Here is a 71,280-nt window from a genome sequence, read left to right as displayed (position 1 = left end):
ATCTTACATTCTAACCCCTAGACCCCTCCCCCCGAGACAGCTCATATCTCAACATGAGGGGTTTTCTTTTGTATCCTTAGCTTTCTTTCTCTGCAATGGATCTCTTTGCTTACAAAAAAAAAAAAATCATACAAAGTGATTTTCAGTTAACTTTGTTCATAAAATATAAAATTGAAGTAATTTTTGGTTCATTGTATTAATACTTTATAATATTTTGATTATTTTTAGCTTAGTTTATTTATACTATTCAATATACAATATCAATTCAAATTTGATTCAAATTCAACATAAATCCATTGCATAAGATCCAACTCCAATTCCAATTTGATACAAATAAATCAAATTTGCATCTACTTATATCTTATCCATATTTCTTTGGCATTTAAACTGTATGTTAAATGAGAAATGCTATGCCAAGTAAATGTATCCAAAAAACTGAAAAATAGTTATAGGAAAATGGCATTCCTTCTAATCGTGTTGGAAATCATATACTTTTCTTTTTTTCAAATAACACATGTAGTGCTTCCTATTGGAATTTCAGCCTAAATAGTATTTTATGCATAACTTACATAATCAATATATTAATAATATTTATTATAAATTAAATACATATATTATTATTAAAATATGTTATAGAATATTACTATTATACCTTTTATATATTCCAAGGAGGTTATGTGAGAGTTTTATACTTGATAACAAAATTGTTGAAAGACAATATTGCCTAAATAAACTCTTAATTTGATGCAAAATTATTTAGAGGTAAGATCACCTTTTAGAATTTAAGAGGAATTTAAAGAAGGTTCTCAATAAATTTGGATTTGTTGCACACAACTTGTTGTCCGGTTGTCTGGTTCTGATTGAATATACAGCACTCTCTACACAAAATCAGTGTGCAGCAGATACCGACGGCTCGGCATTGGGTAAGTCGGTGGGCGTTGGGCGAGTTGCTAGCCCAGAAAACGAGTGGCGCGCGTGTCCTGAATCCTGACTCCTGGCCTTAATGATCTTCTTGGTTTTCCCTCTTAATTTCAGGCCCGGAGAGCCGGAGATCGGAGTCACAGAGAAACGAGGCAGAGTGGGTAGTTGTGGTTGAAGTCGCCATGAATCTTCAAGCGTCCCTTTACAGCCCTGGTACGCCGAGCTTCACAAAACCAAGAAATCGTTTCCGCCATGTAAACCGATCGAGGATTTCTCTGCTTTACTTATCTTTTTCAACTTACTCTGATTTTTTTTTCTTTTATTGGTTCGAACCACTCATTGCTTCACCCGCGCCAATTTTTCTCAATCGAGTCGAGCAGGAAAACGTGTTGTTAGAGGAAAAATGCAATAGTTCACCTGTTTTTTTCTAAAACACATTAATTGACGCGGGTTTGGAAGAAAATGCAATAGTTCCTTGTTTTGAACGCTGTGTAGTATTAAGGTGGAAGATATAGGATTTACAATGGGTGTTTTGGAAGAAACACAAAGGCTCTTTTTAGCTAAAGGTTATGGCCTTGTTGGGTTATCTAAACAAACAAGGAGAAGAAATTGATATCTTTCCCAAAGATTAATCGAAAGGACCTTCAATGAAGAAAACTTGGGAAACTTCTATATATGATGGTCCTTGAAACTGGAAAAGGAAATGTCGCTTATTTCTGAAATTTGCTCTACACCTTAAGCTCAGGGGGAAGAATATGTCAAGTCAAAGTAGCCTAGTGGGTAAAATTTCTGTAAATCAAACAATATGTTATGATCTTATATAGTATTGACACATGGAAGACTGTCTAAGCTTTTTGTCACGTTGCAACCTTTTCCTTTTTTTAATCTGAAATTAAATCTTAGTTATTGTGTAAATATGTATGTTGCAACGTGATGTTTTGTTTATTTTTGCAGTGGAGCCCTCTGAGAAATCTGTAGAAATAATTAGGAAGTTCTCAGAGCAGTATGCTCGCAAATCAGGAACATATTTCTGTGTTGATAAAGGAGTCACTTCTGTTGTTATCAAGGTTTGTGGAAGTGCTTACAGTGGTACATTTCAGAGTGATGAGATCAAATTATTTTAATATGTCGGCTATGCCTCAAATGAATTTAAAGGTCTCTGTAACTCTTTGTTCATGCTTATTTTTAGAAGAATGATGTGCCTTCCCTATTAGCTACATTTTTATACTCTGATTGCTTTTGATTTGTCTATTCCAGTTATCCTTATCAGTTATCACTAGAAACTAAGGGAGTGCTCGATAACATGATTGGTTTTGTTTTTGAAAACAAAAACAATACAATTTTGCTGATGTGGCAGTTGTTTTTGTTTTCCGAAACAAAACCAACCATGTTGTCAAACACCCTCTAAGTTTACTGGCAAAAGAAAGTTTAGCAGTTAAGCCTTATCAACTAGTGTGAAAAGAGGTAGAGCATTCAAAAAGGAAAAAGGGCTTTGGGATGGAATTGACTGGTCATGAATACAAGAATTCAAAAAGGAAAAAGGGCTTTAGATTATTGAAATTTGCTAGTGATACTGTGAGCTTCTCTTTAAATCTAAACTCTTTTCGTTGTTTGAGATAACTTTGCGCTGATTTTTGGTGCAGAACTGTTCTTTTTTCAGTAAATTAAGTTCATTCGATGATTCAGAAGTTTTCTCTAGCGACCGTGATATTAATTACTTGGGAGCTCTTTTATTCTTTTTTAATCAATATGTACTTGGGAGGTATTTGGTCTTTCTAATTGACAAAATTAGCTTCTGTATTGCATATATTAAAGATGGCATATTTGTAAAAGCTGTACCACTGGGGATATTCTTGAACAATCTGATTAGTGATTAGTTATAGTTCTAGTTGATTTTATACACGGCCTAGTCAGCTGAATAATGAAAAAGGAATTAGTTGCAACTTTTACTATTTAACGAGTTAGATTTTTGTTATCAGTCTCAACTAGGATTAAAATCAAATAGATTCCATTCTGAAAGTGATTCTATGTAGTATTCAAAACCCACAAACTGTATTTGGAAATTCATATTCAATATTGTTTTTTGCTCTGTATTCATTAAAGGTGTAATCGATTAATTGAGTACTTTTATTTATTAAAGCAATTTATTTTGGAATTTTAACAGGGATTGGCAGATCATAAAGATTCACTAGGTGCCCCACTTTGCCCTTGTAGGTAAACATTCTGACTGACCCTGCTTGAGCAGAACTTTTCCCTGTCTATTGAAAATAGCTTCTATGTTCAATCAACTATTTGTGTTGTAGGCATTATGATGACAAGGCTGCGGAGGTAGGGCAAGGGTTTTGGAATTGTCCATGTGTTCCAATGAGGGAAAGGTAGATATACCTTCTCCTGGATTTTTTCTTTGTAGACCATACACTTACTTGAGAACATGGGATAACGGAAGAGCATATAAGTTCTTTACCATCCAACCCTTCTTGATTTAATCAGCCTTTTCAAAAACATTTATACAAACTTACTTTAGATCATTTGCATTTAAGACCAAAAAAAAGTATTAGATTTTTGTGAACATTTTAAAACCTGGGCCAGCCAAGATGCTTGGACTGTTTGACCAGGGAAGAAGATATCTAGGATGATTTGCCATTATCATTTTGAGGAAAGGAAGAAGGAATGCAAAGTGGGAGAGGGAAAGAAGTTAGAGTCAGAATGAGATGAGATGCATCTATATAATTATCGAATAATGAGAACGCAGATGCACATACGCTTTGTACCTAATTGCTATATATTACTGAACATGTATGGTGTCAGCAGGCAGCTCAAATTTTAACTAAATAAACCCACCCACCCCTAGTTATGGCCTCTAGGTCATCCAATTCAAGAACTACTGATATCTAGTCACAATTTCACAAAATCGGCTGAGGAGCATCATTGAAGTAGTTTTTGGCCAAATTTCATGTTTGGGAATTACTAAAACACCAAACGAAGTGGCTACCTTCTGTTACTTTATATTTTATTATTAATTTTTAGTTACAGAAGTTTTTTTATTATGTGAAAATTTTAATTTTTAGTATTGTTTTAAATTTTATTAGTTTATTCATTAATCTTAGAAATCTATATTATAATTAGTTAGTATTTAAGTTTTTTAAGTTAATGTTTTATTTTATTAAAACTTATTATCAATTAATTAAGGTATTTTTAATATGGGTAAGCCTGGATGCCCCAACCTAGCCACCTACACCCAGGAGACAATTTTACTGATTCGACCAATTGGACTAATGACAGTTTGCATAGTTATAAACTATTGAGCCTTGAGTGCATTTTGCTACCCTCTTCGCAAATATCAATGACCCATAAAAGACTGAAAAAAAAATTTGAAGTCCTGCGCGCGCCTTTGTACCCTCTCTCCGAATACGAAAATACTGAATATTTCAATTTCATATTCTCTCTATTTCTCTCGCCGTCTTTGGAGATGGATCCTGGGGAGTGAGGCTGGAGGCCCTGTCAGCTTCCATTGGCGAGAAGAGGCCGATGGAAGTCAGAGATGGAGATTCTGATGATCAGTTGCGGAAGAAGAAGAGAGAGGATTTGGATGGAGACATGAAGAGGGTTGCGGAGATTGTTCTGGTTCTGCCAGCATTGGGGAAGATGAGAGGCGGGAGGAGTCCCACAGCTGTGGAGAAAGGTTTGATGGCGGAGGCTTGGGAGAAGCTGGTGGAGATATGCAAAGTACTGGCTCCTAGGGACGTACGTGGTATGGTTAAAGGAGCTTTGTCTGTGGTATGGTTAAAGGGTCTCCTTCCCTTTTTTTCCTACTCTCCATTTCTGTGTGCGCCTTTTTTCTTATATTAACAATCATTGGAGCCTTGATCTGTATGATTAAAGGAACAACTAAGATAAATGTTGTTGCCTAATGGCTGAGCAATTTTTATGTGAATCTTTACCAAGGAAGAGTTCTTTTCTTTTTTCATCTCCTTTCTCCTTTTTTTTTTGGTAGATGATAGGTGAATTTTATTTTTCTCAGTGGTAACATTCTTGGCTTTTAGTTGGGTTCCAGTCTCTTCTTTAAATATGATGACACTTTCTTTTGGTTGTTCATTGAATTACTATTTAATGGTGAGTGACTGTTAACTTATGTATTTTTTCTGGGTTAAATAGACATCAGACCTGGAGGACCAGATTTATACCAACAAAAGATAACAATTACAGCATTTAATATGTAAAGGCACTGATGTTCTTGAAACCGAGGCATGTGGGTTCTATAGAGAAATTAACAGGATAAAAGATGGCATAATCAAAGGATGGGTTGCAAAAAAAGGCAAGTTTTTCAGCCGTGTGATTGGTCTCCCCTACCACCTTGGGGTGAGCATAATCAAAGGATGGCACTCATGTCAGGAAATAAATGTGGGCTTACTAGCTGAAGCAATAGAAAATTCTTGAGAAACTGCTGGAGGGAAATTACTTGCTTAAGAGAGAGTCCACTATAAGTGTGTTATGGGCCCGGGCGTAGGATCTCGTCACGGGCCGGTCCACGGGGAGAACCTTTAGCTTCCCATTGCCCCTTCCTTTGCATGTAGACCCTATCGTGGTGACCTAAGGGTGATTTGTCCAAGAGATCACCCTAACTCTCCTCAACTCTTTTCTTGACTGAAAACTAAATGCCTTTATTCTCAATTCGCAGCTCCTTTAATAGGAGATTACAAGAGGTGAGAGCCCCCCTGTAGGAGGACTCCTTGTAGGATTTGACCACTTACAGATAAGGCTAGGATAAATCAAACTCTAAGATCAATCAAACTTCTATTTCTAATAGATAAACATACTCCAACTATTCTTCTAATAGATAAAGTAAGATAAGAGAGGCTACTAAGGATAAGATAAGATAAGCTGGTGGAGCTGATAAGATAAATTGCCGCCATGTGGGCCCCTCCTTACTGCTGCTTCCGGCGGCGGTACGTCCTTTCCACGAATGCATCCACAACATTACACCCCTCCTAGGCAACGAGCTTGTCCCCAAGCTCGAGATCTGGATAGGCGTCTTGAAGAACAGTCCAGGGGATCCAGGTGGCATCAGCTGATGGTAGGTCGCCCCACTCCACTAGGACTTCGAGAGTACCCCGATTGACGCATGATCGAACAAGAGCCCGAGGCTGGAGAATGGGTTTGCCGTCCCTTAAGGGTGGTAGGGGAGGTACCTCATCAGGAGGAGTACCTGTAAATGGCTTGAGCAAGGATACATGGAAGGTATCATGTAGTTTGTTGTGCTCTGGTAGCTCGAGATAATATGCAACTTTCCCAATCCGCCGTAAAACCTTGAAGGGCCCGTAAAATTTGGGAGCCAGTTTAGGGGAAGATTTGCCTTTGAGAGAGTGTTGTCGATAGGGTTGGAGTTTCAACCACACGAACTGTCCAGGTTCGAAAGTTAATTCTCGGTGGCGCTGATCGTAGGCATTCTTCATGCGTGTTTGAGCCTACTGTAAGCGGAGAGAGACTTCGGCTAGGAGGGCATCGCGATCTTGTAGACCACGATAGATTTCTTCCAACCGCGTTGAACCAGGTTTGTGGGACAATAGGCGGAATGGAGTCATGCCAAGAGAAGAGTGATAGGCCGTGTTGTAGCAGTATTCGGCCCATGGAAGGCAATCCACCCAACGTCGTGGCTAATCACCCACAAAACAACGGAGGTACATCTCTATGGTACGGTTTACCACCTTTGTTTGCCCGTCTGTCTGCGGGTGGTAGGCGGAGGAAAATGCTAGGGTTGTTCCCTGCAACCGAAATAGCTCCTTCCAGAAGGTGCTAGTAAAAATCGGGTCCCTGTCACTGACGATGGATTTGGGTAGCCCATGCAAACGGAAAATATGTGTGAAGAAGACGTGGGCAACCGAAACCGCGCTATATGGGTGGGACAAGGGAATGAAATGAGCATACTTGGAAAAGCGATCCGCCACCACGAATAAAACCGATTTCCCGCCTATCTTGGGTAGGCCCTCAATGAAATCCATGGAGATATCAGCCCAGATCTGTGTTGGAAGTGAAAGAGGCTGGAGAAGGCTTGCCTTGTGTAAGTTTTCCCATTTTTGTTGTTGGCACATAGAACAATTCTGGATGAAGTTCTAAATCGAAGCCCTCATACCATGCCAATGGAAATCGGTGTGGACGCGGTGCAATGTCTTCTGAACACCTTCATGTGTGGAGTTTTGAATGCTGGAGATAACGGCGGGGATTAAGGAGCAGTCGGCTGGGAGATATTCCCGTCCCTTGTATAGTACTAGCCCGTCGTGAATGGACCAGTTCGGGTTGGTCGTTTCGGATTGTATTTTCTAAACAAGGTCCCTCCATTCCGGTGATTGGGGTAGCATGCTTCTAATGCTTTCCAATAGGGTGACGTGAGGCTGAGAGATTGCACAAAGGAGCATAGCATCTTCGTCTCGCCTAGACAGGGCATCTGCATTCCGATTTAAGGTCCCTACCTTGTAGTCTACCCGGAAATCAAACCCGAGCAGTTTGCTCGCCCAGTGTTGTTGGGGTGGAGTGGTAAGCCGCTGCTCCAGTAGATACTTGAGGTTGTAGTGATCTGTCTTGACGATGAAGGGTCTCCCCCACAAGTATGGCTTCCAGTGTTGCACGGCCTTGGCTAGTCCAATCAACTCGCGCTCGTAGGCCGGTAGCTTTAGATGCTGGTCAGCTAGTTTGCGGCTAAAGAAGGCTATGGGGTGTCCTTGCTGTTGTAGTACTGCTCCAATACCTATACTGGAAGCATCGCATTCCACTGTAAATTCTTGGTCAAAGTTGGTAACTGCAGCACGGGGGTGGAGGAGAGTGCATCCCTTAAGCTTGCGAAGGCGGCGTTAGCTGCCTCATCCCACTGGAACGCGTTCTTCTTTAGCATCTTGGTTAATGGGACAGCTAAGAGTCCATAATTTTGCACAAACTTGCAGTAATACCTGGTCAGTCCTAGGAACCCGCGGAAAGCTTTGGTGGACTGAGGTTTTGGGCCAATCCTGAATTGCTTGGATTTTGGAACCATCTACTGAGACACCTTGTCCGTTGATTACATGTCCCAGATAAAGGACCTGGCGTTCTCCAAAGGAACATTTGGGCCGCTTTAGGAAGAGTTTGTGTTGGCGCAGTAGTTCCAGAACAGTCCGTAGGTGATGAACGTGCTCAACCCATGATTTACTATAAACCATGATGTTGTCAAAGAACACTAGGACGAATCTGCGAAGGTGGGGCCGAAATACCTCGTTCATCAATGACTGGAATGTGGATGGGGCATTGGTGAGACTGAATGACATGACTAGAAATTCGAAGTGACCATGATGCGTCCGGAAGGCTGTTTTTTCTACATCCTCGGGGGCCATCCAGACCTGAAAGTACCCTGATCTGAGATCTAGCTTCGAGAAGTACTGAGACCCGTGGAGTTCATCCAGTAGTTCGTCTACCACGGGAATCGGGAATTTGTCCTTGACGGTTCTGTTGTTGAGTTCTCTGTAATCCACACAAAACCTCCAGGTGTTGTCTTGCTCTGGTACCAATAAAACCGGCGAGGAGAAGGGGGCGTGGCTGGGGCGGATGATCCCTTGTTTCAACATCTCTGCACATTGTTTCTCTATCTCATCTTTTTGCAAATGCGGGTAGCGGTATGGCTGGACGACGACGGGTTCTGAACCTGGTATTAAAGGATTCCGATGGTCACACGATTGGGTAGGTGGGAGTCCCTTGGGTTCTTGAAAAACGTTTGGGAAGTTGGTGAGAAGTCTCTCCATATCTGCGGCGTGCATGGTTTCGCCATGGAGTGTATGCACTTGCGGTCTTTTTGCCTTTACTCTGGTTCCCTGCCAGGTGACTTGTTTTGCATTCAGGTGGAATGACATGGTTAGGGCACTGAAGTCCCATAGGATAGGGCCTAGAGTAATGAGCCACTTAACTCCAAGCACTATATCAAACTCGTCCAGGGGCAGCACAAATAAATCAAAAGAGAAGGGTTCAGATTCGACCTGTATTTGGATGTTCCTACAGATTCCAGGGCTATGAACTCTCTCTCCATTTGCGACAGCTACCTGTAGTTGCGGCTTGCTTTCTACCGGTAGTTTCAGTTGAAGTGCCGCTTGCTCGCTGACAAAATTGTGTGTGCTTTCCGAGTCTACAAGAATACGTACCGGTTTCCTTGCCACCTGTGCCCGTAGCTGCATGGTTTGAGAGGTCTTTATCCCGATGATGGCATGGAGGGAGATATCGGGCTCTAGTGTTGTGGGTTCCTCCTCTAGTTCGTCGACCAGGAGGCAGAATAGCCACTTGCATCGGTGCCCGGCTGAATACAGCTCATCGCAGTTGAAGCATTGCCCTCTTGCCCAGCGCTCTGCCATCTCAGCTCTAGATAAGCGTTTGATGGGAGGTTCCGTCATGTTGCTTCCTATGCTAGGTGCCGATCTGGAAGTGCTACCTATGTGAAGCTTTTGTTCCCTGCCGGCTGCCAAAGAGGGGCCCCCCAATTGACTTTGGATTTGTCCATGATGTCGCTGAACGCCCCATGCTGAAAGATCCTTGGTTGATCTGTAGCTTGCGCTCGAAAGCACGGGCTAGGTTCATGGCAGTGACCAGGTTGGGAGGGCTCTGCATTTCCACATCGACTCTCAAGGGCTCGGCTAATCCAGCGGTGAACATATCCACCTGCTGATCTGGGCGTACTGAGGTGGCTCTGGCGAGAAGGGTCTGAAATTGGCGTTGGTACTCGGCTACAATCCCTGTTTGCTTGAGGTTAATTAATTCTCCTAGTGGGTTGCTCGTCAATGGGGGCCCGAACCGAAGGAGGCAGTAGGACTTGAATTGGTCCCAGCTGAGTCCTGGTTCCTCCTGCTCTACCCGGTAGAACCAGAGTTGTGCTTCTTCTATCAGATGAAACGCGGCCAGACTTACCTTATCCCTTTCCTCCGTGCACTGATTGCGAAAGAATTGCTCACAGCAGTACAACCATCCTAGTGGGTCGCCGCTGCCGCTGTATGAAGGAAACTCCAGCTTACTATACTTGGGTATGACTGCGGCTGTTGGGGTGGCGATCTATCGTTCGCCGGATGCCTCCGCCAATTCTGGTCGGTGGCTGCTGGTGGTGGTCGCCTCTTCAGGGCTCCTCTCCCTGGTGGAGAAATGCGACTCAAGTAGGCAACGAAGCTCTCGAACATCTTCCTTGACTTCTCTCACTTCCACGTGGTTCTCCGCGAGTCGGTGTTCCAATTCGTGGACCCTGGATGATAGTTGCTCCATATCGCCCATGACATTTGGCTCTGATACCAAAATGTTATGGGCCCGGGCGTAGGATCTCGTCACGGGTCGGTCCATAGGGAGAACCTCTAGCTTCCCCTTGCCCCTCCCTTTGCGTGTAGACCCTATCGCGGCGACCTAAGGGTGATTTGTCCAAGAGATCACCCTAACTCTCCTCAACTCTTTTCTTGACTGAAAACTGAATGCCTTTATTCTCAATTCACAGCTCCTTAAATAGGAGATTACAAGAGGTGAGAGCCCCCTGTAGGACTCCTTGTAGGATTTGACTACTTACAGATAAGGCTAGGATAAATCAAACTCTAAGATCAATCAAACTCCTACTTCTAATAGATAAACATACTCCAACTATTCTTCTAATAGATAAAGTAAGATAAGAGAGGCTACTAAGGATAAGATAAGATAAGCTGGTGGAGCTGATAAGATAAACTGCCGCCATGTGGGCCCCTCCTTACTGTTGCTTCCGGCGGCGGCAGTACGTCCTCCCCACGAATGCATCCACAACAAAGTGTCATTTTCTTTACTCTTTCTGTCTCTCATTCTTTTTTCTTAATGGCATTTCTTTCATAATGGACAGTACTCAACCTGATCCTTATTGTAGTTTGAAGAGACCTTAATTTAAACAATTCTTTTATATGACCCCAATTCAATAAAAAAATTGAGCAACAACCTGAAGGATCTAGGATTCAAAGTGAAAATGAGACAATCAATGATAGGAGGCTTTTTGTTCTTCAAATTTTTTATCAGGATACCTTTTGGTCTGGTTGAGGTTACGTATGGACAAGTTGTGAAATATGGGGCTTTTCATTACTTTTTGTACTCCCACATGCAGTTTTCAAAGATCTTTTGAACTGAAGGCTTGGCTATTTGGGGGGAATGCTTAGTTAAGGACATCAAACTTTAGTCTTTTTATCTGGATACTCTTATATTTATTATTATTTAAACCTATTAATAAAACTTAAATATTAGTATTTCACATGTCAGTGACCCTTTAAACCAATACATATTGTATGATGCACTACAATACGTATCAATACTTTGAACCTTGGGTAAGATACTGAGATTCTAAGAAACATCTGCAGGTTGTCCTTGGTATAAAGCTTGGGATGATGCCACAAGAAGCTATCTCTGAAGTGAAAACTCTTTCCCATGTTGAAGGATTATGTGTGTCATTTTCTAGCAGTTGTGGTTCTTCAGAGCCTGTTCTTGATGTCAAGGTATGACATTTTTTTCCTCATATTTTCTTGCCTAGCTTATATACTTCAATTTTTTTGGTACCTTATGTTAGCTGTTTAACCTTGCTTAAAAAATTGTAAGTTCTATAATTTACTTTCTACTGGGATCTTACAGTTGTTATCACTTTAATAAGTTTTTTTTTTTTTTACTTTTTTATTTTTCTGCTTTAGATTTGATCTTATATTATTTATACATTTTTCCATGCTCTACCTCTATATCATTTGAGTTTGACAAAGTTTGATCCATTTCTAAGAAGCAAAGGGACAAATTTTTCTCATAGTTTTGCTCTTGTTATTTGTAGATAATTTTTATTTTATATTATCATCAATCAGCTTATGTTTTCCTTCTGCCTTGCAGGAATTTTTGAAGGAGCCATATACTGCTGAAGAAAATGAGAAAATCACAGAGGAAAATCTGCCTTCTGTCTTGGGTAGTTCTCCTTGCATTTGAAATTTTCATATATATTAATGCAAAAATATTAATTTTTATTTTATTTTGCTTTTCAGGTTGGATGCATATGTAAGGAGTAACAACATACATGGATGAAGAGATTGAGATCAATATTTTTAATTTTTATTATGGTTTATTATATGTAGTAAGACAAATTGGCACTTATAAGACATTTTTTACATGTTGATTAGAATTTCAAAATTTATCTTGCATTAAACAAAATACTAGTGGATTTTGTTACCTATCTTTCTTCACATTTTTTCATTGTATATTGCATATTTAATTAGATCATCAAAGTAAACATATATATATATATATATATATATATATATATATATATATATATATATATATATATTTGTTATTCTTTGTAGGTTAAAGATGCAAGGAACAATGGATAATTCTTTTATATTTAAAATTTCACTATTTTTTTGCAAGTCATGTAGACTTTAAAATGTATTGAGGGAAATTTGATATTTGTAATACACATTTTAAACAATGGATGTATTCAAATTATATGGCATGTATTAAATTATTACAATAAAATAAGTATTTGGTAGAAGTTATTATATAATTTTCATGTGATGTATGAATAATTGAATAAAATAGGTGTTGCTTTTAGGTGGCATTCCTAATTGTCATAATTTTACTATTTTGTTTGGAATATAGTTATAGTTTTTCCATATATTGAAACAATTAGCTATGATTTTCCAAGAAATTTTGGGCATATATTGCATCTTTTAGCCACAGTTTGTCAAATAACCGTAGCTATGAGTTAGAGTATTTAACTTTAGTTTTAGCAAAAAAAAAAAAAGTGGTTATAGGTTAGTACATTTAGCTACGGTTTTTTAGCAAATCATCACTATAAATAGAAAAATTATAGTTACGGTTTTGTAAAAATCCGTGGATATAGATTTGGATATATAACTACGGACAATATAAAAACCTTAGCTATATGTATCTTTTAGCTACGGTTCAGCCCGTGGCTAAAGGTTCATATGGTATGCATTCACCCTTTAGCTACGGACAGATACCATAGCTATAGATGGGTTATAGCCACGGATTAGTTGAACTGTAGCTATGGGCTATAGCCATGCGAATATAGGCTATGGTTTGTCTGTAGCTAAACCATAGCTATAAGTCTATAACTACGGTTTTGTCCGTAGCTAAAGATAATATTTCTTGTAGTGAGGTTGGTAAGGTCTCCTGCTGGTCGTAGTGGAGACTTGGGAATGAATCCCGCCTATTGGGTTGGGGGATGGATTACCCTCCGTTGTGTAGCCCTTCAAATCAAATCGAAAAATGTTAGTCCCAGCTATTTGGGAATGAATCCTTGGGCTTTTTCTTTTTAATTTTTTGCACAATGTAGCCACCCTCAGGCTCAAACCCGCCCGTTTTCTCATGCATGCCGGCCCAAGTTTTTTTTTTTTGCACAAAATTGTATATAGTTATCACGCTATAATCTGTTGCACAAATTTTCGCTTCTTTGCACATTAGTCTGAATTTTCTTTCTGACATGGTTGCAAAGGCTGCAGAAAGGCATGAATCTGGTTCAACTTCTACATGCTCAAATTGTTGCATGCATATGTCAAGTGACACTGCAGAAACCCATGAGCAGGATAAGTTTGTGGATTCCATTTCCAGATATGAAGATGAAACAGATAAAACTGAATTAATGGAGTCTTCATCTGAATAAGTCCTTGAAGAAACTGATTCAAACAATTTCTCAGATGAAGTAGAAGAAAGAGGCACTGGTGTTTCTATATCTCATTCTGAGAGTTCAATGGTTAGAAACATCATTTACCCGTGCTGATTTTGCTTTTCTGCCATTTTCTGTTATAATTTAGTTATTGCCAATGTCACAGTGGCATGGTGGGACAACATATTCTGTCAATGATAATGGCACCACTGGTTTTTCTGAGGATGAGACAAGGGAATCACCTGTTGAATCAATCGGAGAAAAACCTGAGTTATCGGTTCACAAAGATGTACAGAAAGGAAATAATGAGGTTTCCTTTAGAACCTCACCTCTCTCCAATAGGGACAGGCTTATTTTACGAAAGCAAGCACTCAAGATGAAAAGGGGTCCTGTGCTAGCTGTTGTTTATTCCCACTGGTCCTCCTTAATGTTTCCTGTTTACCTTTCTTCTTTTTTTTTTATGAAATTTACAAGTTAAACGTTTATGTTTAAACATTAAAAAACCAGTAGTGCTTTAATAAGAAATATTAAACATTTGCATGCTTATTGTAATGTTTTGAATTGCTGCCAAACTTAAGCTTAAAAGTATCTCATATCTAGACCAAAATTAAAACCCTATAAAAAGTGTCATCTCTATTCCCAAAATTACTAAAAGATTTACTTTGTAACTCTTTTTTTTTTTCTGCTTGCTAAGAGAACTACGGTTTTCTTTCTTATGGTGGTGACACTCCGTTGTCCATCTCCCTTGATCATATCATATGACAAGCTGACAAGGTGGAGTGCAAGTCCATTGAAGAGAATTCATACACATCCTCAATCTGAGCCAGAGATTCATGCATGGTTTGAACCTGTGCTCAGACTGTCGTGTTCTAACTTCATTTAGAACATTATGAGAACTCATAGATGAAATTGAAATATGTAATAAACAACAAACTGCTTAATAGAAAAGAAAATGAAATGATGAAAGCATGCATCTGGCCCAGTTAACAGTATGTATAATTTCAGGTGTAAAGTCGAGAATGGGCTAACCAAGCCTTATAAACTTTGACTGGGAAGGCATCACCATGCTGCAGATCCCCCTGCATTCCAATATTTACTCATGGATGGTACGCATTTGTGAAAGCATATGAACTGGTACATCTACACTAGAGATATCAGTCATTTCATAGTGATGTGTTATCTGTTAAACTTCACTAATCCATAAAAGAAGATAAAATATTAGAAAAATAAAAGGAAAACGGGAAAAAACTTGGTTTTTAATAACACCAACATTTTTTATCCTTAATATATATAATGCAACATGATATACTTAGTTTCTGGGATGTCGCATCATATCTTTCACAAGTATGTGAAACAGATCTTTCATTGTTGAGATACTCGTAGTATCTAAAACTAGTGCATCTTTGACAGTGCCATTACATGGAAACCTTATTCTTGTTTCTATTTTGTTTTCTCGATTGAAGGTTTTTTCTTTTTTTGCGTGGTTATTAGAGACATTTGTTATGTACCTCACAAAGTGTAATATAGTCTGTTAAAATCAGGGAAGAACAACATCATTACTGGCGTAGCAAAGGCAATCCAGATACACTTCCAGAAGCACCCTCTTGCTATAGTGAATATTAAAGGCAGAGCCAAGGGAACCTCGGTTCAAGAGGTGGTTTTCATGCTGGAGGTCTGTGTATACGAGCAGTGACCTCTTGCTTGGCTTCCTAATCCATCTCAATATAATATCTGAAATTGTGGTGGTTTACTTCTTGTTTCTCTTTTTTGCAGCAAGCAACAGGTGTTGTATTAGTCTCTCAGGAGCCCAGCAAGGTCATTCTCTATAGAGGTTGGGGAAAGGATGACCAGCCTAGTGGTGCCAAGAAAGACACTAGAAATTCGCTTAAGACATGGCCATACAAAGAGGAAAACACCCTAGGATCAGTTCCTCCACAGCTCATGGCAGCAATCAGACTTGAATGTGGATTTCAGAGTAGCCAAGAAGAGGCAAACCTGTAGACTGTAAACAGTGTTCCTGAATCATGTGCCCACATTTATCCATATCTACAAAGGTTTTCGTCCCTAGGGATAGGGGTGTCAACGGTATTCAAAAATCCAATTTCGAATTCGATATCCAACATAATCAAATCAAATTCGGATAATTCGAATATCTAATCGGTCGAATTTGGATATCTTATTCTTACCGAATAGTTACTTGGATTAAAATTCGGATATGATCTGGTTCGATTCGATAAATATCTGAATTCGATCGATTATTTAATTCTTATATATAATATATAAAATACTTTATATAATTTATATATAATAATTAAGTTATATAAATAACTTTTATATGTATATACTTTATATCAATTAAATATTTATTTTATATATTTATTAATTATCTAAAATAATTAATTATTCAAATTCGAACCGAATCGAATTAATCGGATTCAAATTCGGATATTGCCTAATCCGATTCAAATTCAATCCATTTACACCCCTACCTGAGGAGAGCTCTTAATGGAGATTGAAACGAGATTTGCAACTTTTCGGCCTTATGTATACATAACATTCATTGATTTCATTATTTTTTTTTTCTTTTTTTTTTTCTTTTATAAGAGCAATGGCGCACACAAGAAAGCATTGGCGCCATAAGTATGCACCATAGATTATGAGAGAAAACAACAAATCCAATGGAGGAAGAGATAATCTAACTTTGGTAGAATAAAGCCATGGTAAAAGATTTCTATACACAGCATCTAATTGCTCATTGGGAATATTTCCCGTACAAAAGGGTGTGAATGGACCAGTTTTGGATTGGATCCCATCCAATCCAAAATCAATTTGGATGGGTTGGATGGACCAACAAGACATATTTGATTGGATCAATCCAGTCCAAAATATTTATTAGATTGAACGGGACCTGGTCCTTCTGTAACAAATTTATATTAGATTGGGTTGGGATAAGCCAATATCTGATTCATTAATATAAGATAAAGAACATGTTTCAATGGACCGAGTTTGGGTTGAAATCAATTCAAATCAAAATGAAAATGAATTTGAACAGATTGGATGGTCCAGACATTGAATTATACTAGTTCAAATTGATCCAAAACATTCATTGGATTGGATTGGATCTGGTCCATTTATAATACTCACATTGGATCAAATCTAGTCCAATTAACACCCCTACCCTAAGTATATGTTGACTTAATTACAAAGGGAGATCTCTAACTGCTGATGATAATTAATAACCCTCTAATCCTTTCACGTTCTATTTAAATCGTTAACTGTGATGAGGACCCACCCATGAGCTGCGAAATCATTGAATCAACCTTCTGATGATGCTGTCTCAGTTTCTCAGAAGCGGCTTAGTCAAGACAGCTCAATCAATGCAAAAATCCTTCCAAACAGAATGCTGGTGCCCTTTTGGGAGGGTTTTTATGCAGTGGCTTCTGGCTTGATAAGGTAAACTCCACAGAGAACTTATTAGTAAAAACTCCAGAAAGCTCAACTATTTGTTATTTTAGCTAAGAAATCGACTTTCCAATGGTCGTGAAGCTATGTTTGATGAAGAACCATGAAAGCCCAAGGACGCTTATATTGAGCTGAGAAATAGACTTTCCAGTGAATCTAGTTTTAGTAACTTCTTTGAAGCCGCTCAACCAAGGCATTTCAAACAACACCAGAGCCCTTGTTATTAACCATCCAAGAAAGATTCCTGAACATTAGCATAATCCAAGAAAATAAAGACTCGTCTAAGACTTAAATCTTTCTAAAACTAAACTAATTAATCCAAGAAAGATTCCTGAACATTAGCATAATCCAAGAATTTGCAATAAGCGACCAAGACTGAGTTTTGAAATCCTTCCTTGACATTTTATAACCAACACAAGTCTTGATATTAACTTCTAACTCGGAGAATCCATATCCCTTCTACGGACTCTTTTTCTTTTTGTAGGCATTAGGTGAAGTCATTCACAATTTTTTAAGCACAAAATAAAAATGATTTTATTTTCACAAATCTTCAAATGCTCCATCTTTAGATTGTGTTCGAAGGGAACTTTCCCTCAATTTTCTGTCTCTTATTTTATATCACATGGTTTTTAAAACCAAACTAGTCAGGGATCCGGTTATCGGGTCAAACGGTATGATCCTTTGAATCGAATGCTTGGCCCATTTTGACAGAAAAATAAAAATAAAAATCACAAAAATAAAAAACAGTCAAAACCACTCGATTCAACGGTTTGCTGACAAAAATCAACAGTTTTGGAGGAAAATCCATTTTTTTGGGGAAAATGGAATTGATCAGATGACCGGTTTCTGGTTTTCTGGTCGAACCGTCTAGTCCAGTCCAGTTTTGAAAACCATGTTATATCAAACCAAACTTAGCTTAATGCCAGACTTCTCTTTTATGCCTTGAAAAAAAATATTTTTTAAAGCTCATTTTGCGAAGAATACAAATACAAATATGTACGATGCAACATAAAGTTTAAAAATTTTGTATACAGTGAACATATTTGTATTTGTATGCAAATATAGAACTTTTTGTATTTTAACTCTTCCCAAACAGAGTCGGGGGTTCAAAAAGTGAGAATAATTGCCTTTTAAATGCATTTTAAATCCTTTAAGGTGGTGGGGGTTGAAATAGAAAGAGGGACTAACAATAACTCAACAGAAATTATGGTCCATGGATATTTGTATCAGTATGGCAGCTTAGGCTAGTTCGGTGATGTACAGAGGTGTCTGAGTTTGTTTTCACGCTTCTTTTTGGGAGGCACAGGAGCCAATGAACATGTGATCGAGATGGTAACTCCACATCACTCCCATGTGGTCTGGCCAGTGGGCCTCACCCTGCACTTTGATGAGCATGAACCTGTTTGGTTCGATTCCAAGATAAAACTTGGAATCTATCCTGTCAAAGTCTTATTCGACCTTAGTGGTTTTAAGGTTTATTTATGGAACATGTTTTTGTTTAATAATAATAATAATAATAATAATATAATTTAAAACTTATCATTATAATTTAAATTTTGAAAATATTATCTTTTACACTATTTATTATATGCATTTAAATATTAAATTGAAAAGAAAAAGATCAAATCATTTAAATGATTAAATGGTGAAGTGATATGATGGCCTTTCTAAGGAATAGCACTTGGGGTTGAGATGCTTACATTCTCATAAGATTACCGGTTAAAAGTATCTTTGAAAAATGCAAAACGAAAATTTAACTATTAAATATTAGAAAACGAGAAAAAGAGAAATTTTCGAATAGGGAGATTCATATTTCTCAATGATTATTTGTTATAAAAATATGTTTAATAAGGCTGCCTGAGCGGCTGAGCCTGACCATTCAAATTTCAAACTGCATCTGCATTAATGGTGGCGTGGAATGATCATCAGTCTGTTTAGTGTTTACACCTCGCCATCCCAGAAGTCCTCGACGGAATTGAAGGGCCCGTTCTCTGAGACAAAGACTTCCCCACCGAATCCCCTACGCTGTGGGATCTGACCGATCTTCTCAGATTCCTCCTCACTCAACGCCCAGTTGAATATATCCAGGTTCTCCTCCAGCCTCCTCTCGCTGTAGCTTTTCACCAGCAAACCCACCCCTTGCTCGTATACCCATCTCAGACAGACCTGCATCCGTTCAAAACCTTCCGGCATCAGAAGTGAATGCCAGGTAATGGCGTAAATCATGCACCATGTTATCACTTTCAGACAGAAGCCAAAAGAAGAAAGGGCAATATATAATTAATAATAGTAAATGCAGAACCTGAGCAACAGACTTCCCTCTAGCCTCGGGCAATCTCATGGAGCAACTCACAGTCCATTACTCGATTAGTGCCCCAAGCGGTTCCTTGGGCTCCCAGAGGAGAGAAAGCGACCACAGGTATCCCTTTGTCTTTGCAGAAATCTCTCAGCTTCTTCTGTTGCCAAAGTGGGTTCATCTCCACCTTGATCAAATCATCACCTCACAGTCATCAGTGTTGCCCATTCATGGATTAATTTGCTTACCAGGGAAGGGGGAGAAAGAGAGATTTGAAAACAGAATATGACACAGAGGAGCGACTCACTTGATTGACAGCAGGAGGGATCTTCGCTACCGCGAGCAAACTTTCAAGCTTCTTGCAGGAGAAGTTGCTAACTCCGATTGACTTTGTGAGGCCAAGCCTTTGGCACTCTTCCATGGCTGCCCAGACAGATTTGAAATTCATGGGAAGAAGCTCCTCCCTCTTAATTGGAAAACCATTGCTCCCCGGTGTGGAGCTTACTGGAAAGTGTATGAGATAGAGGTCAAGATACTCCAACTGTAGATTCCTGATCAAAATATATAGTACGTACATTTAGTTTGCAGTGGCCCTCATTTAGAATGGACTATGGAGTAGTCATATATTTCAGACCTCAACATCTGGGTATACGTACATGTGCTTGTGCGTATAGATTAGATTCTTTCCTCTCTCTCTCTCTCTCTCTATATTTATATATATATATATATATATTAAAAAAGAAGAAGAAGATGATTACCGTAGAGTTGTGCGAAGAGCTGGGAGGACAAGATGAGGATGCGCATCGCTGCACCATAGTTTGAAGGTGATAAAGAGTTCATCCCGAGATTTGATGAGACCAAGGCGAAGGGCTTCGGCTATTGCTTTACCCAGATGTTGTTCGCTCTGGTAAACGGCCGCAGTGTCAAAATGTCTGTAACCAATCTCGATATCTCCGAGTATCGGCAACTTGGATGATTCAGAGGCATCCAAGTGATAACCAGCCGTCCCCATACCCACCAGGCACATGGTATCCGGAGCTAAGGAGCACTTGGGGAACGTTTGCCATCTTCCAAATCCTGGTATGCTAAAGAATTTTGTTCACAATTCACCAGTTACAAAGCTAATTATATGCTCTGTTTGTTTGCCTACCCGATCTCCTTGCGTGGTTTAAATGCTGGCCGGATCTGCTCACCAAATAATGCTCTTTCGTTTTCCGAATCGGGTAAGCCGGTAGGTCTCACAGAAAATAAAATAAATCTGCATTGGATTTTTAAGTCTTTAGATTTGGATATGTCACCAAAATTGTTAATATGTAATGGGACAAGATAATAATAATAACTTCACATTTTTTATAAATGGTTATTAATCACATGGAAAAATTGAACTAGATCCAATGCAGAAATATGATTCCCATTTAGTGGCTCGCTTATTTACGTAAGGAAATAATACTTAAATGGGGTGCATGATTTAATCTGACCATTTAAAAGAGTTGGTATCATGTTACGTTACGTTAGCATAAATAGGATCATCCACCAGTAGAACACTATAATCGGGTGGGTAATGGCGTAGCTTATCAGACCTCTTCATATTGGGGAGGCGACAACCACTTGCCTCCATAATGATGTTCAACGGAGAACATGGGCATTGGGCAACCTTCAACATATCAAGAAAATTCAAAGAATTCCCCCTTTGGCTGTTGTGGCACAGAAAACCACTGCCTTTTTATGTGGAGGAGGTGGAATCAGAAACAATAGAAAAAATTCGAAGTTGCAGAAGTGGCGGCGTTGGTCAAAGGAATGACCATTAGCGCCGCTGCCGCTCCCTCTGCCTCTGCTCATTTCCCACAATGTTGCTGGAGGTGGAGGCGGAGGTTGGCGGAGATATGCGGTATTGTCAAAGGTGAACTGCAGTGCTGATGAATAAATTGTAAGAGGAAGAAGATGAACAATATTTTTTCTCTTAAATTAATATTATATTTTATTTATTTGTTTTGTATATATTTTATTTATTTGTTTTTCATAAGCTCAATTTGAAAGGAGTACAAATACAAATATGTAGAGAGCAAAACCTTATAACTTGTATGTATTTACACTGTACATATTGTACTTGTACTCTTTCCAATTGTGCTAGTATTTTATCAGATGATGATAGGTTTCTAAATCAATTAACAGACTGTCACATTCATCTTGATAAATGCAAATTTTTTAACTTTCCCCTTTAACACCCCCTCCCCCCTTTTTTCCCTAAAGTGCTGATTGTGGGATTTGATCGAAATATCATGAATGTATTTACAGATATTCCTATATATCATGCTCAATGATTGACAATAACCACATAAAAGCATATATTCATACAAGTTTCATGGTTTGAAGTCGTGTTGTCTTATAAGTTCCTTCCTTGAGATCTATAACTAAAATGAAAGTTTAGCCTATATTTGATAATATATATCTTTCTTCTCCAATGCCTAACTTTACTCCATAACAATATTTTATCTCCAATCGCTGATCAGAAAAATAATTATTCTTTAATCTCAAATTTTATTAATCCAGGTGGAGGGGAGAGGCGGGAGACCCATTTTATTTGTTGTTTCTGTTTGTATGTTTTTGTGATTTCTTTTTTTGGGTGTGTATGTGCATGCATTAATTATAACAAAAGTAGGACAAATCTCTAGCTAATTTTCTGCAACATGTCAGTTCAGGGTTGTTCTTCAATGTGAATTATTTTCGATCTTATTTTGAGTTTGTTTTGAAATATTCAAAACATGTTTGTTGTAAATGTGGCTTTTTTTGGTTTCCAAACCTGAGATAAAAAAAAATGCATTGGTTTCAAAAACATGTTTTTATTTTAAATCACACAATATATCTCATGTCATGTTTCATGAATCAGCTCAACATTTTGATAGTTTAAAAAACATGAATTATTTCTTAAAATCAAACAAATTTGTTTTTGCTTCTCAAAACAAAAGCACAATTGAAGAGCTTTTTTTTTTTTTTAATTTTGCTTATGATGATTTCAAAAGCAAATGAAAAGTTGAAAACAAAAATTATATTTAAATTATTTGGTAGCTAGTTACAAGAATATTGATGCATGAAAGGGTAATCCATCAAATGCATTATATTAGGGAAGACTTAAAGCTTAAGCATTGATGAATAGTGGACAAGGATGAACGTCTTATTCTACGCATGCCCAAAGATGAAATCTCTGATAAAAAAGTCTAAAAATCCACCAGGTCTTGCATATCATGGAACATATAGGGGTCTGGAAACTGCTTGATTGAATGGAATCAGAATTCATTTCCATTCTTAGTGAAATGGCATTCCCCTGACCCATATGAGGAAATGGTCATTCCCTCCTCCTCCCTTGGGAATGAAAATCCATTCCAACCATTTTTTTTTTTTTTGTCTGATTCTGACTACAAACTGAATGGACCCTTAGTGTGAAGGTACTTCAATGGATATCTGTGGAATTAATAACAATTTGATCCTTGATTGGAACTACTGCTCATTTAAGTGTTTCATGCATATATGTAATAAAGGCTTCTGAGTTTGACTTTGCGTAAGTAGGGTAGTAAGGCAAAGGAAGTAGGTCTATGTGAAAGATAAAGGATGACCGAGGGTATATAAGGAGAATGAGCTTTAGTGAGGAGGATATAGGGACGTTAGTAAGGGAGGCAAGAAGATAGGGATTCTCTCAATGCTCTCAAGATAGATCTCATATGGAGGCCTTCGAGTCTCTTCCATTTATAGAGCGATGATTGAGGCTATAACGAGAAGCGTATAAAACGAGATTTTTTTATTTAGAAAAGGAGATCATGATTCCCTAAATCTCTAACGGGTAAATCCTATCCAGATTTTGTCATGATATTTTAGGATCGAGATTTCCCATCCCTTAGGACTCTCACATAGTCACGTTTTTTTACTGCAGCCCCTCTGTGCTTGCAATCACGTGATGAGAATGAGGCTTTTTTGGTGGTGACATGGCTTAACTTGGCGAATGACTGTCATGGTTGCCCATATGCCATGCTTTATTGTCAAGATTGCACAGCCATGAGCGCATAGAAAACATCGCAATTGAGCTCATCATTCTCATCCAATTTCACGTCATTGCAAAGGGTTGTGAATGCAATTTCACGGCAACTTCAACAGCGAATGCAATGTTAATCGCATATTCTATACTGGTCACCTCTGCATGATCATGGTCGTGGTCCAATCTCTATGATGTTGATCTATATGTATATACACTTTGTTCCACTTCTATCTGTTGGGGAAGATGGGATCACTATAACTTTGGAGGAGAAACTCTAAAGCGCGTCTGAAGACACTGTCTTTAGAACGTTATTTGCCTCCCCCTCAGTTTTATTGAGTTTGTTGTTTGGGTTACAGGCAAATTCATTCTCAGAATACAACAGAGCCTTGGGCGAGAATCTGCAACCAGCAAAGTTGAAGAATCTCTAAAGAAACTTTCTGTGAGACTGTAGCAAACCGGACTAAGAGAGAGAGAGAGAGATAGTGAATTTTGAAATTGTGTTTTTTGAGTCTATTTCATGCTCCTTAAATAACTTGTGAAGAGGTATGAGAAAAAGGTAGGCATTGCTTTAGAGAAGGCACTTTGAACAGTCACAATTTCAACCATTGTGACTGTTTAAAAAGTTGTTAACAGTTGGTGACTGTTAACTTTGAATTGTGACTCTTGATCACACCGATCGAATCGTGACCGTTGATCTCATCAATGGTGATCAACGGTCATCAACGTACCAAAACCAAAGCCGCTCATCGCAAGTCACGCGAAGTGCGAGCAAAGTGCACTTCTAAAGAGCCTCATTGCACCACACACACGCGTGCACGCGCGTTGCGCGGTATCAAATCCCCATACTCTCATCTACTAATTCTAAGGAATGTAAATCAGCTCCTATTGAAATATTGAAAACAAAACTTATAATTTTCCAATGTGGGACAAGTTCAAAACTGGGTTTTTATAAGAGAAAAACTGATTTTTTCAAACAAATGTACAGGTGCAATTTCTCATGTAATTGACCAATCAAACCCATTGGATTTAATCTCTTATGAGATTAAAATCCAACAATCCCCCACATTGATTGATCAATTACATATTTCTCTCTCAATCCAAACTACTTAATTAATATTTAATTTGAACATCCCATTACAACCATATCATGCCATAAAGAGAAAGAATCAACAATATAAGCAGAAACTTTTCCTTTATTAATACTTAATTTGAACATCTCATTACAACCATATCCCTTTCCAACAAACATCCCATTCTTGGATATGATTAGTTTATCAGATTCAAAGACAACTTTGAATCCCCTGTTACAAACAATATTTACTGAGATCAAGTTCTTTCTAATGTCAGAAACATGAAGAACATTCAGGAGAGTCAATGTCTTTCCGGAGGTGAAGTTCAACTCTACGCTGCCTCTTCCAGCAACTTTGGCACATGTTTGGTTTCCTATCTGTACCTCCTAACCATCAGTCACTTCTTCATATGTCTTGAATAAGGACTTGTCCTTACAAACATGGACTGTGGCGCCTGAATCAAACCACCATCTAGAAGACGATTCTGCCATGTTGACTTCAGTAATCATAGCCACGAGATTGTCTTCTACCATGTTTGTAGACTTGGTTCTGCCTTTCCGATATCGGCAGACTCGGGCATAATGCCCCTTCTTTCCACAAACATAGCAGGATCATTTCTTATTGTTGCTCTTTTTGAAATTCTCATCCTTCTTCTTTACTTGTAATGTAGGGTTAGTCTTCTTCAATCCGTTTTCCACAAAATCTACCTTAGAGTTCAGCATACCGGTCAGGGTCTTATCCCTACTGTCTCTAATTCGAGACTCTTCTTCAATACGAAGGTGTTGCTGAATTTGCTCCAAGGTAAGTTCTTCAGCCTTGTGCAGAAGCTTCTTCCTGTAATCCTTCCAAGATGGTGGAAGTTTGGCAATGATTGCTTCCACTTGGAAAGATTCAGGAAGGATGATGTTAAGGGATCGAATTTTATTGACTATCACCTGTAGTTCATGAACTTGCTCTAGTATAAGTTTATGGTCGTTCATGGTGAAATCAAAGTATTCTGCAATAAGATACTTATTTGTACCTACTTCTTGCACCTTGTATTTGAATTCCAGGGCCTTCCAGATTTCTTTTAGATATGCAAGTTCCTTGTAGAAGTTGTAGAGCCGGTCTGATAAGGCATTCAGTATGTGAGTCCTCTTCCCGTTTTGCTCTTTCCTTCTTTAGTTTCTCAGAGTCTTTGTCAGTGGGTTCAGAAAGTGATTGCAGATTCGGGTCCAACAGATAATATAGCTTCAGTGTGGTTAGAAAGAAGATCATCTTGTCTTGCCATCGATTGAAATTTGCTCCATCGAACTGGTCTAGTCGAACAAGATCCTGGTTCATCATTTTGATCGAAATCATGCTTGCTTCCGCCTTCATTGCAGAATAACGTTCTAAAATTGTTGGGGAAGATGGGGTCATTGTAACTTTGGAGGAGAAGCTCTGAGGTGCGTCTGAAGACACTGTCTTTAGAACGTTACAGGCACCTTCATTCCCAGGATACAACAGAGCCTTGGGCGAGAATCTGCAACCAGCAAAGTTGAAGAATCTCCAAAGAAACCTTCTATGAGACTATAGCAGACTGGACTGAGAGAGAGAGAGAGATAGTGAATTTCGAAATTGTGTTTTTGGAGTCTAATTCATGCTTCTTAAATAACTTGTGAAGAGGTATGAGGAAAAGGTAGGTGCTGGTTTAGAGAAGGCACCTTGAACAGTCACAAATTCAACCATTCTGATTGTTTAAAAATTTCTTAACAGTTGGTGACTGTTAACTTTGAATTGTGCCTCTTGATCACACCTGGTCGAATCGTGACTGTTGATCTCATCAATGGTAATCAACGGTCATCAACATACCAAAACCAGAGCCGCTCATAGCAAGCCACGCACACGCGCCACACACACGCGCGCACACATGTGCACGCACGTTGCGTGGTATCGAATCCCCATACTCTCCTCTACTAATTCTAAGGAGTGCAAATCAGCTCCTATTGAAATATTGAAAACAAAAATTATAATTTTCCAATGTGGGACAAGTTCAAAACTGGGTTTTTGTAAGAGAAAAACTGATTTTTTTTTCAAACAAGTGTACAGGTGCAATTTCTCATGTAATTGACCAATCAAACCCATTGGATTTAATCTCTTATGAGATTGAAATCCAACACTATCGAGTATTCGTAATTATATTTGCCAACTTGGAGGTTCATTTGATTGCCTTGAATTTGAAAAAAGGATTAATTCAATCCTATGCTTGGTACCATTCCAAGTGGATGTAATTTCATAGTACATATCAATGTTTTCAAAATTGGACTCCAAAAAAACCAAGAATTGGTCCTTTAACCGGTTCCGTTTTAGCCCAAAATTGTTTTTTGGCAAAAAATAATTGATTTGGTTAGTGAATCGCTGATCTGGGCGGTTGAATCATCAATCCAGATAATAGTTTTTGGCCATTTTTCACTTATTATTATTATTATTATTTTATTTTTTTTAAACAGGCCATCCATTTGGTTCGAACAGTCAAACCCTTTGACCGAGGAACCAAACCCCATAATAGTTCCCTATTCGATTCGGTTTTAAAAACATTGGTATATATTATAACTAGCGAGGACCCGTGTGCACACGGGATTTGTCAACTTAAAAATAAATAATAGAAACATGTAAGAGTACTATACAATTGTTTTATATAATAATTAATAATCATATATTTTTATATACTACTTTTAATAATTTTTTTACAATACAAAAATAACAATAAGTAATTTTAGATAGGGTTGTTTATCAAACTTTGGAATGCCAATTTTCCCTATTTCCCCAATCCTCATGGGATCTGCCCCGAAGGATGCGGAGATGGAGATGGGGAAATTTTCATCCACGTTGGTAGGGACGATGTGGGGACAGGGAGAGCACTCCTTGCCCCACGTGGACCCCGATCCTCGCCCATGGGATTCCCGCTAATATATATGTATGCATACATACGTTTATATATATATATATACACATACATCTATATGCTAATATTTTTTAAAATATGGTTGAATATACTTGAATCTGTTCTAATAGGATTGTAAATTTTAATATTTTATTTTATTTTTTAAATAAAAAAAAAACAAAAACATAATGGTTGACATTATAAAGAAACACAGGGAGTGAGGATCCCCATAGAGACGAGGATGGGGATAACTTTGTCCCCTTTAGTAGGGATGGGGATGACGTAGATGGGGATTTTCGTGGGGACAGAGATGGGGAGAGGCTCCTTGACCCCACCCGTCCCGTTGAATCAAACTAATGAAACTTACCAACCCGATTTCTAGTATTTCCAAATCGGCTTTGGTTCAACAATCTCCCAACCCGATTAGGTTGGATCAATTTCACTTTGACCATTTGTAAATTGACTAAAATCGAATGACTCAAGCATAGATATACATTAATATTTTATATTTTAAATATATTTTTAATACGGGAAAGTGGGAAAATTCCAATATTTCTTAGGCTAAAATAGTTTATATCATAAATTTAATTTTTCAATTTATTTTTTAAATAATGCCATCATATTTTTTTAATTTAAACTTAATTTTCAAAATTAATTTTTTGGAGTTTAAATTTTCTAACCGACTAACCAAACCGAAAATTAACCCAAACCAATATAACCTATGTGACCAACCCTCTAACCTGACCAAGTCAATTTGACTGGCCAAACAATCTACAACTGAGCCGAACCAACCCATGAACAATAGTTTAATCTCCAATAATTATTAAAAAAATTCTAGCAAAAATACACAATAAATTAAATTTAAAAATCTAAATAGCAGTAGTTTAAACTCCAATAATTATTGAAAATGTTCTATTAAATAACAAAAAATAATATTTATACAAGATTATTGAAAATATATTTATCACAAAAAACAATAAATAATTACTGAAATACAATAAATATTAATTTTAGTATAGATAAATATATAATAAATAAAGATTAACTTTTTAAAATTATTATTAATAAAAACTAACTTTTTGAAATTTATTTTCTAGAATTATTAATTGTTATAAATGAAATTAATTATTTAAAATATTATTTATTTATTGAAATAATATCATTATTTAAATTTTAAAATACTAATTAGTTATTGAATTTAATAATCCATAAAATTATAGTACAATTAATATGAATATTATTAAATCGACTATAATTATTTTTTGTCTTTTTAATAAATATTTTAAAGTTATTATATAATGTTGTTAGAATATTTAAATAATTCTTAAATTTTTTAATTCAAACTTTAATTAGATAGATGTAGATAAAAGTGGGGGAGAAGATAAATAAAAATTAGAGATAATTTAGGAGAGAAACTTTCTACCAAATTAGAAATAACTTAGGAGAAAGTTGGGGATTGTGGAGGAATTTGTTTAGGGGAAATTTTATGATATTAGGTTATTTAGGTTATTGGAAAGTGTGGGGAGAGAGAAAGAGGTTTTAGAAAGATTTTTTTGGAGAAAGTAGAGTTTGTAATTGGTAGTTTCAAAAGTGACATGGATTAAAAAAATATAAAAATTCAGAAAAATGAAAAATTTTCTAGACTTCCTTGTTTTAATATATATTAGTGGGACCCATGTGATGCATAGGCTTTGTTAAGTAAAAGCTAAACAATAGAAAGGGAAATTTCCACTTTAGTACCCTGAACTTTGGGGGTAGTGTCAAATTAGTACCCAAACTTTCAAATGTTACTATAGTACCTAAATTTTTAAAAAGTGTCAAGTTGGTCATTGTCGTTAACTGGTCGTCAATTATCTATTGAAAATGTCAAAACTACCATTCAAAAGAATACACTATTCATTGTCTTCTACCTTGCTTACCAATACCTGCTATCGTGCATGGTCAATTAACTCATTGATCAATTGAGGATGAGTGGGATCTGGTATAGGACTCATAATTTCGATGGCCCACATGGCCCTCCAGAAGGGAGATCTCTAAGAAAATTCATGTTTTTAATATACCTTTGACAACCCTAATCCACAGGCCATCTTCATTAGTGGTCAGCCTCGAAGCAAGTTTGGCCAACAAAGCAAGATTAAAACAATGTAGGTCGCTCAATAGTGAATACCAATGACCCCATCTAAATTGGACTCGGATCTGCTATCTATAAATTGTTCCCACATCCCTAACCGGAGAACGTTATTATAGTTGTAGTAGTATCTCCAGTGTCATTAATGGTATGGGGAGATGTTCTCAATACACACAGATTTGATGAGGAATTCTCTACCAGCTTGGGAAATATACTCGGATCTGCTGATGTTGATTTCACACTTCATAGTAGCTAATGTCATTATGAATAGATGAGTCAATTGATTAGCCACAGATGAGACACGGTTACACAAATCATTCTCCTTTTGCCGTCCTCAAGAACATTTGACCCCGCATTGGCTGGGCTCTGCAGCTAATTCAATTGTTGGAGTTCAAATTCGATCTAACTAAGGATGATATCCAATCCATTTACAACTGGATCAAATATAGATCTACTTTGACCCAATTCATTATAATTTAATTTGATTCGATCCAATCTAATATATTTAAATTTTATATTCTATCTATTAGAAAAGTCTATTTGAATGATGTTTTTTTTTCGGTAGTATTTGATATTATTGTCACGTCTACTTATGTTTTGTATTAATTAATACATATTTTTGAGAAATTATCTTATCACATCACATCAGATAACCACTTCCACTATATACATATAGACATTGGTAGGTGTTAGCATTTAGACTAGAAATGCTAAACGTAACATTCCTAAAGAAACTGCCAATGTTGTATTGATAACTCTCAAAGTATTTGTGGTGAAAAAATATATATCTATTCTCATAAAATTTGCATTGGTCAACATAAAACCTTATCCATAAAAAACAAGCTAAATTTCTTAAGTTCAAATTTCATACAAAGTGATTTTCAGTTAATTTTGTTCATAAAATATAATATTGAAGTCATTTTTGGTTCATTGTATTAATACTATATATAATATTTTGATTATTTTTAATTTGGTTTATTTATACTATTCAATATACAAATTTGATTCAAATTCAACATAAATCCATTGCATAAGATCCAACTCCAATTCGAATTTGATACAAATAAGTCAAATTTGCATCTACTTATATCTGATCCTTATTTTTTGCATTTAAACTGTATATTAAATGCGAAATGCTATAACAAGTAAATGTATCCAAAAAACTGAAAAATAGTTATAGGAAAATGGCATTCCTTCAATTTTTTTGCAAGTCATTTTTTGAACAAAGGTTGGTCCTCTCTTGATTCTGATCTTCTTGGAAATCATATACTTTTCTTTTTCAAATAACACATGTAGTGCTTCCTATTGGAATTTCAGCCTAAATAGTATTTTATGCATAACTTACATAATCAATATATCAATAATATCTATCGATTATAAAATAAATATATATATTATTATTAAATATATGCTATAGAATATTACTAATTGTTGATAACAAAATTGTTTTATACTTGATAACAAAATTGTTGAAAGACAATATTGCCTAAATAAACTCTTAATTTGATGCAAAATTATTTAGAGGTGAGATCACCTTTTAGAATTTAAGAGGGATTTTCTCAATAAATTTGGATTTGTTGCACACAACTTGTTGTCCAGTTGTCTGGTTCTGGTTGAATATACAGCAGTCTCTACACAAAATCAGTGTGCAGCATATACGGACGGCTCGGCATTGGGTAAGTCGGTGGGCGTTGGGCGAGTTGCTAGCCCAGAAAACGAGTGGCGCGCGTGGCCTTAATAATCTTCTTGGTTTTCCCTCTTAATTTCAGGCCCGGAGAGCCGGAGAGCGGAGTCACAGAGAAACGAGACAGAGTGGGTAGTCGTGGTTGAAGTCGCCATGAATCTTCAAGCGTCCCTTTACAGCCCTGGCACGCCGAGCTTCACAAAACCAAGATATCGTTTCCGCCATGTAATCCGAGCGAAAGGTAAAGAACCGATCGAGGATTTCTCTGCTTTACTTATCTTTTTCATCTTACTCTGATTTTTTTTCTTTTATTGGTTCGAACCACTCATTGCTTCACCCGCGCCAATTTTTCTCAATCGAACCGAGCAGGAAAACGTGTTGTTAGAGGAAAAAAGCAATAGTTCACCTGTTTTTTTCTAAAACACATTAATTGACGCGGGTTTGGAAGAAAATGCAATAGTTCCTTGTTTTGAACGCAGTGTAGTATTAAGGTGGAAGATATAGGATTTACAATGGATGTTTTGGAAGAAACACAAAGGCTCTTTTCAGCAAAAGGTTATGGCCTTGTTGGGTTATCTAAACAAAGAAGGAGAAGAAATTGATATCTTTCCCAAAGATTAATCGAAAGGACCTTCAATGAAGATAACTTTGGAAACTTCTATATATGATGGTCCTTGAAACTGGAAAAGGAAATGTCGTTTATTTCTGTAACTTGCTCTACACCTTAAGCTCAGGGGGAAGAATAGGTCATGTGAAATTAGCCTAGTGGGTAAAATTTCTGTAAATCAAACCATATGTTATGATCTTATATGGTTTTGACACATGGAAGACTGTCTAAGCTTTTTGTCACATTGCAACCTTTTCCTTTTTTTTAATCTGAAATCAATTCTTAGTTATTGTGTAAATATGTATGTTGCAACGTGATGTTTTGTTTATTTTTGCAGTGGAGCCCTCTGAGAAATCTGTAGAAATAATGAGGAAGTTCTCAGAGCAGTGTGCTCGCAAATCAGGAACGTATTTCTGTGTTGATAAAGGAGTCACTTCTGTTGTTATCAAGGTTTGTGGAAGTGCCTACTAGTGGTACATTTCAGAGTGATGAGATCAAATTCTTTTAATATGTCAGCAATGCTTCAAATGAATAAGGTTTCTTTAACTCTTTGTTCATGCTTATTTTTAGAAGAATGATGTACCTGCCCTATTAGCTACATTTTTATACTCTGATTGCTTTTGATCTTCTATTCCAGTTATCAGTTATCACTAGAAAATAAGGGGGTGTTCGATAACATGATTGTTTTTGTTTTTGAAAGAAAACCAGCTGCAATATCAGCAAAAACAATACAATTTTGCTGATGTGGCAGTTGTTTTTGTTTTCCAAAACAAAACCAACCATGTTGTCAAACACCCTCTAAGTTTACTGGCAAAAGAAAGTTTAGCAGTTAAGCCTTATCAACTAGTGTGAAAAGAGGTAGAGCATAATTCACAGTTGTTTCCAGAACTTTGGGATGGAATTGATTGGTCATGAATACAAGAATTCAAAAAGGAAAAAGGGCTTTAGATTATTGAAATTTGCTAGTGATACTGTGAGCTTCTCTCTAAATCTAAGAGCTTCTCTCTAAATCTAAACTCTTTTTTTCATTGTTTGAGATAACTTTGCACTGATTTTTGGTGCAGAACTGTTATTTTTTCAGTAAATTAAGTGCATTTGATGATTCAAAGTTTTCTCTAGCGACCATGATATTAATTACTTGGGAGCTCTTTTATTCTTTTTTAATCAATTTGTACTTGGGTGGTATTTGATCTTTCTATTTGACAAAATTAGCTTGTGTATTGCATATGGCACATATTGTAAAAACTGTCCCACTGGGGATATTCTTGAACAATCTGATTAGTGATTAGTTATAGTTCTAGTTGATTTTATACACGGCCTAGTCAGCTGAATAATGGAAAAGGAATTAGTTGCAACTTTTACTATTTAACGAGTTAGATTGTTGTTATCAGTCTCAACAAGGAGTAAGGTCAAATGGATTCCATTCTGAAAGTGATTCTATGTATTATTCAAAACCCACAAACTGTATTTGGAAATTCATATTCAGTATTGTTTTTTGCCCTGTATTCATTAAAGGTGTAACTGATTAATTGAGTACTTTTATTTATTAAAGCAATTTATTTTGGAACTTTCACAGGGATTGGCAGATCATAAAGATTCACTAGGTGCCCCACTTTGTTAGGTAAACATTCTAGCTGACCATGCTTGAGCAGAACTTTTCCCTGTCTATTGAAAATAGCTTCTATGTTCAATCAACTATTTGTGTTGCAGGCATTATGATGACAAGGCTGCGGAGGTAGGGCAAGGGTTTTGGAATTGTCCATGTGTTCCAATGAGGGAAAGGTAGATATACCTTCTCCTACATCCTGGATTTTTTCTTTGTAGACCATAAACTTACTTGAGAATATGAGATAATGGAAGAGCAGAAAGTTCTTTACCATCCAACCCTTCTTGATGTAATCATCCTTTTCAAAGACATATATACAAACTTACTTTAGACTCATTTGCATTTAGGACTAAAAACAGTATTAGATTTTTGTGAACATTCTAAAACCTTGGCCAGCCAAGATGCTTGGACTGTTTGACCAGGGAAGAAAATATCTAGGATGATTTGCCATTATCATTTTGAGGGAAGGAAGAAGGAATGCAAAGTGGGAGAGGGAAAGTAGTTAGAATCAGAATGAGATGAGATGCATCTATATAATTATTGAATAATGATAATGCAGATGCACATACGCTTTTTACCTAATTGCTATATATTACTACACATGTATGGTGTCAGCAGGCAGCTCCTTTTTGGTTTGACTTCTGAATTGGTTTTTAAATATTAATTTTAGACTTGCTGAAAGTTTTCCAGTACAAGTCATTCTATATTATCAACCTTGAATTCTTGACAAAATAAATTGGCAAGCCTTTCTCATAATGTAACATTGTAACTTACAAGCAGAGCAGTGTTCTTAATATAAATTTGAGGTCAGCATTTAGTTTAATCATGGTTAACTTTGATTTATCATTTATGCTTATGCTTCATGTGGTAATTCGATCTTTCCTTTTCCATTTTGATCTTGTTTCTTGATTAATCCCAAGGTTCCTCCTACATTTATGTATATGTTCAGCTTCAGCATATCCTCTCACAACATAATCCTTTTGTTGTTACCTGTTAAAAAACCTATTAGACTTTACATGCCAAAACCTACTGTTGTAATTAATTAGAAAAAAGTACCACATGAAACTTGGAAAGGTCATTTACATCTCGAAGAAAGCTCCAAGTGCTTATTTTCTAAAGGGGTGTCTGCATTTTTTAGCACTTGGACTTGGAATTCTGATCATTCTATAATAACTGACCTTAAGCATAAAAGTGAAGTGAACATTTTTCTTTTTCCAGAAAGGCAGGAAATCAGTTGGTTCAAGTTCTAGCATGCTTATAAATTTATAATATTGTTGCACTCAAAGCATACTTATAAGGAACATGCTTATAAGGAGAATGGCTTAGCTCTGTATATGTGGATAACAACATTGTGGTAATCAGCAAAGTTGTTAAATGATAATGGCCAGTAGGAAAATCCCTACCTTTTCTTTCAAACCAAATGTAGCCTAAGAGTCACTTAAGTAAAAGGAGAGTATTCTCCGGAGTTTTAACTTTTAAGCACTTCAACATGGCAAGAGGCCAAGAGCTTGTGGATAACTGTTTTATGCGTGGGTCTTGCTGTTGTTGTAGGCAGATGTTGGGGATGTTTTGTGTATGGGTATTTTTGGATACCTAAAGATTCTTTGGTTGCATTGGAGACATTGAAATAGCTTTTGACCAGAAGGAAAAAAACTTGGGTTGATTTTATCTCATTATTATATATATTACAAGTTTGTTATCCTATACATTCCCACATTATTAGTTTAACTTTCCAAGACGCCTTATTAGATATATTACTAATTTTTTACTTTCAAGGCACCGTAGGTTATGTATATCTCACTTCTTTTGCGGTACTTGCACTCTTCATGTCTTTCCATGTTATCAGCACAATTTAATCTAAAGGAATATTTGGATTAGATTTGAATGTCAAATTAATGGTGAAAAAGAGGTCCTTGTAGAATGGAATAATTGAAATTTGTCTTTGAGTGAATCATTCGTTTCAAAAGGTAATGGGTTTCAAAATCTATATTTGAAAAGTCAGGTACAGTTGTCTCTATGAATTTTGAGTTCCTTGGCTCAATGAAAAATTTTCTTTTTTTTGCCTCAGTTGTAGCACTATAATCATTTTATCCAGTCTGCATATCTCACCTGAATTTCTTTTTGACAGGAAGGAGTGTCATTGCATGCTATTCCTAACACCTGATAATGACTTTGCTGGAAAAGAACAGGTAAATCCTCTTGGTTACACCAACCAACATCATATGCGCTAGAATGACAGTGACTGTTATGCGCTCTTTTTTATTTCTGTAGTTTGAAATATAGGTTCTTGTTGAAATATCTGCCTAAGGTTTTCTTTCCCTGGTATCTGCCAAAGGTTGGATATCTCTCATTTTCCTTTGACTAGTGCATAAATCAGAAAACTACCATTGATAAGTTGTTGATTGCACAAAGTTCTTGCTTTTCACACGGTTTCTTGCTTTGCAGACCATTTCCTCGGAAGAAATCTGGGAAACAACAGCAAATGTGTAACCGTTGGTTTATTAGATAAGCTTGAGATTGAGCATATGCTCACTTGTATGTATGTTTATATCCTGATTGGTAACCAGTTTCATGTACCCCTTTTTTCATCTTACCCTTTCTTTCCTCATGGGGTGTGCTTTTAGTAGTCAGGTCTGGCCTGATCAGAATTAAATTGAGTAAAGGGTTTTATGATAAGTCGAAATTAAAAAAGATTGATTTATTTGGTTTTGTGCACTTTGGACCAGTTTCATGGTTTGACAGAAACGCCCTAACTCAGGCTCAGATTGACCCTTCTCACCCCTCACCAGGCTTTTTGGCGAACTAAATAAATTTTGCAGTCAAAGACACCAATGGATCACCATTTGGACACTTCGTTTGACAGTGTTTCCTCCGTAATAGGGCCTATGTGAATCCCAATCATTATTATGAGGTTGTCCTCCTCCACCCTTCCTGAACGATTTCTGGAATCTCACAACTAAGCCGAAACCGAAAACATTCTCTTGAACGGTTTCTACATGTTTTCATTTGATTATTCAACATCATATTCCATAGATCATTATAATTTTTATACTAAAAATTTTGTTTGTTTTTAAAAACAATATCTTATTGGTTTTAAAAACATGTATTGCTTTTTCGAATAAAATCAACTTTGTTTTTTCTTTTAAAACAAAAATAGAGTTCAAATACATGTTTTTGTTTTTTTTTTTTTATTAATATGGTGATTTCAAAAACAAATGAAAACAAAAACATGCATGTTATACGCTCCTAAGAGATCTCTATCTTCTGCCTAGACCAAGGACAAATGGCGAAAAGTGCAGACGATGGTGATTAGAACTTAGAATAATTTATAGGGCTGTCAATGAATCAGGTCTGACAGAACTGATTAAGGTTAGTTTTGGTTCTGTGGTTTTGTTCTGATCAATAATTGGGTCAGGATTGATTATCAATTAAATAATTAATAATATATAAAGGCAATTTAGTTTTGTTGTAATTTTATATTATCAAAATTAAAATTTTAAATTATCATTAACATAGGTAATTATAGCTCTCAACTCTCAAGTGTGGTCACGTATAATCGGGTCTGACCCGATTAATAAATGAAACGATTCTAGGGCTATCACCTACCAATGTGGAGCCCATTAATAATCGGTTCGGTTCCTCGCCCTTGGGCTAGCCCATCAAATTTAAAGCAAATGCTCAACCCAGCCTTGTCCAACTTACACCCCTCGCCCACCTCCTCTGTTTCCATGTGGAAACCATTAAGTAGATATTCCATGTTAGGTAATCATGTTCTTTGAATTTGATTGGGTAGGATGCGACTAAAGTAAAGAGGTACTTATTTTATTTCGGACCTATCATTTACGTGACGGGGCTTTAGTTTGATTTTTAAGCCCTCGGGCATGAAAGAATAAGTTTAAGAAACGAATATCCACAAGAGAATATCATAGTTGCTGGGATGTTGGTTGAGTTATTAATTAACACGAAGTCATGGTTGCTTTAAACCGTAGCTCATACAAAATAATTTCCATTCTAAGGTATTATTAGAATGTATGATTTTTAATGAAAAGTAGAGAGAGTGTCCATCTTGGGTATACGTTTAGTTTATTAAATCCCTAGTTGTAATAAAAACCCATGGGTTGTCTAGTCACTAATGGAATACATACAAATTCTCTGTGATGAATTTTATTTGTAAGAATTTTCCAATAAATAATTAAAGCTATATTTGGTTCTGTGAGTGTTTATCGAAAAAATGCTGCTATATGAGTGTTGGATTTTATTGTGTACGAAACCATTATTTAATTTTAATGTTTATTAAATAACTACTAAAAAACATAAATGCTTAGACTTATGTGCACGAGACATTTAGGAAAACGTCAAATCCTTGCATTTTTACTTAGAAAGCAAGAAATGTTTAAAGTTATAATCAACTATCAATAAATGTTTAAAGTAATTTTTTTCAAATAAACGTTTAAAACAATAAACACCCCAAGATAAACGCTCAAAAACCAAATACATACTAAATTTAGATTTCTTTGAAATACCAAAAGTAGAAAATTGTGATACCATCCTGATTGTATAAGCAAGAGGCCAAAGACCTTCCCATCACGCTCATCTGAATAAGTGAAAGTGAAAGTTATCTGCTATTCTGATGTGTTGTGTCTACCGTTTTCAGTGGAGTCTACCAGCCAAATGAACCCACCTGTTTAAAGAGAGGAAAGTTGTTTGCGGAAGCAGGCAAGCCCTATTCACCTCACCTAGTTGACGGAAGAAATCTTAGTAGAAATGCAAGAGAAGATTCAAGGGAGTCTTGATATACGTGGAAATTCATGGAAAACTTTATGCACAAGGTTAATAATCTTTTCATTGATTGTGAAAATTTATTATTTGGATGCCTAGATAATGAAGGGGAACGCTTTAGGTTGTGTTTGGTATCATTGTTGTTTCTCTTAGGAACTTTGGAGCTTATAAATACAAATTTTTGAGAAATTGTGATATTAGATAACTGCTTCCACCAAAAAATATATATGCATTAGATTGGATGTTGGCATTTATAGTAGAAACATCATATTTGGTGTTTCATAAAAAAAAAAATCAATGTACCAAATGTTGTATTGATAACTCATAGCATTTGAAGTAGTATTCTCATAAAATTTGGTTTGACCAACCTAAAACGTTGTAAGTAGAAGTGATGATAACACTAAGACTCCATTCGCTTTTCAGTAAGTTACTTACCTGGGTAAATGCATTTACTTGATCAAGTTTTTCCTAAGAAACACTTACCCAGGTAAGTGCATTTACCCATGTTCTTTTATTTCTCATGTAAATAAGGTAATGATCATTTTAACCATAAAAAATCCATTACTAAAAGGGGCATTTTGTCCTATTCAAGTATTGACAACTTCCCCCTACGTGAAAAAGTTATTTATTCACCTAGGAGATGGGTATCACTTAAAATAAACTTTCCCTGGTCCCTACATAAATTTGAAAAAAAAAAAAAACATAGGATACTTGGTCAATAAGAACCAAAATCCCATTGACCAACTTTCCCCCCTCTCAAAATCCAAAAAAAAAACACCACTTAAACATAACCTTAGTTGGCATTTTAAGTGTTGTGCCCATCAAAATGCATTGTAATATTTGTTGCAAGATGCAACAATTCGAATCCACGCTATGTACACTTAGGGTCCATTTGGATCGTGGGAACAAAGGTCTGGAATTAGAAATGGAATAGTCGTTTCGATTCCAACTGTTTGGTTGAGTGGAATCGAAATTCATCCCCCCCCCCCCCCTATTCCAATTTTAACTATGAACCAAATAGACCCTTAGAATTTCCTCATCATAATTTATTGATTTACTCCATTTACACCATCTCTGCATTAGTTCCAGTGGAGAGAATATTGAAGTGGTACAATAACCAGCTGATAGATTTTCATTTCAAGGAATCAGATGAGCCCACTGAGCTTGATGAGTGGTGATCCACAAGCAGCATTTGATAGCCTTGTCCTGTCCACATTTGTTGCTAATCACGAATCTCAAATATGAACTATTAACCAACCCAACGAAACACTTGAACACTTGACCAAATTAGTCATTATTAACTCTTCTGTTGGGATCTCAGGCCAGCGGTCTAAATGTTCATATTTGCTGAAGTTCCATCTGCTACATTATTTTTCAACTTGTAACAGAAGCAACAAAGTGGTCAGCCACTTGTCTAACATTTCAGACAAATTAAAATTGAGGTGCAAGAATGCAAAGACAAAAGCCTTGTTATAATTGTGATCACAAAACTCTTGCAATAAAGTTGAGAAGTTGTTTTTGTTGGATGGCGTAGACAAAGTGAAAATACCAATTTTCTTATCAGATCAATAGCAAACTGTCACCATTTAAAAAAAAAAAAAACACTTTAGTTTTAAAATGGGAAGCATGTAGTAGATTGTTATTGGTCTGGTACAGAAATTTTTCTATACCAAGGGTATAGAGGATGTGGATTCCCATAAGACACCACATCGAAGGCCTTCGATAAACTGAAATATACAGACTTCAACCTTAAGGCTCTGTTTATTTGTAGTGCAATCTCATTTATACTAATATAAATGCATGAGAGTGCAAATGGAAAGAATACATTTCTGGATTACTTTTGGTTTGCATTTTACCTCACTTTTGTTTCGGGCTTTATTTTATTTCATCGTCAATGCAAACAAAGATAGGTCAGTACTTGGTGTAATGATAAATTCTTGACCTATCTGCCTCTTGCCATTGGTTTGCCTCCTCCAACTATAATTATCTCCAATACTAGCGGGCGGGGGCTGATCATAAGGAATGTGAATTACATTGTGCAAAAATAATAGTAAAATAAAACAAGTGATAATGTAAATTAGTTGTATTGCATATAGATGCAGCCCTAGTGCACAATTATCCCAACCCTCCATGACTCCAACCCACCACCACCAAAAAAAGAAGGAAACGGAAAATAAAGGATTTAAATTATTCTCTCTTTCTTTTTCATTGTAGGTTCCTCCATTCTCACAAAATTGATAACCATACTTGAACAATTTTGTCTTTAGAACCAGCCTTGATTAATCACAAATTTAAGTTGCATATATTGATGGATTAACCAGTTAACAATTGGACACCTTGATTAACCCGAATACCAAACGCCCAGAAGTAGCTTTATTTTTCCGAGCTCTTTATTAATTATTTGTAGCCATTTGAATGGTTTGCTTTCGCTTGGAATCCAACCAAATACACCTTCCACAAATTTTAAACATTTACTTAAATAGGCTATCTAATTAAATGAAAAAAAAAAAATAGAAACTCAACAAACAAAAAGCCTAAGAGAAATATAAACTGAAACACGAGCATAGGATTCCATCAAACAAAAAGAAGAATAATCATGTGGTATTCGATAAATGCAAATGTCGAAACCAGCATCTGTTCCACAAGCTGATTCTAGGCTCATTAATATCTTTGCAGTCTACATCAACGCCAATAGAGTCCCAAGATCTAAAGGAACAAATCTTTTTTTTTTTTAACATCAACCTTTTTAGTAAAGATGACAATGTATTTACAAGAATTCCCTACTCAGGGATGTCGAAACATAGATCCATCTTATAATTACAAGCAAAAAAAGGCAAAAATATGGTGAGCTATATCATTGTCTATCCTACTGACAAGTAAGATTTTATATACATCAAAAACAGAAATAATGTTATTCATCTTTACTTGGCAAGAAAAATAAAACAGAAATCATGTTCTTCACAATCTTAAGTATCCTCTCAGCCCAATGGCATTCCAATTGCGGCTGGTTCATCTATTTCATAACAAGTCCATGGCTCCTATAACTAATCACCATTCAGCTTCAATGTTGCTTCTTGCCATGCATTGGTATTGTGAAGCAAATATAACCTTGTCACTTTGAAACTCAATTACTATCAGAACTATAGTAACATAATCTGTAAGTGGCTCATAGGATCCACGTCTAAAAAGCTTAATTATTGTAGAAAGAATGTAATCTATAAGTTAACAACCTATTTGTATTTGCATACTCAGATTATGTATTTATTTTTATAATACTAGTATGTGCCCTCACAACTTAGATTACTAAACGATGGATATTTGTGAGTGGATTGGGAACTCATTCCTGTGTTAACATACATAGAGCTTTGCCACAAGAGGATCTATGTTAAAAGCAAAATAAACATCTAATTTTCCTCTTACCTTTTTTATTATAGGAAAGCAAGATTATTATTTTAGGAGTTTCCCATACATCTTGTGGGACTCCTTCAGATATGATTCAACCTAAAGCTCAGTACTTACATATAAACATCATATATATGTGAGGAATAGTAAACAGGTCAATAGATTCACAAAGATTGCAACCCCTAGTGGGTTTACTCAATGAATTGAACCCTGGGATCATTAACTATGTGAGGAATAGTAAACAGGTCCATTCTATAATTGAGGCCCTAGTCAGATGTGAAAAGCTTGAAAATGGTCACATTCAAAGCAGATCAGCAAGCCATTTAAAAAGAGGAAAGGAAGTAAATGATAGAAAGAAAGACCCAAAAAATGTTCATGATTCAGGAATTAGTCAACCTAATCATTCTCATGAAAATGAGAATGATGATGTTAGCAAGCCATCTTTGCTTGCAAAGCATCACAAAGATCATGGTGGTAATTTTACAGCTTCAAGAGGCACCGGATTGGATCTCAATGCAACAGGTGTCTTCAGCTCAGTTGATCAAAAATCATTTTTTCCTTATGAAATTTATGGTCATGTTAAATCCAGAGAGGTTTCGGAGTGTAGGAGCTCAACTGAGCCTTTGGAGGAAAATGACTCATTGAAATTGTGGAAAGAGATGAAGCAAAATGCTTTCCTCTCATCTTCACATGGAGGCATACCAGTGAACAAAATGACTCAGGAAGTAGGCAGGGTCCTTTATCCTTGGATAAGCAAACTTTTTATTTGAGTTCAGATCATAAAGTTGGACATGGTGAAACATATGTAGTGGAGAGAAAGATTCATGACAAGATTTCAGGTGCTTTGAACTTCACATCTGAATGTGCTGATAGTGCTCTTACAATTAAATTGTCAACAGATACAAATGTTGCATCAGAAGATAAAAGCTATGTGTCTAATGAGAAGCTGGTGAATCAAGTAACTGTTTGCATTCTTGTATTTACAGACCTTTCCACCTCCAGAACCTTGCATTCATGGATGCAGACATTTGGAAATTTTGTAGGATGATTAGACTTTCCGGTTGATTAGGCAGGAAGGTTGTATTTCTTGTTTTGAATCTGTACCTAAGTTGTTGAAGCTGTATTAGGCATTGGACACCTGAAACAAATTTTCAGACAGTGAAGGAATGAAACATCCTTCTAATGTGTTTTGATCATTTCAGGTGGCTGAGGGAGAACAGTACTTCTACTTATAGTCTCATAATGCCTTACAAACAGAATGACTAAAATGAAAGCCAAAAGGATGACTCTCCAAGCTATATAAAGAGCTGAATTTGAGCTAAAATGAAAGCCAAAACGGAAGTCCAAATAATGGGGGCATCATCTCAAACTGAAGAGACCTTTTCAAGATTATTCATAAGAATCAAAATTGGACACCTTAAGAAAAAGCCTATGGGTATTGAGCCTTAACTCTGATGGATCTATTTGTAATCATGATGTGCAACCAAAGTAGCTAATTTTGGTTTGGATATAGATTTTGGCCTCCTTCAAAACGATTTTTTTAAGAAAAAGAAACTATAGGAATTTCAAAATTTCAGACAAGATGCAAAGAAAAAAATCTGTTATATAAGAAAATATTTTATATTCATTCCTATTTTATCTCTTTTTTTCCACACTTTTTCTCTCAATCAATTACTTCCTATTTCTCTCAATCATCTTCTGAGAACAGAAGATGAGCAAATTAGTTACAACGAGAACCGAGAAAGAGAAAACAATGAGAACAAATACAATAGAACATTGAGGTTGAAAAACCCTAGATTTTGAAGAACGGGGAAAAATCAAAACGAATGCAATGAAAGAAAAAGCTAAACCCACATACCTTGGAAGGGAACAGATCCGTCTCCAGAAACCTTACAGGGGTTGCAGTAACAGCGAATCAAAGAGAAGTAGGGTTTTCTACGGGAGGCACAGCTGAAACAAGATGGTCTTCCTCAATTTCTTCCTCAAAGCTCGCCGTTGGATTTCTTACTCGGCGCTCGCCATTCTCCCATTCTTACCTCGAAGCTCTCCTGACTCGAAGGTCTGTATGCTCGTGAATCAAACCTTTGGTTGAACAAACAGATGTTTTTTACACGTACAAAATATCTGCATGTGAGAGCGCTAATCTACTCGCACGAGTAGATTCCATTTAGCGCAAGGAAAAACCACCCGTTCCATAATAAGTATATACCAGTGGATGGGCACCTGCTTCGCAGGGGCTTGATTAGAAACCCAAGCAGAGAACTGAAACCATTTGGTAAAGATAGATCATAAAATACCTGAAAAACAGATTATGCATGTTCGAAAAAACCAGAACAAACAAAAAAGAAATACAATGAAGAGTTGAGATCTTAAAATTCCTACAAAATGGATCAAATAAAAGGAAGAAGATACCATGTGTCACAGGTTAGACACGGGAAGATTGGGGTTTGATGGTAACCTGCAAAAGAATAAAAAAACTCTTAGATGATATCTCTGATGGAAAAAGAAAGAAAATAATTTATTCAATAGAAGAGTCAACATGGACCCTTGAAGGAATTGAGGGAGATGACAATTGTACTTGAAGAAAGCTGCATTGTGTGCTCGTGAATCAAACCCTTGGTTGAACAAACAGATGTTTTTTACACGTATAAAATATCTGCACGTGAGAGCGCTAATCTACTCGCACGAGTAGATTCCATTTAGCGCAAGGAGAAACCACCCGTTCCATAATAAGTATATACCTGCGGAGGGGCACCTGCTTCGCAGGGGCTGGATTAGAAACCCAAGCAGAAAACTGAAACCATTTGGCAAAGATAGATCATAAAATACCTGAAAAACAGATTATGCATGTTCGAAAAAACCAGAACAAACAAAAAAGAAATACAATGAAGAGTTGAGATCTTAAAATTCCTACAAAATGGATCAAATAAAAGGAAGAAGATACCATGTGTCACAGGTTAGACACGGGGAGATTGGGGTTTGATGGTAACCTGCAAAAGAAAAAAAAAAATCTTAGATGATATCTCTGATGGAAAAAGAAAGAAAATAATTTATTCAATAGAAGAGTCAACATGGACCCTTGAAGGAATCGAAGGAGATGACAATTGTACTTGAAGAAAGCTGCAAGAACAAGTTAAAGTTGATAAGTGGTTGATTATCTTAAATGGGATTGATAATTGATCCAACTATGTAAATATCAAATTTCAAATGTTTCAAATTTTTAATTAGTGTTCTTTAGTAACTAAGAATTTATTAAAATTAACAACCTTGTATTTTCCCACATTTTATTCACATTTTTAAAGGTCTAAACAAAGCCATAATATGAATTACAAGTTTGCTAAGATTTTTGCAATATCAAACCTATTCCAAAAAGAAACAATTGTGTAAAATTAATAGTCTTGGTAAAATGATCAAAATAACCAAATTGTTCTTATTTGGTTCTCAGAAAAGGAAAGATAAAAGTTCTCCCATCACAAACTGCTTCATCCATTCTCACTTCAAGTCCAACCAGCTAAGACCATAGCCTTCTTTGCCTCTAGGATTTTCATGCTCAGCTCGGTAAACCTTTGATCTTTTGGACTGGTCCAAAATGTCCAAAGTATTCATCGGATTGAATTGGACCAAATCCAGTCCAATTGACACCCCCTTTGAACTATCATATAGGTATGTGAAAGCCATGATCCACTTTGAGAATCCATATAAGGATGGTTGCCATTTCTTTGGTCATATTTAGTGCTCAAGTAGAAGCTGATTTTGTATAGTTTAAGTGCATGTGCATCTCTGAGATTGAAATTGTGTATTTAGTTGCTTCTTTTATAAGAGAAGACAGCTTATGGTACCCCAAGTCTGATCAATCAATCCGTCATGTAGGCTGATCCCTTCATCCAATTATATATCTTATGTCTAGAGTCAATGAAAATTTTACTATTAATGATCATGTGCCAGAAGGCTCAGAACCCAGAAACAGTTTATATATGGGAGTTCCAGAATTCCAACTAGTAATGCAAGATTAAATTAAATAATGAACAAGGCTATTTGAGCTTAAATATACTAACTATGGAATCATCATATATATATATATATATATATATATATATATATATATATATATATATATATATATATATATATATATATAGTTGTTTTCATCCTAGCAATTGAAAAATTGATACAAAAGAATGAGGCTCAACTTGTGCCTGATGAGCATAACTTAGAACAAGAAAGAGAGGTGAAGAAAAAAAATTGGACTAAGCATCATACTTGCAGAGGTTCTCAAAACCCATGAACTCATTCTTCTCGATCTTATAAATCATATTTGATATACCGACTCCACCTGTTAAATAAAATAAAGAGCCTTCAGTACTAAAGAAGCTCAATTTTTTTAGGGTGAATGTAGAAGAATAGTTCGTTTGGTCTTTCAGTTAAGCTTGTTTGCATTAGAGCAAAAGCAGAAATATGTGGTTGAAAAGGAGTTGAAAAATCTCCTTCACCACTCAGCTCTAAATCATAGAGAATAACAGATTATTACTATTAGTCATGTTTTTATCTATCATTATAATGGATGGTAATAATAACTTGGGAAGGGAGTAGTCAATTCTCATTTTCCACTGAATTGCAGCATCTAAGCTGCTTTTCCACTTCTGCCCCACAATCCAAAGACAACCTTATTGCATACAAATGAAGATGTTAATACTTAAAACCACTTTTTCGCAAATGATACTCACCTAGTGAGATTGCAGTGACAAAGATTGTGATGGAGAGGATGAAGATGATGAGGGATGCCCCCCCTAATACAATGATAAGCCTCCTCACTACATGTTGCCCTATAAAGGCAGCAACGGCTGCCACAAATGCATATGTACACCCAAATACATATTTTTCTCTCTTTATTTTTGGGGTCAATAACTGTTCTCGACCTTCAAAAAGGGGCAGAACAGAATCAAGAATAATAATAGAGACTATAGTGGTTTTACTTACCATATCGAGAGAAACGCTTCAGAAGGTAATATTCTACAATAGACATAGATGAAGAGAATGTCATAGCAAAGGTGGTTGTGGCACTTGACACCTGCACCAAAACTCACCTAGAAAAAACAATAAAATAGTCTACTAACAAGAAAGACATGAAAAAAAAGCCCATGCGGGTCTCCCATGCTAACCCCCAACCAAGTGTAAAGAAACCCCATGCCTACAGAGAATCAGAGAGAGAAGATGAAATTGGAATCCGTTGGTTTACAGGTGGTCTGGTATGTTAACAGAGAGACAGAGACAGAAGTGGGACGTGACGGATATTGGAGTTGATTTGAGAAAAAACATGGAGGAGAAGGGGAGGCAGGGGAAAATGTAGAGAAGCTCCATGCTTTCATTCGCTTCACGACACGTCTGAAATGATGCCTTTCGAATGTGGGTTGTGTTGGTTGGTGAGTCAGCATGTCCGCTCTCTGCGAACTGCAATCCAAACTCAAAGAGTCACCTTGCCTCCATTTTATTCCGTTGCTGCTGCTTTGTCTACGAGGAAATCAAAATGCAAGCAGAACTCACTCGGCTTGGGAACCACCAACTCGCTGTCTATTTCCCTCTCTTTCAAATTTACTTTCTTGATTAAACGATCCAGTAGACGGAGACAGAGTAAACAGTTCCGTCAATGTGAGGCGTATTGAGGAGCAAATCCGATTTTCCCATGTAAACGGTTTCGTCGACCATACAAAGAGGCCAAACTCAGAAGCCCCATAGACAATGCCACCACCACGGAGACCAAGGCACACAAAACCACAACAGAAAAGAGGAAAACCTATAAACAAAAATAAATAAATAAATAAATAACAGAGAAGTAGAGACGGATGAGGGGGGAAAGAAGTCAAGAGAGAGGGAGGAGGGGGGCAAAGAGCGAGGAAGTGAAAGAGACACAAGAGGTAGGAAGAGAGACACAAATGCATATGGAAGAGAGACGAGAGAGATGAGAGAGAGGCAAAAATGTTAGCATTTAGGGTTAAGATTTACAGAAACTTATCTCATCGAAGCATAAAGCTCTAATTGTCTTGATAGAGAGACATAGAGAAATAGAGAAAAAAACAGACAAGAAATTATCTTGTTCACTTGCTACTGAATCGAGGAAAATAGAGAAAAGGGAGAGTGAGAGGAGATGTTCACGGGAGAGTTAAGAATGAGGGAGGAAGAGAGAGAGAGAGAGAGATTGAGACGGAGATGTACACGGGAGAGAGAAAGACGGAGAGAGTGATGAGAAGGAAGAGAGGGGCTTACTTTAGAGAGGAGGGAGAAGAAATACGTGTTATGCCATGCAATAAAGAATTGCGGATTCCGTTTAGCGCAAGGAGAAATTTCTCATTAAGACGCTCCTTCACAGACTCGCCTAAGTTTACGATGGTCCTGTTTCTGTTGAGTTTACATCTGCATCCCGCAAAAGAAGGGGAAAGCTGAAAGCGAGGCACGAAGGGGATTTTCTGGGTATTTTAGGAAATTTTAGAAAATATATCAATGATGTGAACGGATTGTGACGAAAAAATAAGGGCAGTGGAGGTTTTAGACAATTATCATAAAAATTTAAAGGTACTTAAGACATTATTTAAATAGTAATAATTGAATTAGTTAATTTTTTAAACTATAAGAATACTTCAAGAAATTTATCGAAGGATGCTACAGGATGGAGAGTAGCATGACCCCACATATCACAAAAACAGATATACCTATGATCCCAAAGAAGACAAGCAGCTACAGTACTACCACTAAAAAAGAGCATTACAAGTTAACCAGTGAGCCACTTGGTTTGCTTCACAATACGAATACATGAAAGAGACACCAACGGGGAAGTGAGCTCACACAAAGGCATTTCTCAATGACGTTCTTCAGTCTCCATAATGGGTTTATAATCTTCTTCAAGCAGTTGATGACGAGCTTTGAGTCCTATTCAATCAAGATGGAAAGATCCTTGGAGTTGATAGCAACGTTTAGAGCTTCCTAGGAGGCCAACCTAATACAATTCACTAAGATCAAGCACCATATTGCAATGATCTCTAATGCATGCAATAAAACACCAATCATTCGAATTACATGACGCATCAAAGTTTGAGTCCATTTGATTCCTAATGGGAATTAGAATGATCCATTCCCATAATTTGTTTACTTCAAATAATAATGAAAATGAGAATTAAAATCAACACAATTGGGATTTCTTTTTCAAGGGAGGGGCAGTGAATGGCCATTCTCTGAAATGGGGAAATGCCATTATAGTAAGAATGGGAATGGGATTCCGATTCCGCTCAACCAAACAGTTGAAATCGGAATAGCCCATTCCAATTCCAATTCCAGACCCCTATTCCTGCAAACCAAACGGATCTATGATCCTCAACTCTGAAGCTATCCAAGTGAAAAAAAACTCAACGTGAAAAGTACTCATATTCTAAAATTTAAACCCTAATTTCTTATACATACCAAATAACCCTTCAACCACTCAAGCTAAATTCGTTTCATTTTTAATAACATAAGATAAGCTTAGAGTCTTAGAATAATCTTAGATGTCTAGAGCTGGATCAACACGGGCCAAACGTCTTGGATTTAGGTTGAACTGGGCTTGGACTATCAAGGCCGGGCTTGTTATCTGAGCCTGGCCCTAGGTGAATTGGCCCGGAAACAGGCCCATTCTGCCCAAGTTGCAGATCTAGGCCGGTAGGCCCTCACGGCCTTACTGCCGACCGAGCCAAGGTCTTTTTTCTCCTCAGGCTCAAAGCTGTGTTGCTGTGCCAAAGACCCCGCTCCCTCCCTCTCTCCCTCTTTCCCGCTTCCTCTTCTGTTACTTCTCGTCTCCCTCCTTCCCGGTCTCCAGCCAGTTTTCATTCTATAAGAGTATATATTTTATACAGGCGTCGCCGGAGAAATTAAAGGTTAAAGATATATACAAAAGAAGGTGTATATCTAAGAATATGAAAATGAGACTCCTCTCATCTTCTCCCCCTTGAAACCCAAACCCTTATTTTCCTGATTCATCTCTTTGATTCTTCTTGCTGGGCAGTTTAGTTTAGGGTTTCAGTCCTGTTCGATTGCACATGCGGTGAAATTTCGTGGGTGATTTGATTATTTTTAGCCTTGTTAGATTGATCTGTGTTTTGGTGCTTCTGAAATTCAGTCGCTTGTAAGCTGAGAGAAATGTCGAGGCCCCAGGTGACGATAACCCTGGGGCGTAGTGGTCAGGTATCCTTTCTATTCATCTATCTGACTGAAACTAGGGTTTGTTTTTATTTATTAGGGTTTGACGAGCTAAGCTGCTCCTGTTTTTCTATATGGCATTCTCTCTCGCCGTTTTGTCGGTCTCTGAGTCATTTAATTTATTTTGCTTAAATTTAACATCGAGAAAGTTCGGAATCGTTTAGTTGATTGGTGTCTCTGCTATTGATTGAAGGGAAAAATCCTTTCTTTTTTTTTCCTTTTATCATTTATATGTATTTTAGAACACGGTTTATTAAAAGTATCCACTTTTTTTCGAGGTAATTGAGTTCTTAGGTATGTTTTGCAGGTCGTCAAGAGACCAGGACCCGTACCAGACAATACTCGTTCTGATTATGTGCCGTCGTCGGGGAGTAAGAGATCCATTAGAGAGAGACTAGGGAGTAATGTTGACAGCCCAATGCTGTATGGGAGTCAATCCAAAAACAAAAGGTGTGGTTGACCTCCATACATATGCTTTTCTACTTCCTTTTTCATTCAAATTTTTGTATAGAGCATAAAAGGGGGTGGGTGGGGGATGAGATTACTTGAGACCACCATAAGAAGTGGATCAAATAAAAATTCATAATTTGTCATTCTATTTTAGTTGTATAGATGGTTCTGATCAAGGCATGATATTTGCCTATTTGGGCATTTATCCGTCATTTCCTTATGCAGCAATCTAAATATTTGTTTTGACTTTTAAATTGATGGATTTATTTTGTTCTGCAGGCAGAGGAATGAGAATAATAAATGGAGTCCAACTAGTGATGATATGGCTGGTAACAACCAAAAATATCCACTTCACGAGCATCGCAATTTTATTGCATTAATGGCTTAATATTGTTTCTGAACTTATTCTCCCTGTACTAACTTTTGATCCCCTGGATGGTTAAAGGTGCCCGGGTCAGTAGAGATGACCTTCGGTTCAAACTCATGCAAAAGAATATGTCTAGGCGACCTAGGAGTGGTAGTGATGAACGAAACATGGACCTCCGTGAAAGGCTGTCAAAAACATCCCAGTATGCAATGGCAGTTGATTCTCAATATGGCATGCCAGAACCAAAGCCTACTAACCCCTTGAGGCGAATTCCACCCACAAGGAGTGCAGATGATTTGCTCCATATGGGCTCATTGAGGAAATCTTATTCTTCATGGACACTGGATGGATTGAGACGTAGATCCCCAGATAGGATTTTAGGAACCTCTAGGGGTCTGTCTCCTCTGGTTCCTATGGATGGGCTGCGGCAAGTTCCATCTGTTAGGCCTATTGATGCTTCAAGATCCTCCACTTATGTGAGCAAGGATATTCTTGACAGTAGGTCTATGGGCCGTGGACCTTTGATGGCAAAGCCTAATTTACCTCTTGATGCTACAAAGCCAGTTGCACGGCTCCCTCCACCAAATGGCATAACGCAGAAGAGTTCATACACGGTAAGACAAACTCACCTCCACTAAACCAACAGACTCACCTTTTTGTTGTTTTTTTTTCTTTTTAATACCGGGTGGGCCATCTTATATGGAAAGTTTGCATATTTTGAAAAGTTGGGTTTAGTTCCATCACTAATGTATAAAATATTATATGCTGAATTTGTATTTGCTTATTAATTTCTTGATGAAAACCTTTGGTGTATATATAAGTGGACCATCACGTGAAGGCTAGGGAAGGTACAATGTGTTAATGAAGAAATAAGCCTTTCAAATGTGCATTATAAATTGTCCTACGTGGAAAAGTAGAATCTAAGCCTCGTTCATTTCACGGATTTTGGAAGGGGGGAAGTCGGTCAATGGGATTTTGATTCCCATTGACCAACTCTCCCATGTTCTTTTTCAAGATTTAGGTGGGATCCACAGTAAATGCCTTTCCCTTGGGTATCACTTACCTGGGAAAGTGGTACCCTTGTCCCCGTAAATGCTCAAAATATAATATGTCAAAAATGCCCATTAAAAAAAGTACAATTCAAAAAGCATGGATCTGGACCCGAGGGTAAAAGTGAGAAAACATAGAAAAATTAACCGCTTACCTGGGAAAGTGGGTGAGGCAAAAGAACATGGGGAAGTTGAAAGGTCTCATTTACTCGGGTAAATTTAACGAAAAAGAACATGGGTAAATACACTTATGCGGGTAAATGTTTCCTAGGAAACACTTACCCAGGTAAATGGCCTCTTTCTAAACAAACAAGGCCTTAATGCAAAAGTCAGAGCATGAGTATCCTATATATCTATGATACCTGCCTGGGTACTTGTACTTGCCTAGGTTACTAGTGCTTGACATGATGATACATAGTTATGACACCAGAAACTACATGGACACTTCTGGATATATACTCTATAGAATTGGCAATCTTGTAATTGTAAAATGTTATGTCCAAAGTTCAAACAGATTATACTATAAATGATCTGCCTATGTCAGAGGATTAATTTAATTTAGCAAGATGTAAGCCTTGATAAATGACAGTGGATCAGATACACAAAATGCCATTACTAAATCAGGACTTACTGTAGTGAGAAAAAGGTGGGTTCATGCACAGCTCATCTGGTACTAAGAAGTCTGATGTAGCTCATCCCGAAGAGTTCATCTCCGGCCACAGAAAGCTGAAGTAGCCATGAGGGCTATTCAGAGGTTCCGGGCAAGATGGTTGATAGGGGCAAGGGATGTTGCCATGGTTTCAAATGTTGCTAATTTTGCCCGACATATGTCAATGTCGAGGCTCACCGACACGAAAATGGATGGTAACATAAAAATTACATTATGTCGATCAACATTTCCTATATTTCGGAAATGTCGACCAAATCAGTCCAAATAACCAAAAAAATACAGTTTTTCCTATTATGTCGGCAAGATGTCGATAGGATGTCGACTAATGTACATTAAAACTATAATATATTAGTATATTATATTAATATAATACAGTATATTAATAAAGATTATTCCATTAATAATTTCTATTTAACATTTCAAATAAAATATTTATAAAAAAGAATTAACAAAATATAAAAACAAAAGAATAAATCAATTACTTTATAATATAAAACATAAAATATTTTTCAAGTAATAAAATATTAACTAGTTAGTATTTTTTTAAATATTTATTAAAATCAGAAAATGTTTATTAAATTTTATAATAAGTCATATTCTACATTTAATATAAAAATCAGAATAAATTTAATAAATTTTATACTAAATCATAATAAATTCATTAAGTTTTATAAGAAATCAGAATTTATCATAATCTTAATACTACAAAAAGGAGAATCAGTTTATTAAATTTATAATAAAACATAATGTATTATAACTTTAATATTAAAAAAAAAAAACAGAATAAATGTATTTCTATTTATTAGTGTGAAATAATTATATTAGAATTTATAATAAATCATAATTAAAAATAGGAAAAGAAAATATCAGATAACCTTGTAAAAACATCAAAATGCATAATAAATCATTAAGTCGTCATTTACTAATTTGTTATTGATCTTAGTTTCTTAGCTTTATATAATGGTTGGGAATAAGATAATAGTCTAGAAATATGTATTAATGCTTCTTTTATCATTTTACAAAATATATTTGCATATTTCCACATATTTCATAATATTTCCACAATGTCTCTAATTTTTACAATATTTCCCCTCGACATTTCCGACATATGTCCTATATTTTGTAAGTGACATTTCCATCGACATCGACATTTTAAACCTTGGATGTTGCAAGCCATGGAGGGTTTGGGACGAGGAGGGAGGTGTTAATCAATTGGAAAGAAGAGGCTGGAAACTGTAGGTGGTGGGGTAAGAGAGAAGAAAATCTGGTAGAGAGAGTTTTTCTGAGGGAAGTTGGTTCAAATGTAGTAGGCAGATAGTGAGGTACCTTCATTGAAAAGGCAAAATTATTAGAATGGTCATAAAAGTCGGTACTGAATCCAAATGCTTTTGTTTAGTACTGGATGGTCAAAGTGAAGCAAAAAGAGATATTTGGAAGCTTGCTCGGTGTGGGTGGTGGAAACCACATTCTTAGTCAGCAAGTTGCAAAGGTGAGTGGCGAGGTACTAGAATATGACTCTAGGTGTGAGAGTTAGAAAGCTGGCTAGAAAGAAATTCCTCTTCATACTCCCCATCTATGGGAGAAGTAGGTAGAATTCTAAAGACAAGTGCAAGAAATGTGGGGGGTTCTCTCTAACATCTCTACTCTTGGGAAAAAACTAAGGGGTGTTGGTGGAAGGAAGAGGAGATCCTAATGAATTCTGTTTTGGATTTTTGGACTCCTATAGCACCTATGGAGTGTGGGCTTGGTGAAGAATATATGTGAACAGTGATGGGTATATGGAGATAGACAATACGATTGAAGTAAAAGATGCAGTTGAATGGATCAGAGTTACAACAAAGTGGAGAGGTTTCCCACCGGCGGCAGTGAATGTGATCAATGTATTGGCCATTTGTCCAGAATTCCACCTGGAGATTGGGGAACCTATGATGGATTTCCTTGGAGCCATTGTAGCATAGGATAGATCCTTAATTCTTTAGCAGGGGAGAGTATTTTAGAGGAGATGCGAAGAAGATTAATAGGAAAGGAAGATTTGGTGGAAAGGGGAGGTCAGGGAGAGGACTTTCAAACGGTGCTTATACTGCTCGCCAAATCTGGGGAAGACAAAGGAAAGGAAGAGTAGTTTGGAGGTTCAGCAAGAACACGTGGAAGTTGTAGGCATAGGGCATGTGGGAGTTTCAAGGCAGTTGGAAGGAACGATCTCGGCTGTCCATGGCCTACCATTGCCATTATGGCGATTGATGGTCAAGAGAAAAATAACAAGGGAATTCAAATTTTAAATTTGGTGGAAGAACAAAAACTAGAGCAAGCAGTGGAAAGATGTTTAGAGAAGTTGGGGTTTGTGGTGGGTCAAGAGGAGAGGAGAGAAGAAATCAACATCATCGATCCTAGAGTAGGGGGTGGGCTTTAGGAGGTCGTTTGGGGGCCATGTCTCTCAAAAGTTGAGGACAAAGCAAGGGCTCAAAGGGCATGGGTGGATCTTAGAATATAGAGGTGTTTTGAACCTGGGTTGGGTAGAAGGAATCTCCGAGTCAGGTCAGGCCTTACAAGCCTCGACTTTGAAAAGAGGAGGCATCTTTTTTGATGCAGGAAGCCATGCGAGTTTTACAAACCAGAAAGAGTTGGAAGCTCATGTTATTGTGTCATCGAGAGAGGAGATGCAGGGCACTCTTTCAACTAATTCACAATAGTTAATTGGTGTGTCTTCCTCAGTTAATTCGGTTGAGTGTGCTAAGTAGTTGGCATCGCAAGGACAAGTCTTGATCGTGTGTGAAGTGGGGGAGTTGACGGAAGAAGGCCCTTCACAAGAGATATGGCCGATTGCAATGGAACCGGCAGAAAAATGGGGTGTTTTTGAGCATGATCAACACAACAATCTTTGTTTTGGGCATAACCAGAGATATGGTCAGAAATGAAGGTATGTCCCCCTGGGTTCACTTGAAGGCTGAAGCTACTGACCATTGGAGAATTCCTGGGAGTGTTGATTAAGGGCATGGAGTCGGCAACTATTAACCTTTTGAATGAAATAGAAATAAGAGAGGAAAGAGGGAGGAAAGGGAGAAGAACCAACAGAGAACTCTTTAGGTTGTCCTGGGGCTTGAATGACAAGGCTGATAGTTCGGCTTAGTCAAGCAAGAAACCCAGGTGGTAGTATTTCAGAGTTTATTCAGAAGAAAGAACTAGAAAAAAGAAAAGAAAAGGAATACTGAAAAAGAAGAAAAGAAAAAGAAAAGAAAAGATGGACATTTTAAAAATAATTTCTTGGGATATTAGGGTTCCAAGTTCAGGTTGCAGAAGAGTGGTGGCAGGGGATTATGAATTGGAATCCATCTGTTCTGTCCATTCAGGAAACAAAGATGGAAGATTGTCTGGGGAGGTGGTGAAAAGGTTTGTTCAGAGGGGGGGGACTATGAGTGGGGAGCATTTCCAGCCAAGGGCACTACAGAGGGTATGGCCATTGTTCAGAGGTGGTAAAAGTGTTGTTCTCAATTTCAATCCTCTTCCAAACAATTGAGAATCAAGTTCTCATCAGAGAACCTTGTCCAACGGAAGATAGAAGAAGGGAATTGTGATCTGAACTGGATGGGATTAGAGAGGTTTGAGAGTTTCCTTGAGTTATTGGAGCAGATTTCAACACAGTCAGGTTCTCATCAGAGAAGAGTGGTGGTAACAGAAGATGCAGAGGTGGACTTGGTTTTTCACAGTTCACGAGAAGGTGGGATTTGGTTGGTTTACCTTTAGTTGGAGATAGATTCACATGGACTAATAATCAGGAGGAACCAGTGCTAGAGAAATTGGACAGGTTTGTGGTCTCCACTGGCTGGGAAGATAGCTTCTCCAAGCTGTCTCAAGAAGCTTTGCCCTACCCTTTGTCAGATCACTCACCAATCTTGCTGGATTGCAAAAGATTAGCTTTCGCTAAGAACCCACTTTTAAGATTCAAGCATATATGGCTCGAAGAGGAGGACATTTTGCATGTTTTAAAATATGGTGGGAGGAATGTTTTGTTACAAGGACAACAAGTCATGTGTTCTGCAAGAAGCTAATTTATGTGAAGTCTAAATTGAAATCATGGAGTAGACAGAATTTCAAAGGCTTAGAAGCAAAGAAGAATGATTACCTCAAAGAAATTGTTGGAGGTTGATAGAGCCTAAGAACCGAGGGCAATTTTGGAAGAAGAGAAGCAAAGAAGGGCCAAAGGTGAAATTGGATGTTGACAAGGTGTGCTACAAAAAGAGATTAAGTGGAGGCAACATTCTAAGTGCTTGTGGCTGAAACAGGGGGACAAAAACACAACTTCTTTCATAAAATGGCTAATGGGAGAAGAAGACTAAGGCAGAGCTTGGGAATGTTTATTTGAAATACAAGTGCTTATTGACCATCTGGTGAATTGTGAAAAAGCACTTATTTCAAACAGGGGCAGTATAGGTATTTTCAAAATGATGTGGCAGGCCAAGTAGGTCAGAAAGGAAATCAGCACTTAAAAATAAGCCCAAAATTAGAATAAGCGCTTATTCAGGCTTATTTCCCAAAGCAAATAAGCACTTATTGGTGTGGTCCCAGCCCAAAATAAGTGCTTATATGAATAAGCGCTTATTTTTAAGCACTCCCAAACTTAGACTATAGTCACTATGTACTATCAAAAGGTTGGAAGAAGGGAGGTGATTGAAGGGGACAGAAGTTGGATGGTTTAGGTTTTAAGAGCTTATCTCAAATAGAGGCCAGTCAACTAGAAGTAGAATTTTTAGAAGAGGAGGTGTGCAGTGCAATTGAGGAAATGGAAGGTGATAAAGCACCTGGGCCGGATGGATTCATAATGGAATTCTTTAAAAGATGTTGGAGCTTTATCAAGGAGGACCTAATGAAGGTGTTTCATGAGTTTCATCAGAATGGGGCTTTGGAAAGAAGTCTGAACTCTACTTTTTTGTCTTTGATTCCCAAGAAGAAAGGGGTGGCAGGTTTGAAGGACTTCATGCCAATAAGCCTAGTTAGCAGTGTGTACAAAGTGCTAGTGAAGGTGCTATCAAAGAAGATTGGGAGGGAGGGCGGGGGGGTTTGATCTTAGAGTCTCAGGGGGCTTTTGTTAACAGGAAGCAGATCGTTGATGGGGTTCTAATGGTAAATGAGTTGATTGATTCCGGGAGAAGTGGAGAAGAGGGGGTATATGCATGAGAGATTGAACTTTGGCAGGATATGGAGGTATTGGATAAAGGTGTGTATCTACAGAAACTTTCTCAGTTTTGGTAAATGGTAGTCCTGCAGGAAGATTTCATAGTTCCAAGGGATTAAGATTTAAGACAAGGTGATCCCCTCATAGCCCCTGCTTCTTATTTTCATAACAGAAGCCCTCAGTACAATGGTGAACAGAGCGGTGAAGGTGGCTTCATAGAAGGTTTTAGGGTGGGAGAGGAAGTTGAGATAGCTTTGTTGTATTATGCAGATGATACATTGATTTTTGCCAATGCTCTCAAGATCAGATGGAAATATTTAGACTGATACTAATCTGGTTTGAAGTGGTATCTGGACTTAAAGTCAACATGCATCATAAGAGTAAAATTTTTGCAGTGGATGATGGTCATAACATAGGCTTTTTGGTGGAAATAGTGGGCTGCAAATTGGGAGATTGCCAACTATATATTTGGGAATGCCACTTGGAGAGAAATGCACATCCAAGAAGATTTGGGAACCAGAAATGGAAAAAATTGGAGAGGAGACTAGCATCCTGGAAATCAAGGTATTTGTCGAAGGGGGAAAAACTAACACTAACCAAAAGTGTTCTGTCCTCACTCCTCACGTATTTGTTGCCCTCTTCCCCATTCGAGCCAGTATAGCTATGGCTTTGGAGAAGAAATTGAGGGACTTTCTGTGGCAAGGGTGGAAGGAAGCGTTCAAGTTGCATTTAGTCAACTGGAATAAAGTTTGCAGGCCAAGAAAGGCTGGAGGGCGTGGGATAAGAAAAATTAGAAATTCCAATGTGGTTTGCCTAGGGAAGTGGTATTGGAGATGGAATGAACAACACACTAGTCAGCAGAAATGAGTAATTGGGGTTATATATGGGGCTAGAAATTCAAATTGGGAACTGGGTGGATCAAAACTTTCTTGTGGATGTGCAGTGTGGAGCGCGCACGGGGGGGGGGGGGGGGGTATACAGAAATAAGAAAGGGATTTCAAGCAAGGGATAAAGTTAGAAGTAGTGTGGAAGCAGCACTCTCAAGGATAGATTCCCATCATTATTTGAAATCACTCTTAATAAGGACACTGTGGTATCCGAGGAGTTCTCAGGAAGGGGGTGTGGGAGTTTGATGCCCTACTTTCACAAGGAATGTCAATGATTGGGAAACGGAGCAATGGGAAGAATTGATGCAAATATTAAATACAGTTAGGTGGACGGTGCAAGGAGGGATAAGAGAATTTGATTAGGGGAGGAATCAGGAAACTTTACAGTCAAATCTTTTTATTACAGACCATGCAATGATGAGGAGGTTTCCTTTGCTGAAGATAAGGACTGGAGATTGGTTGCTCCCCTTAAGGTCTCTTTCTTTTTATGGGTGACCGCCTTGGGGAAGTGCTTAACAGCTGATAATTTATCAAAAAGAGGGATGGTGGTGGAACCTGTCTGATGCTTGCTCTGTGGCAACAATTCTGAGGGGGTGGAGCATCTTTTTGTGAACTGTAGCTTCACTTGGGAAACATGGATGAAATCTCTGAGGGTGTTTGGAGTTTAGATGTGTTTCCCTAGGGATTTGTTGGCTATACTAAGGAGCTGGAACTTGGGTGGTTTGTCAAGGAAAGGAAGGATTGTTTGGGGGGTAATTCCAGCAGCAGTGCTGTGGTCAATTTGGAAGGAAAGAAACATGAGGCATTTTGAAGACAAGGTCAGTTCAGAATATTTAGTTTTAAAGGCGTTTGGAGCAGAATATACTCATGGGTGGTGACACACGAGTTATTCAAGAATATACCCTCTCTTTTTGAGCACTGTAATCTTTTTGTATGATTTCATGAAATAGAGGTTTTTTTGGCTGGGTAATACAAAGTTCTGTTTGTTTTGACCAGTACCTTACTGGGCAATCATTAATTATTAAGTACATGTTCTGTTATTAATGAAATACTTTACCTTTCTCTCAAAAATGATAAATGACAGTTATAGCTTCAAAAACAAGATATATAAGCATGATATAGGGATATTATATGGGATATCCATTCCTGTTGCGGTGTCTGAAGTTAGGAAGCGAAGTCTTATCCCCATTTCTCACATCTGTGTGTGTCAGTATAAATGTCTAGTTATCATTAGCAATACATCGTATCTGTGGATCTGGACACAAGGGTCAGTCACCAATGTACACAGGGCTGTTGGACACGTTAAATTTCATGAAATCTAGAAGCAGGAGACGGCTATACATATGCATATATGCACATGCATGGAAGTTGGATTTTATATGCATATTTCATTTTGCGATTTATATTTCCCCAATTTTATGAAAATACCTAAATGTAGCAGCTTGGAATTAAACTGTGAATTCCACACCTTTATCTGTGTTTATTTAAGAATTAAACGATGCTAGTATATCTTTTTTTTTAATCAATAGATGGTAGTATATCTATATGCATCCAATAATCCGTTTGACACATATTGACACAAGAGTTGTGTCAACAAAATCACAAATGTTTGACAGGCCAGAAGTTTGTAAGAGAAGTTGCAAAATGTCATCGACCAAACTAACATGAGCAAGCAGTTATGGAAGAAAAGTGTAACTTTAAATTATTTTGAATTCTATTTGCAAGAGAAGGGAGGCAATCATGGGTTTGATGGGTTTGAACTTGGATTAATAAGGTGAAATACTGGAAATAATTACATGTAGTTTACTAGAGTTTACTTATATGGTGGTTATTCATTTGAGAATTGATATTTAATCATTATGCTTTGCTGGTCAATTTTTGGATGCTCTAGTACTCGGTATTTTATTTTTTTATCAATTCTCTCTAAGAATGTGCAATGTATTCTGTGGAATTGTTTTACGTTTTGCTCTAATGCTCAGTATTTCTGTAAAGAGTATCACCTTACCCATTTCATAGTTTGTTCACAAACCTGTAGAACTATTAATATGCTTTAAGGGTTGTCTGTGGTGTTTTATAGTTATAATTTCATTTGTCAAAGATTAGATCTCTTCATGTGTTTGTGATGTTTCTTATGTAGGGGGAGGAACCACTTACTGTTGCTAGCCTTTTGCATTCCCTGGGTCTAGGGAAATATGCCATTATCTTTCAAGCTGAGGAAGTGAGCCAACTGTTCTTTACACCCCCCCCCCCCCCCCAAATGTGTGAAATTTGATATTCTTTGCATATGATTTGATCATTTTTGTTCTAGTTTGTCTTTCTTTCAGTACCAACAATTAACTTCAAAATATGACTTTCTTTTTTTTGGAGAATAGTTAAACCTGTATTCAATTATCAAAAAAGGGAAGGGTCTGCATGAGAAGATGTTCAAGAAAGGGCCATGTGAGCAAAAGCAAAAAGATGAACAAGAATTAAGTGCAGCATGAAATGCCCTTTGGGATTTATTTGAAATGGAACAAGCAAGTTCCCTTTATAATGTCCAAAACATTTTTCCAGACCCTCAAAATTTTCTGGTGGTTAGATAATCCTGGGTTGAAAAGCCAATTGCTGTGCAATAACCTAACTGATCTGGATTCTTGCTTGAATGCAACTCTTCTTTGTTTTGAAGGTATATTTTGAGGTTCACACCATACTTGGGAAGAAAAATTATAGAGGCCAAGTTATTAATGGAGACAAATAGATGTTTAAACTTTCATTTTCATTGTTGCTCGAGGCTTTTTAAGAGAATAGTTATTGATAGGGAATGACGTGGAAGAGATCAATCTACTGTAGTTGATTGTTGTGCAGCGTCTAGCTTGGTATACAACCTTAAAGAGGTTATGGAAACATCTCAAAGCAGGCTTTATGGTATAGGGGATCAACATAAAGGCTATAGAGGGTGAAAGGATCCTATGATCTATAGAGAGCAAGGGACCCTTATCCTTGTTTCTAAATTTTACCTTTGCAAGCTTGGTAGCTGTTAGAAGCTAAGTGATTTGGTTATTGTTGATTCTTATGTTCATCAATCCAGACTTAATAAATTCTTTGAACTTTTGTGTCATCTTGCTCCTTTCTCCAACAGAAATACCATGGGTATGAGGGAACTTGGTCTAGTCAAAATGGGTTCTTAAATTTGCACTCCTATCTGACAACATGAGGTGAATGCATGGCACAAAATTATTTATCAAAAAAAATGCATGGCACAGAATGTAAGACTTCTTTTTCTTAATCCTGTCCCACAAAACCTACAAGTCACATTGTTAATGTCCATGTTGTTAATAGTCCAATTTGAACATCTTCCTTGTAGTCAAATTAGAGGATATTTTTGTTGTTCATACATACATTTACATGCTAACAGAAATGATAGTTAAATTTGTTTGCCCCTTGAATCCTTGATTCCATGCGTAAAACCAATCAATCCCTTGTTGACCCACATGATCCAACTTTCAACATCCAGCCAAGAGGGGAGCTTGGACCAACCCCAAAACCTGTCTAAATGAGCACAAAAACTATTGGTTTGGTCAGAAATCTGTTGACCAGGGTGGTTAAACCAGACTGCTTGACCTATTTCGTGGACAATGGTCAGACGACTCAGACCATTGAAGAAAGATGCATTCTAATAATGATAGTAGTAGGACCCTGGTTATCATATTGGAGCAACATACATCTCTTTGCTGTTTTTAATAAATATTCACTTAGCATATATATTGCAAGTTGAGGGGGCTAGAAGAACTAGGAGCAGACCAGAAACAATATGGATTTAAACTCATAATTTAACAATGGATATGACACTAAACAGAACAGAATCGTGAAACAGGATTCAACTAGCCAATGCCATATAGTTAGAACAACATTATCATGTTCTCCAATTGGCCATCCATTAGCCCAACACTGTCATCTCTCTTGATCTACATCCTTTCCTCCAACACTGACACTTAAGTTGATGCAACATTTGATAATATTCTTTAGGATTGATTTTGGGCCTGGCTGACATCTGTCATACTACTATCTAATATGTAGGTGGACATGACTGCACTGAAGCAGATGGGAGACAATGACCTCAAGGAGCTGGGTATACCAATGGTATGGATTTTTTTTTTTGGATAAGTACCAGTGGTACGGATGTTAATCTCAGAGTTTTATTTCGTAGTACATAAATGATTGTTTGAAAAACGGTCCAGGGATGTAGATCAATCCCATTTTCCTGGTTCAAGGCTATTCCAAGTTTTCATTGAACTGGAAAGGGGATTTGACTCTGGTTGAACCAGTTCACTAGCCAGTCCAATCTGGTTTTCACACTATTGTTTTAGACTAAATTTACTTGCTTAAATTGGAAACCAAATATCAATTTAATATTTGGGTGATTTAAATTGGGCCAGGTGGACTCCATCTATCTGTTGTCTCTATGCAGAACAATATCTTGATGCTACCCACCATACTGTTGGGATTGTATCAAACTTGCCTAGTCCCGTTGCAGCATATCTTTTTTCCTTTTTACTTGTATGATTGTATCCACACGTGACAGAGTCACCTGCTTCTTTGACAGCATAAAGCGTCATGTGGCAGAATCACCTGCAAAACTACATTGCTCCTCTTTTAGCAGGAAACCATTTGTGTGATGTCAAACTTGCCTAATCCCAATGCCGCATATCTTTTTTCCTTTTTACTTGTATCCGCATGTGACAGTCACCTGCCTCTTTGACAGCATAAAGCGTCATGTAGCAGAATTACCTGCAAAACTACAATGCTCTTCTCTTAGCAGGAAATCGTTTGTGATGTTAAAAGTTAACCCGGTGTTAATTATAACAATCATCCAATCATGAATAGTTTTCCAGCAGAAAAATCTTTGGGATAAGTAGACTGCACTCCACCTCAGAAATCTGAAATTACAGCCCCCTCCTAGTCTACTAGTAGCTCCCCCCCCCCAATAAATCGCATCCTGCCCATGGATATGGCATCGATCCACGGCCAGGATTCATCCCACCTGTACGGTGGATTTCTGAGGTGGACTGAACAATAAAATCCCCAAAATCATTAACCTGTTAGTTGTAGCAATCATCCAATCATGATTAGTTTTTCAGCAGGAAAATCTTAATGTAGGTTAGCTTTGTAGGAGCAATTTGAATTTTGAAGCATTTGAATGGATACTCTGTTATTTGCAGAGGACAATTCTTACCAAGTAGATTTATGGTTGCCACTTTCTTTTGGTTTGGTCGTTGTAGAATTTATCTGAAAGTTGTATTTTACAAAGTCAGCAGTTAAGGTCTGCAAGTGCCTTTCGTGAGCCATTACCATGAAATTTATAATTCATTGGTTCATTGTTCAACCCAAATATTCTAATAGTCACTTGTTGCAGGGTCCAAGGAAGAAGATTCTCCTTTCTGTATTGCCTCGTACTAAACGACAACCATGAAAGTTGACAACAAATTTGGATGGCAGTAGAGAAGCTGTAGCTTGTGGATGTATGATGGGAACCTCATTTTTAAGAATCATGTAAATCAGATTAATCATTAATCCCTTGTTATCTCTTTCTGGTATTTGGGTTTAAGGTAGCCCATGAGTCTTGAAAATTGAAATATAGAATCTTAGAATTCCTTTTTATTTTCGGAATTGGAACCCCCCCCCCCCCCCCCCCCTCTCTCGATTGCTTGAACCAAATTAAGGTTCAGTTTGGAAGGAGTACAAATATAGGCTTAGCATGGAAGGAATACAAATACAAATATGTATAGCACAAATACATACAAAATACAAGGTTTTGCACCCTACTTATTTGTATTTTTACTCTTTCCAAACTGAGCCTTAGGCTCAAAATTGAGAACAGTGCTGCAAGGGTTGATTTCAGTCTCAAAATTGAAGAATGTTGCAACGGTTGCGCCCCTTTATGGCTCTATCAATCGTTCTCCAAAGGGAGCCCAGTTCACCTGCCAACAAAATACGTTCCAACCCCTCACACACATATCATACATGGCAGGACCCATTTTTATGGTGGGTCTCAGTCTCATGTTGAGATATGTGATGTTAGATCCAGAGGGTTAGAACATGTTATGTTACATGTTGGCAGAAAATCTCAATTCTCTCTAAGGCGCTGTTCTAAAACATGAAAGTAATTGCTTCCATTTGTTTCTGATATTCCCAAAGCTATAAATAAAAGCACTCTTAACTGTTTTTGTTCTAAAATCAAGAGCATGTTTTCGAAGTGATCAACCATGCTACCGCCTACCGGAAAAGAGTATAATTAATGGAGTCTGCGTTCTGTGCACTGGACGGGTCAAATGCACGTTAACGTGGTCTAATCGGTTCAATCGAGCACAAACTGGTTGCAACAAAAGGGGTGTTAACCTCATTTGTTCGATTTTCTACCCCTGACCACCAACGGTAGCTTTTTGTCCACCCCACTGGCCATAATAGGGGTGGCAATTTTTCACCTAATCCGCTGAATCCACCCATTATCTAACATTAATCCATCACCCAATCTGTTTATTTAAATGGATTGGGTTGGGATCCATTGTAGATGGGGTCTAACCATTTTCCTTAACTTTTTTTTTATTTTCTTTATTTAAATTAAATAATATAATTAATATATTAATTTTTTATTAATTAAAAGCTAAATTTTATTTTATCTTAAATCAATACACTTCACCCAACATAAATCCAAATCAATTTAACCCAAATTTGAACCATTTCAATGCGAGGTGACCCAGGTGGGATGGTTCGTTGCTACTTGCTTTACTTGATTTGGGCCGTCCGACCCGATCCGGGTCCTTCACGCTCCCTCTCCTTGAACTCGCTTAGGCACCCCGCGCAATCCATCGGCTCCTTCGACTCCCCATCGTATGCATACAGCGGCAGCCTGGCAGGGATTTCACAGTTGTGGGGTCCACGCCACGCAGGCATAACGCCGACGAGGTTGAAGCTGCTGCTCTTCGTTGCTGCCGCCGGCGTCGTAACAGTTCCAGGGCGTTCCCCTCCGTGAAGCGGCGGAAACCCATGAAGAACAGAGCCGTCAGGAGCACCACCACCGTTAGAGTCGATTCCTCCATGGCTCGCCGGGGCCGGGGACATCTATGTCGAGGAGTTTCCGGGTGTGGGGTTTCTTATGGCTGACTTGCTTTCGTGTGTAGAATCCTGTTTATCTGCCAGATGATTAAAAAAGCTTGAAACTTGGAATTGGAACTCTGAAAGTTCGAAGGAACGTTAGAGAGAGAGAGAGAGAGAGAGAGAGAGGGAGAACCGGAGAAAGTGTAGTATCGCTTTATATAATCAATGTTTTTGAGTAGACGCTGGAGCAGATGACGAGGGGGTCTGGAGATACCTGTCGATTGTTGGATCTACCTTACATTTGTAAGAAGAAGAAGAAGGAGAAGACGAAGAAGAGGAGAAGAAGAATAATAATGGAAGCCCCTACCACCGGAACTATTTGTCGAAGAAGAAGTAGAAATGGAAAGGAGAAGAACAGGGGTTCTCCTTGTCGCCGCCGGAGCTCTCTTTACCGCTGATGGAGGAAGGGTTCGGTGTATGGATGGGGTTCTCCTTCCTGCAGCATATTGCTATCCCTTTTTGAAACCATCTAAATAACTGTTTATCAAAAAAAAATTAAATAATAATTTTTAAATATAAGTTATATAATGTATAAAATATGATATCAAATAATCAGATTAAATGCATGTCCTTTAAATCAGAAAGTTAAGTTTTTTTGGGGAACCAAAAAAATACCCATAACCATAACCAAGAAGATGTTTTCTACGTTTTTGTTGTAGAACCAATTTGTTTTAAAACCAACTGGACACTAAGAACTCTTGTGAGCTTGAGCCAAGGGTTTATTTTGTGTATCTCACTCTTTCAAATTTGCTTTATGTGGAATTTGTCAACTATCAATTCTCTCTCTCCCGGTTAAAGACCGTCAACAATACGGGCATGTACCTGGAATAAAAATTTTGAAACATAATATTGTAGGGCTTTACCCCAAAGGGATAAGTTTTTTTGGGGAACCAAAAAAATACCCATAACCATAACCAAGAAGATGTTTTCTACGTTTTTGTTGTAGAACCAATTTGTTTTAAAACCAACTGGACACTAAGAACTCTTGTGAGCTTGAGCCAAGGGTTTATTTTGTGTATCTCACTCTTTCAAATTTGCTTTATGTGGAATTTGTCAACTATCAATTCTCTCTCTCCCGGTTAAAGACCGTCAACAATACGGGCATGTACCTGGAATAAAAATTTTGAAACATAATATTGTAGGGCTTTACCCCAAAGGGAGCCCTTCCAGAAATTCTCAATGGCCAGGGCCAAACCCAGGCCAAAGAGGGGGTTTGGAAATAGTTTTCAACCAGCAATTGACGCGCCTCGGTTATAACCTCACTAGCTGCGTCATTGCCCCAAGCGCAAAGATGGTTTTATCCTTCCTTCTCCAATTATTTTTATAAGTAGTCACATCCTCTCAACATTTCATTTCTAGCCAATGTGGGATGCTCAGCAGTCAGCAATACCGAATAAAATGCCATATAAAATACATAATATACCACAGTATGAACTTATGAATAGTAAATAATAATATAATAGTTGCCTTCAAGAATTAATAATAATATTTAAAGGGCTTTGATAAATGGTGAGAGAGCAGTTTCGGAAAGAAGATGAATTACTGAGAATTACTGATGTCCCCAGCGCAATTTTGCCCGTGCCTTGCGGCTAAAGCAACCAAAAACTTGTTCTTGGAAGATCCTCCGCTGTGGGCGACGGACTGCCTGCAGGAGTGGTCGGCCGGGCATCGGTGCTTCAGACAAACCTTTTGGTTGAAGATTTTGCAAGTAGTGGTGTTAGAGAATGTTAGAATCTGCTTGCATCGCTTGACTGGGCACTTGAGCTTCCGGTTCTTTGATGGGCTGCTGCTTCTCCTGCTCTTCCTCCAACTCAGCCTTCCCCTTGTTTTCCTCAACACTAACTGAAACACGATGACTTTCTGAATCCATCAAAACCGAATTGCCCGCCGCTGCAGCAGAGTTCTGCCGGAGAACAGCTCTCTTCTGGAAAGGAGTGGGCTGTGCTCCAACAGGCGGGAAAATTTCCAGGGGCCTCAAAACCTTAGACCTATTCAGAAACAAATTATTAGCAGAACCTCTGAAACCTCCAAAACCAATCGAACTGAAACCACCACCGACAGCACAGCCGTTCTCGGCCAAAGGCAGCAGTCTGGTACTGGGGAATTGCGAATTAGAACTCAGATCGGGAGTACTCATCTGACCATCTAGTCAAACCGTTAAATCCACTCAAGACACCGGTTCCCCTGTTTGCCAAGCCCGAACTCTGGGTCCCTTGCAACGGCGCGAGAAAGCCTGGGTCGCATCCCAAATCGAAACCATTCTCAAAAGGGTTATTACAGACAACATTGAGGAGCGAAGACAAGCAAGATTTAGGAGGCAAGAACGACTGCACTTGTGAGGGGTCGATGTTGAACACTGGCAATGGAGAACATGAGGACGACGAGTCCACCTGCTGCAACAGAAGGGTCTCTGCTGCAAGGGTTGGAAGAGAAAGCAATGTCTTTGATTTGATTTCTTGATGGCCTTGGTTGTTTGTCGTCGGTGAAGGTTGTGCAGTCGCCGTCGTCGGGTGAATGGTTGCCATCCAAAACCATTAGGGTTAGGGTTAGTTTTCATGTAAGAAGAAGAGATGCAAAAAACTCCATAACTGAAGTTGATCGCCGTCGTCGGGTGAATGGTTGCCATCCAAAACCATTAGGATTAGGGTTAGTTTTCATGTAAGAAGAAGAGTTGCAAAAAACTCCATAATTGAAGTTGATCCACCGCCGGTGATGCTTATTTGTCACCGGCGGTGATGATTGCCGCCAAGCGAAGAGGAGACAGCGTGAATCTGCGACAAGAGAAGGGAGGAATCGATTTAACCCAGATCTAACGGGAGACACTACTAAATGTGGCGCGTCTCCTTGTCCGTGTGAGATGACGTGTGCCGACATTATCCAAAGTAACTGGCCACCGAGACAAAACACATAGCACTTTTGGCTAGTTAAGGGGTTACGAGAACAGTGAAAAAGTATTAGTAAGGGTGTAATAGACCGATTTTGGACCAGACCCCATTAAGTCTAAGATCATACTTATTTTTTAATATGACAAATACATAATAATCGAAACGTGTCCATTTTTTATTTCAAATTTTATTTTTGTTTTATATTTTTTGTATTTTTATATTTATAAATTTATATTAGTTATTTATAACATTATGAAATTATCCATTTGACCCAAATGGTTCAATGCACCACCTAGCTGAAAAAAATGATTTCATTTCTACCTTTATTTTAAAAATATAAAATTTCATTCTATTAATAATTATTGTGTATAGATTTATTAGTGGAATCTAATGATAATGAACAAAAGTATTTTTTATATTAATAAATTGGTATTATTTATTTATAATAATCATGAAATTATCCATTTTACCAAAATGATTGAACTACTTACCCACCACCTAGATGAAAAATATGATTTCATTTCTGATGGTGCGCAATCCGGCCAGTCCTAACTGTCAATGACTTTGCCTCTTACTGGAGCAACGGGGAGCCTAAAACGGGGAAGATGAGGGAACTCCGATGAGATTGCTCCGAAGCTCAAATTAGTATTCTCTCAAAGGCAAGATAAAACCAGATTGTGCAAAGTTTTGCATAACTTGTTGTTGGGGGTAGGGGGCCTTTTATAACCCCTTTGCACACTCACTCTGAGGCTTCTGTCTGGTCGGATATGATCACTTCCGTGCTTCTGCCAGTTCGGGTGTCATCCCTTCTGCTGGGACAGAACCGTCACTGCTCCTTGTCGGATCCGTCTCTGTAACTGGAGATGGTGGTGGCAGGTGCCCGTTTGAAGTGTGGCTGTCAAGCGTCAAATCCCAAGTTAGTTAGGTGCGCCGCCCCTAGATACGAACTTTCTCGGTGTCAGGCATGGTACGGTTGTTCAGTTTGGCATCCTGGAGGCGAAGTGCTGGAGTGGTGAGCGAGGTGAAGTCTTGAGTTCGAAGGTGTGTCCCAAACTGCCATAGGGCAAGCCAGTTCGGAGGTGTGTCCCGAACTGCCATAGGGCAAGCCAGTTCGGTGATGTGTGTCCCGAAATGTCATTGGGCAGGCCAGTTCGGGCTACTGCCCTTCGGGTTTGGCTCGGGGCCCAGGGAGATTTCGGGTTCCTAATTGAGAGTTCGGGCCCCTAGTAGGGAGTTCGGACCGCTGGTTCCTCCCTTTGGTGCACGCGCCTTAAGCGTGTTGTTGTGTCGAGTTGTTGCTTTTGCTACGTGTTGCATAATTATGAGGTCGGGCCAAATCTTCCTTCATCAATTGCCCCCCACTCTCGTGCTAAGAGTCCTGCCCTAGCGCGAGGAGTTTCGCGAGGTAGTAGGTGGATTTGTCCCATACTTTGAATCTTGATAGCGCGAGGTGCTTTATCAGGGGTCTTTGGTTTTCTCGAGTGCCAAAAAGGCGGGAGACGCGCCTACCTGCTTACAAATGCTGACAGATGTGGTGGCGCGCGCTTATTTCAAATTTCAAAAAAGTGCACTGCTGGGAGACGTGGCAGCGAGTCTTTTCGATTTTGAAAAAAAGCGTCGCTGCCGTTCGAAAGGAGAGGAAACGTGCGCTGTTCACTTTGTCAATTTCAGAAAGACGTGCGCGGTATTCTGTCAGTTTCAAAAAGACGTGCGTCGATGTTTCGTCAGTTTCAGAAAGACGTGCGCCAATCACGTCTCAGTCTCAGGGGACGTGCGGTCAGCCCGAATGAGGCCTGTCAGATTGGCTCTGATTCGCACTGTTGGTTCTCGATTACTGTGGGTATAAATAGTAGGGGACCCCAGTCACTTTGTCACTTCTACGCTTTGCTATTTGAGCTTGTGTCCAAGTTTTAGCTCGTGTCTAGGTCTTTTAGCTTGCATCCAGGCTTTTTAGCTCGCTTTCAAAGTTTTTTGCCTGTTCCAGTTTCTGGATTCTGTTCGAACCTCTTCTTTGGGTGAGTACTTTCCTGGAATCCACCTTTTCTCCTTGATGTCTAGCTTGGATAGCTCAGACGGTTCTTCAAGTGGGTCTGATGCAAGTTCTACGAACTGAGTTGCATCCCCCGATGGCCTTAGCGAACCTGAGGTAGAACTTGAGGATGAGTTCGAACCCGTAGGTCGAGTCGCTTCGGGCAGTTTGGCATCTACCTCTCGTTGAGGTCGGATGCCAGACAAGTTTAGTCCTTCAACCATGATGCCCGAGGGGCTCCAATCCCTCATTACCTCTTACAATTTGCCTGAGGAGTACGTCTATTTCATTCCTTCGGGTAGCTTTCCTTAGGAACACGGTCCTGATGAGATCGTGATATTTCAGGAGCAGCTCGCTGCGGGGCTGAGACTGCCTTTCCACCCCCTTCTTGTCAAGGTCATAAACCACTTCGGCGTTATCATCGGCCAACTTCACTAAAGCTCTTTTCATAACTTGGTGGGGACAATCTCCCTTTTTTGCGAACAGGGCTTTCATCTAGACTTGGAGATATTCTCCTCTATTTTGATGCTCAAGAAAACAAGCGGGTCCTCTTCCCGGGAGTAGTTGGGCGTATTACCTATCTCCTCGCCCGGGTTTTAAGCTCTTGCATGAACTTCCCAACAAGGTCACGGCGTGGAAGCGGGACTACTTCGGGGTGTGAAGTGCACAAGGGTGGCCTTTTAAAACCGGGTGGGGGACGGCCGCCCCTAACTCCGGTGTCACTCTTGATAAGGAGACGGTGAAGGGCCTCCGGCAATGGCCATGGCTAGGGCTAAAATGCCATCAGTACCTGACGGAGGCCAAGCTCATTGCAGCCAGGCTAAGTTCAGGTAGGTTCCTTGCTCAGGTTTTGTTTTGCTTTGTTTTTTCGTTT

General features: G+C 37.9%; 3 protein-coding genes, 1 long non-coding RNA gene, 1 other non-coding gene and 2 pseudogenes across 20 annotated transcripts in view; 3 read left to right on the top strand and 4 right to left on the bottom strand.

Moving 5' to 3' along the window:
* The window catches only part of LOC148862953 (uncharacterized), a 13,838-nt gene extending 1,718 nt beyond the window's left edge, over positions 1–12,120 (top strand). Inside the window, exons 2-9 of the mRNA XM_088974832.1 lie at positions 780–923; positions 1,036–1,134; positions 1,876–1,988; positions 3,086–3,135; positions 3,225–3,249; positions 11,277–11,411; positions 11,788–11,860; positions 11,937–12,120. Of these exons, the coding sequence (XP_088830958.1) occupies positions 780–923; positions 1,036–1,134; positions 1,876–1,988; positions 3,086–3,135; positions 3,225–3,249; positions 11,277–11,411; positions 11,788–11,860; positions 11,937–11,953 (656 nt within the window). The 3' untranslated portion in view covers positions 11,954–12,120. The remainder of the gene's footprint in view (positions 1–779; positions 924–1,035; positions 1,135–1,875; positions 1,989–3,085; positions 3,136–3,224; positions 3,250–11,276; positions 11,412–11,787; positions 11,861–11,936) is intronic.
* A 6,711-nt stretch (positions 12,121–18,831) lies between these two features.
* LOC148862952 (non-functional NADPH-dependent codeinone reductase 2-like) lies at positions 18,832–20,540 on the bottom strand (annotated as a pseudogene). The gene is made up of 4 exons (XR_016110637.1): positions 20,096–20,540; positions 19,645–19,888; positions 19,344–19,524; positions 18,832–19,207 (listed from the first exon to the last, which is right to left on the bottom strand). The product of XR_016110637.1 is annotated as a non-functional NADPH-dependent codeinone reductase 2-like (transcript).
* A 10,610-nt stretch (positions 20,541–31,150) lies between these two features.
* Positions 31,151–36,065, top strand: LOC148862951 (ferredoxin-thioredoxin reductase catalytic chain, chloroplastic-like; annotated as a pseudogene). Its single transcript, XR_016109247.1, has 6 exons — positions 31,151–31,392; positions 32,096–32,208; positions 33,335–33,379; positions 33,437–33,540; positions 35,493–35,553; positions 35,810–36,065. The product of XR_016109247.1 is annotated as a ferredoxin-thioredoxin reductase catalytic chain, chloroplastic-like (transcript).
* Positions 36,066–40,837: 4,772 nt separating this feature from the next.
* On the bottom strand, positions 40,838–48,039 carry LOC148862950 (sulfite exporter TauE/SafE family protein 3-like). Of its 12 annotated transcripts, XR_016109622.1 has the most exons (8): positions 46,523–47,917; positions 46,270–46,386; positions 45,806–45,878; positions 44,490–44,535; positions 44,124–44,300; positions 43,958–44,003; positions 43,404–43,842; positions 42,357–42,683 (listed from the first exon to the last, which is right to left on the bottom strand). XR_016109622.1 is itself a non-coding variant. In XM_088976647.1 (6 exons), exons 2-6 carry the CDS (start codon positions 45,834–45,836, stop codon positions 43,690–43,692), a joined length of 255 nt encoding a protein of 84 aa, XP_088832773.1. In that variant the 5' UTR covers positions 45,837–45,878; positions 46,270–48,008; the 3' UTR covers positions 40,838–43,689. The 12 variants fall into 12 exon arrangements, 6 of the variants coding, with proteins under 6 accessions (XP_088832773.1, XP_088832776.1, XP_088832775.1 ...); XR_016109623.1 differs by having other exon boundaries at positions 43,404–43,768; positions 44,287–44,339; positions 46,270–48,008; XR_016109625.1 differs by lacking the exon at positions 46,523–47,917 and having other exon boundaries at positions 43,404–43,768; positions 46,270–46,461.
* A 797-nt stretch (positions 48,040–48,836) lies between these two features.
* LOC148862949 (uncharacterized) lies at positions 48,837–63,995 on the top strand. Of its 2 annotated transcripts, XM_088976644.1 has the most exons (7): positions 48,837–49,750; positions 50,073–50,215; positions 50,495–50,544; positions 50,661–51,196; positions 60,496–60,576; positions 62,415–62,477; positions 63,751–63,995. In XM_088976644.1, exons 1-7 carry the CDS (start codon positions 49,706–49,708, stop codon positions 63,805–63,807), a joined length of 975 nt encoding a protein of 324 aa, XP_088832770.1. In that variant the 5' UTR covers positions 48,837–49,705; the 3' UTR covers positions 63,808–63,995. The 2 variants fall into 2 exon arrangements, with proteins under 2 accessions (XP_088832770.1, XP_088832771.1); XM_088976645.1 differs by lacking the exons at positions 62,415–62,477; positions 63,751–63,995 and adding an exon at positions 61,477–61,603 and having other exon boundaries at positions 49,187–49,750.
* Positions 63,996–64,980: 985 nt separating this feature from the next.
* LOC148862947 (uncharacterized) lies at positions 64,981–68,290 on the bottom strand. 2 transcript variants are annotated; one of them, XR_016108904.1, is made up of 4 exons: positions 67,036–68,290; positions 65,800–65,969; positions 65,626–65,706; positions 64,981–65,527 (listed from the first exon to the last, which is right to left on the bottom strand). It is a non-coding gene; the product is annotated as an uncharacterized LOC148862947 (long non-coding RNA). The 2 variants fall into 2 exon arrangements; XR_016108905.1 differs by having other exon boundaries at positions 65,800–65,928; positions 67,036–68,270.
* On the bottom strand, positions 66,642–66,785 carry LOC148862948 (U4 spliceosomal RNA). Its single transcript, XR_016112056.1, has one exon. It is a non-coding gene; the product is annotated as a U4 spliceosomal RNA (small nuclear RNA).
* Positions 68,291–71,280: the final 2,990 nt, after the last annotated feature.

This window comes from Nelumbo lutea, chromosome 3 (assembly GCF_056320005.1).
Source record: "Nelumbo lutea isolate HS-2025 chromosome 3, American lotus-T2T, whole genome shotgun sequence".
Taxonomy (NCBI): Eukaryota; Viridiplantae; Streptophyta; class Magnoliopsida; order Proteales; family Nelumbonaceae; genus Nelumbo; species Nelumbo lutea.
The sequence above is the reverse complement of the archived record's forward strand: the minus strand, read 5'-3'. Positions and strand labels throughout refer to the sequence as shown.

Coding starts and splice junctions, on each gene's coding strand:
- LOC148862950 (XM_088976646.1), bottom strand. CDS start 46,586: ATGACATTCTCTTCATCTATGTCTATTGTAGAATATTACCTTCTGAAG. Junction 46,387..46,522: donor GAAGCGTTTCTCTCGATATG/GTAAGTAAAACC, acceptor CATTTGTGGCAG/CCGTTGCTGCCTTTATAGGG. Junction 44,666..45,805: donor GGTTTTGAGAACCTCTGCAA/GTATGATGCTTA, acceptor TTGTTCTTGCAG/CTTTCTTCAAGTACAATTGT.
- LOC148862949 (XM_088976644.1), top strand. CDS start 49,706: ATGTCGAGGCCCCAGGTGACGATAACCCTGGGGCGTAGTGGTCAG. Junction 51,197..60,495: donor CGCAGAAGAGTTCATACACG/GTAAGACAAACT, acceptor TTTCTTATGTAG/GGGGAGGAACCACTTACTGT. Junction 60,577..62,414: donor TTATCTTTCAAGCTGAGGAA/GTGAGCCAACTG, acceptor TCTAATATGTAG/GTGGACATGACTGCACTGAA.